Raw genomic sequence first — 70398 nt, forward strand, 5'->3', positions numbered from 1 at the left:
CATCGGGAAGCGCTCTGCAACTACCTAACAAACGTGCCCAAATAAAACTATACTTCAGAAAAGCACACAAGGTGACACAGCCAATTAAGTGCAGCTCTCTTCCTTGGGATCGTGTCCTTTACGTTAGGCTTACAACCTTGTAAGAGAATAGCCACGCCTGGTTCTCGTCTAGCGATGTTTTGAATTGTATGCACTATGATCCCATCACAAGTAGAGAAACTTGTCTCGTGATGTCACCTAATTATTTTCATGCTAATAAGCAACGTGCGCGCAAGGGCTAATGTTGAAAGTATAACGAATTTGTGAGGGTGACTATATGTTGCACATCAATGAATCTAGTCTTTAGCAGTTTGTGTTCAGGTGTCTGACAACCTCTACTCCTGGAAATTATCCCAGCGACAATTTCCGTTACAATATAAAAATGTACTTGAGATACACTAGAACTGTAAAAGAAATGCAACTGAGAGAATGTACAACATACTCTTATTGAAACTTATCCACAAAGTATCTGTAGAAATGTCTTAAATTCAATAAAGTAACTTATATACATGTTTGAGTTCAACACAGGTTGGGCAAGTAACAGGCACTGCTCTCTGAGACAGAACAATTTTATATTGGTTCTTGGCGATAAACTGTCTCTAGCGAGGTGTATATTCGAAACCTTTGCAAGTAGTTTACTGAATGTTTCTTTCACGGCTAAGCTTCCCACACAACCAAAAATGTATGTTACCCAGGGGTTCCGGAAGTATATCTGAAGTGTGGGGGCGGCTTCTGGGGGCTCATGTCGAATCGTGTAGTTCACCTCTTTTTTTTTCTCTCTCTCTCTCTATATATATATACAGTGTGGTTTGTTTTTCGCGTAGGATTAGCCTGTGGCGCCTAGTCACCTATGGAGTGCACCTTGAACATGTAACAGCTTCACGGGTGGTGGGAGGGGAGAAGAGAGGGGGGCGGGGGCGGGGCAGCGGGCGTTTGGAACAGCTTTGAGTGGGGGAGGGGGGGGGGGCATGCCCCCACTGGTTTCGAACCTGTGGGTGCGATTCTCCCCCACCGGTTCCGGTGCCACTGATGTTACCATAAGTCGTTTCAGTCGCGGCAACTCTAATACATCATACAAGACAGTCCCCATGCAGACGCTGTACGAGTGCTTCTCCCACGTATGGCGCTCCTTTGACATTGGCCATACAAAAACTGTCTTCAGACATGTGTGAAGCACACGTATGTATGAGGCAAACATGTTTCGCAGATGCTTGGGGCGTATCTGGAAATAATTCTGTTATCGCGTCTGTAGAGAACACCAAGTGTTTTGTACGATCTATAAGCCGAATAACTGCGGTTATGGAGACCCGACACTGACTCACTGTGCAGGTTACAGCGAGTGACGCCACATCTGTGCTGCTGAAAGAGCTCAGCTTGGCCAGTGAAGGAACGTACCGATGCGAGGTCTCCTCCGGCGCTCCTTTCTTCGCGACCGTTGCCGGCGAACGAGTCCTTAATGTCACAGGTAAATTTACCATATCGATTTCGCTCACACTGTTTGAAGCTGCAGCTGCAGGCTAGACGCAGTCTGGCATGAATGACAAAACAATCCACAAACAAAGACAGCGATTCCTTTAAAATTATTGATTGATTTGAGTAAAAAATATGTAAATATATACATTCCTTCTGATCTGTGCGAGCTGTACCTCCTATGCACATACCATAAACAAGGCACAGCCAAGCAGTGCACAAACGTGCGTATGAACCCGATTTTATTACTTGCGAAGGGCACGCGCTGCAGTTAGCACCACTGCCTTTGTAGTCGGAAAGATATATATTAGTTTATTTGTAAGCATAATCCCTATTAAAACTTAAATGCATGGTATATACAGGTCTTCTGCGATGTCATATGCGACACCTGGGGCGCTAAACTCGGCAAACACAAAGTTGGAGCCGAAAGTTCGTGGAGCGCGCTGATTGGACGCTGGCGACAAAAGCACGAAGTCATCGTCGGTATAGCCAAATCGGTGCGCTCTGTGAACTTCGGCCCCAACTTTGTGTTTGACGAGTTTGGGGTTCCTGACACTACGATACCGTGACGGTGGCGCAACGCGACGCAAATCGCATCGCATCCACCATGATGCCACGTTACTTAGACGGCCTTATATTCACAAAATCCACTTAATGTGCTCTTCAGTAGCTTCCTTACTGCACCCAGAAAACGAAGAGCGCATTTGAACGTCTTTGGGAAATGCCAAGAAGGCACCCAACTTTTTAATTATTTATTTGCCCACAGGGGCTAGGTTCTACACTTTCGGTTTTCATGCAGATCTTCCAAAGGGGGGTCCAAAGATCGGAGGCTCCCACACGCACTACAGGGTCGGCGACACCGTGGACGTCTACTGCAACTCCCCGAAGTCGAGGCCAGCGGTCAGCTTCAGCTGGTTCCTCAACGGAATACCTGCGGTACCGCCACACTTCGAGATCATTACTCCGATTCCTTTTGCCGGTTTCGAGGCTTTCGCCAGCAAACTCCGCTTCAGTATGCCCGAGGACGGCTTCATCAATGGAACAGCGTCGATCAAATGCGTGACAACCATTCCTTCCGTGTACGAAATGGCCGACGAGAAGATTGTCCGCCAAAGCTACGGTCCGGAGGGTGCTACTGCAGCAGTTACGACTGCTGATGATGAGTGCCTCTCGAAGCTAATTTCGATCATACGGAAGATGTGGGGTGCCAACCTGTGAGGCCAACGCTCGCAAATTCCGATCAACGTTTGGCTGCTACTCTTTCCTTTAACTATGAATACTTGTGGCCCTACCGTAATAAACAACGGTCATATTAATAGAAACGGATACATATATATATATATATGTATATACATATATATATATATATATATATATATATATATATGGGTGGTTTCATCTCAAATCGTGCAGGCAAAAAGGGTCGAATTTTTAATTTCGATGAAAAAAATATATGTTATGGCGCCGTTTCTAAAACCGCAGTCACCACAAACCGCAAGTTCGTCGGATTTTTTGTTCTCGACTTATGAATTTTTAAAGAGGCCGCGGCGAAAAGCAGTGTTTTTCACACCCGTCCCCTATACCATGAAAATCAAACTGGCCAAGCTGGTAACTAAGGTGGCCAATCTGGTCAATGTGGTAGTCAAACTGGTTTAACTGGCAATCAAGCTGGTTTAAGCTGGGCAAGGTAGAATTTAAGGTGGTCAGTCTGGTTTAAGTAAAAACCAGCATAATCTAACTAGAATCTGGTTTTAGATTCAATCTGGTGTAGCTGGGAGCCAGTCTGGTCCTAAATGGTCAAACTGGTTTTCCATGGAGCCAATGTGGTCAAGCTGGGAGACAAGCTGGTCATGCTGGGAGACAAGCTGGTGAATCTGGTCGAACAAATAATCGTGGTGGTCAAGCTGGTCATGCTGGGAGCGCGCACGCCAAGGTCGGCTAGAGATAGCCGAAATGGCATTGCTGGGAGCGCGCGCGCCAAGGTCGGCTTAGGATAAAACGAGGCCACGTCCTGTTCTTTGTCCTCTCGTTTTTGGAAGACGACAGGGCGCGTCAGGCGCGCTGCAAGCTACATTTGTGCGTGAGAAGAGAGAGAGAGAGAGAGAGTGGTAGAAACGGAGAATTTTAGACGCGTTTGTTTATCTTCGGCAGATTTTCGAAAGGACGGCTGTGTGCGCGTTGTTTGGAGACTAGTTGAACGACGATGCAAGCGAAGCGGGTTTTGAGGAGACAGCGAGCGGCAGTCCGTTCAGTGCGGGAAGATGTTGGACGTCCCGACTGAAGCGTCGCTTCCTGTCTTTGAACGTGTGTGTGCTCGTGAATGACGGTGGTGCCGAGGAGTATCGCCAATGCCAGCCAAGCCACACGGATTTCCTCGCCTCTGCCGACCACGCAAGTTGCCGCTTCGGCCCCATCACTGGCGGGACCCCAGGTTCGCTTCTCTCATCCGAGTAGTTTTTTCTTTAGCTATGGCCTGTTTTTGGCGTGTTTCTAGTATTTTTTGTGGTGAAAGATAAGCAATCTGGTTTTATTAACATTGTTGGCTTTGCACCGAGAACCAGTGCCTGTGCGTCGGTTAGTACTGTGTGAGAGCCGAGGATATGTAGCATCACAGTTCATGTGAGGTGGCCGCAAGTACGAAAATAATAAATTGGATGCCGAGTTGGCTTTTCTGAAGAGCTTGGCTTTTTATCCTGTGCATTTATTTAAACAGTTTAAACTGGTTGGGAATTCCACCAGCATGACCAGTATAACCAGCATGACCAGCATGCCAAATTGGGCATGCTGGGGCAAATGACCCAGCTTGAAGCTGGGACCAGATCAACCACCATGACCAGCATGCCAAGCTGGGCATGCTGGGGCAATAACCCAGCTTGAAGCTGGGACCAGATCAACCATCATGACCAGCATGCCAAGCTGGGCATGCTGGGGCAATAACCCAGCTTGAAGCTGGGACCAGATCAACCAGCATGACCAGCATGCCAAGCTGGGCATGCTGGGGCAATAACCCAGCTTGAAGCTGGGACCAGCCTAAGCTGGTTTTTTCAATAGGGAAACGCCTCTAGAATTCTCCGTTTCTACCACTCTCTCTCTCTCTTTTCTCACACACAAAGGTAGCTTGCAGTGCGCCTGACACGCCCTGTCGTCTACCAAAAACGAGAGGACAAAGCACAGGACGTGGCCTCGCTCCATCCTAAGCCGACCTTGGCGCGCGCGCTCCCAGCAATGCCAGTTCGGCTATCTCTAGCCGACCTTGGCGTCCGCGCTCCCAGCATGACCAGCTTGACCACCTCGATTATTAGTTCGACCAGATTCACCAGCTTGTCTCCCAGCATGACCACCTTGTCTCCCAGCTTGACCACATTGGCTCCATGGAAAACCAGTTTGACCAGTTAGGACCAGACTGGCTCCCAGCTACACCAGATTGAATCTTAAACCAGATTCTAGTTAAACCATGCTGTTTTTTACTTAAACCAGACTGACCAGCTTAAATTCTACCTTGCCCAGCTTAAACCAGCTTGATTTCCAGTTAAACCAGTTTGATCACCACATTGACCAGATTGACCAGCTTAGTTACCAGCTTGGCCAGTTTGATTTTCATGCTGGTTTTTCCAATAGGGCGAAGACGACCGACGCCAAGATCCTCCACGAACGTCGGAGGGCCCCCACTCGAACGCTACCAGAGACCGAAACGACGCCCCTGCAGCGGTGTCCAATAACCTAAACGTCGTCATTGACGACCACGACGCATCAGCACTCGTGGAAACCGAAGCAGACTACTCGGTCTCGAGTGGGAGGCTCTCCCGCCACCTTCAAAAAGTCACCACGCCGTGGGATGGACCACAAATACGAACCGCCGGAGGGCACCTCATCACACCAGTCGGGAGATGCACTGCTCGCGTCGAGATCCATGGTGAGACGTGCCCTGTGAAGTTCGTCGTTTGCAAGACTGTTCGTGGGACGTTATCTTCGGAATGGACTTTCTCTGCGCGTATGGCGCCGTCATCGACTTCGGGGCAAACCAGATGACGCTGCGAAAGCCTGTTTTACCGCCGGTGGAGACCAACACGACGTCAACCGCGATCCAAGTTATCGCCGACCATGTGAACTTACCGCCGCGGTCGAGCGTTTTCGTCACCGCCATAACCGACGCAGCCATGCACGGTGAAGCTCTTCCTGAAGGCAGAGTCCAACTGCTCCTTGAGAAAGGAATTGGCGTCGCACGAGGTGTAACGGATCTCCAAGAAGGACGTGCAACTGTTCTTGTGACAAACCTCCGAGAGGAGCCGCAGCACCTAACGAGGGGTACCACCGAGGGCCACATTGAGGAGCTTCAGGCGCCAGCCGTGGTCACCTCAATATCCGAAGAAACCCCGTCGCCACAGCAGAACAGCACGCCGCCGCCGCCGGTCGACATCGACCCCGAGCTCCCAGCTCCTAAGCGCCGGCAACTGGTTAATCTCCTCGCCGAATACAGTGACAGTTTTGCCATGTCGTCGAAAGTTCGCCAAACACCAATGGCGAAACATCGCGTTATTCCCGACGACGACGCGCTCCCTGTCCACCAGTCGCCGTATCGAGTTTCCTTAAAGGAAAGGAAGGTGATTCAGGATCATGTACAAGAAATGCTCGACGACGACATCATTCAACCCTCAAGAAGTCCATTCTTTCTCTGCCGCGGTTCGATTGGGTTCAAAGTTAAACTCAGACCACGCTAGGGGTCCGGTTCTGCCCAACTGTCCTTCTGAAGCGGGAAACGAAGGCGAACTTACAAGAGAGGCAACCACCGTTTGTGACTCAACCTCAAAAGCAACTCCTAAGCTGTCGCCTCGCTTTAGGTGAAGGTCGTCGCTGGCCGAGTCAGCAACAAGAATGCCTAAGACGCCTTGGCGAGAGGAGGTGAGACAGCGGGGCGTGACGAATTCCGCCCCAGGGCGCGAGTGCAGGACATTTTCGATTATAAAGTCTCCCGATCGCTTATCTCCTTGAACTGTTGCTGGGACCCAGACCGCCGAAGACTTTGGAACCATAATGTCTTTCGTGGCAACAACTGAGCCCATGAACGGTCCGCAAACAAATTTGAGGGGTAGCAAAGAGCGTAAAACAATCTTGAACGTTTTAGCAAGTAGGCGCATGGTGTTCAAACTTGTTTGTACGAAGCGGATTAGAAAAACAGTGCGCAGCAGAACAATCCTTTGTACACAGATGTTTCCTTGAAGTTCGGCCTAAGGTCTTCACAATGTCCCAACGTAAATGCGTCGGCAGCCGTACAACGGGACTTGCATTCTAGTTGTGTTGATAACTGTGCATGACCGTGTTCAAAGGAGACGAGCAGATTGACTGCCGCACAGCCTAATACTTTAGTTTCGTTCGAGATTTTGCGAAGATCTCTGCATCGATCGCTGACCTATAAAATACACCGTAATGTTCCAATGGGCAGAAGAGCAACACCGCGCATTCAATGAGCTGAAACAGAGACACCAGACGCCGTTGATCCTCGGCTATTCCAACCAGCATGCCGAGATCGAAGTCCACACGGACGCCAATAATACGGGAATTGGCGCGGTGCTGGTGTAAATACAGGCAAGTACTGAAATATTGATTGCCTATGCATATCGGACACTCTCTAAGGCAGAGAGCAATTAGTCAACGACGGAGAAGAAATACCTTGCGGTCTTCTGGGCGATAACCAAGTTTCGTCCCTACTTGAACGGAACTCCGTTCTGAGTGGTCAAAGACCACCACTCGTTCTGCTGGCTTGCAAACCTAACGGTTCCTTCAGGACGCCTTGCCCAATGGTGCCTACGACTGCAAGAATTCTACATGCCCGTGGTGTACAAATCCGACTTCAAGCACACGGACGCGAACTGTCCTTGAAGGGACCTCGTCGAGTCAGCTCCCGCCGGAAGCGAAGACAAACACCAGAAGAATTTTCTAGGTGTAGTCGACGTTGACGATACTGAGGCACCTCATCGAGACGGCCCTGAGCATCGTGCATTGATCGAACATATCTAAAGAGGGGGAAGCTGAGTTACCCGTGCGTTCTCACGAGCCCTGTCAAGCTTTTTATCCGACGAGTCGTGCTTTGCAAAGAGAGCTTCTGGGACAACAATTCGGTGCGGCTTCTGCTAATTTTCACCAGACTTCGACAGAAGACCTTCGGAGCCTGCTACGACGAGCGATGGCAGGACATCTTCGCAGCAGCCGGACACTGGAACCAATGCGCAAAACGTACGTGTGGCCCAAGCTTCCTGAGGACTTCCAGCAATACAGAAGTTTTTGCCATGTGTGCCAACGACGTAAGAAACCACCAACGAAGCCCGATGGACTGTTTCACCTGATAGCACCACCGAGTGCACCGTTTCAGCAGATTTAAATGAAGAAACTTGGGCCATCACCAAAATCGACGCAAGAAAATTGGTAGATATTCGTCGCGGCGGATTACCTCATCCGATACGCCTAGACAACCCCCCCCCCCCCTCCCCCGCCTATTCGGGACAGCCCCGGAATTCGCCAAGTTCTTCATTCCCTGCGTCGTTCTCCGTTACGGCGCCCCTGAAGTCCTTAGTCCGGACCCAGGAGCAGCATTTATGACTCAGCTGACTCGGGAGTTTTCTCGGCTCAGCCGAACCAGGCATCGGCGAACCATGCCGTACCACCCGCGAACCAACGGCATCACGGAACTGCAAAACAACGCCATCCTTCACATGATCTCCATTTATGACGACTTAAAACTCAAGGCATAGGACGCAGTGCTGCTGTACGTCACGTTTGCTTATAACATGGCACTCCAAAAACCACCGGAATGACACCATTTCACCATTTCAACTCGTGCATGGCAGAAAGCTGACGACGGAGCTCGACTCAACGCTGTCCCATGGGCCAATTGACCACAGGAGCGTAGACACCCATATAATCAGTCAGCGAGCAGAGGAGACGCGCCAGGAATACCGCCAGCGGATTCAAGTCCAACAACGTGTCGACGCTAAAAGGTACAGCATCCGCCGACGTGACGTTCATTTTGAAACGGGAGAATGAGTGTGGGTGTGGAAACCAATACGACACGATTGCCGTATTGAGAGGGTTTTGAAGCACCACTTCGGGCCCTACAATGTACTCCGCCGTTCCAAGGAGCTCAACTACGAGGTGCTTCCAGAAGAAATACGGTCGTTAGGATACCACCTGCCGCGACCCAAAGTGGTGCACGTCGTTCGTCTCAAGCCGTCATATGCTCGATAGGAATGAAAGCTATGTATGATGTAGAGGATCTCACAGTTTGCTGTTTGCTGTTCTTTGGTTTAGCTTTGCAGCAAAATGTAGTAAGGACGCATCAGGCCGATGCACTTTCAAATGGGGGAGTAATGCCGTGTGCATGACCGAGAAGGAACGCTTCTGCAAACATCCAGAAGATTTTTGTTTACTCGTACCCCGAGCATAAACATAAGGAGGCCAGAATGACCTTGCCTAGTCAATCTCACACTAACTCACTCCCAAACATTCTAGGGGTCGTGCCATTCTTTCTCTCGACGACGACGCACACTTTCGCAAAGGCGTGACTCTGTTTCCGCCCACTCCAAAACCCGCGACGCTCTGTAGTTGTTCTCATTTACCCCTTTTGGTTCTCCCTTTGTTTTTGGCGAGGCTTTCCCCCTTAAACATTTATTTTCGTTCATTATTTATCGTATTTTCTCCTTCATCCGTGGCGAAATCATCTAATCCCCTAACTAGCTCTTTTCACTGATACTAATGTTCTAGTCACCCAAAATAGCATTTCTTGGTTCGATAAATATTTAGCTTAAGGGGACGTCTGCTTTTTAGAAAAATGTTGTTTGTCTATAGGCTTTCCTGATCCAGGTAACGATACGTTTTCAAAATTACGCACTTTGTAACAACCGCTACCGTTACGTACCCACGGCGTTTCCCGCGTTTCCTTTTCCCAATGAAGACAATTTCAGGCGGAGACAATTTCCACGGTGCGTGGAAATTGTCTCCGCCTGGTTTCTTCGCCGCATCCTAAAAGTGTTCACTCTGTGTTCGCCTTATGAAGTTATGGAAGTATCTCGTTGTCGCGAACCGCGACACTGTATGTGTCAAAGTGTAGTGCTGGAAGTGTCATATGCCCATTTTACTGAAGTTCGCATGACACGGCGGCTTCTGTGAAGTAATTTGTCGCCATATAGGGACAACTTTTGATATATCAGTGGTATAGGACGCAAAGCAGTCTAGTCTAAGGCGTGTCTGTCGCACTGTTTTATGAGTAGGCATGTTTAAAACAAAACAAAAAAAAAAACATTCACACCATCAAGCAAATGTGGGCTACGACTGACAGCGCTAGCGGCTGCATTGTGAAAAAGCATGTTGAATAAGATTTCGCTTTAGCCAGCGTGCCGTATCATGTTTGCATTGAAATTTTTGCTTTCAGTGGAATTTATTTAGGAGACGCGTGTGAGATGTTTGCTTTGGTGGAACGATTGTGCGAGTTGTTGCTTGTGTTGTAGAAGGACACAGAGACACGCTTTGCTGGGGCTGAAGCGCTCTTTCAGAGCGTTTCATCCTCAGTTCATACATAATTTCCTTCGGTCTTCGGCGGAAGGAAAGAAAGTATGACCGCGAAATCTTTGGCAGGGGCTCAAAGAGGCACGAGAGGCGAACCTGAGCGCCGCCAGTGGGGAGGCGAGGCAGCGCGTACACACTGTGTGACAACGTGGGTATTTCGCAAGGGCGGTTGTAGGGGGGGGGGGGGGGGGGGTGGTTGTAAGGGGAAGGTGTGCGGATGTAGCAGGAGCAATGGGAAGGCGAAGATTGCTCTCCCTGTGATTACGTGTGTTTTTCGCAACACCTGAGACTGCAGGGGGGAGGGGGAGGAAGGGGGTGGTGTTAGGGAGCTAGTGAGCGAAAGAGACTTGCCTTGTGTGCGAAACGCCGGGCAGAAAAAGAGCTGTGCCTCTGCCGTAGAGTAAGGCTTTGCGTTCGTACTTGGGCATATTTTTAGCCGGGAAGGGGCACTAACAGCTACCGCTGCAAAACATCTGAATCTAGTCGTGTTGCATGGCAGATTTAAGAAAATGATGCTATAATTTCATTTTTTTAATTCTTGTTTTTACTACTATTTTACTTTCCCCTGGATCTTCAACCAATGAAGAGTCAACGTACATGTCAGGTAAGGAAGCGGGTGGCAATTTCTTTGAGATTCCCACTTAAGATATAACATAAATTCTGACATCTCGACTATGTCTACATATATAACATATATCTAGACGCAGTCCAGATTCATAAGTAAACAAATTTGAGTTATTGCACCCGGCGCTTTGTGTAAAAAATCAAAAATATTTTGCGTACGTTGGAAATTTTCACGGCGAAATTTCGAGCTTCTCCCCACATTATTGCCAATTCACTTTTTTCAAACCTGAGAACATCGTGTCCCTTGATGTGAGACAAACCAAGTAAGTTCGTTTAACGTTGCTATGTCAAATTAAAGCAGCGTCAGGTACACTGCCTAGCATAGCGCGGTGTTAGAAAACGAGATTAAGGTACGCCTGACAACTGGTCATCCCTTCAAGTCTTAACATAAAATAAGACACCATTCCATACTGTTATTCGTTTGCCAAGATATTTTCATTCGATTGTAAATATAACGAAGGTATATGTTGCTTTACAAGGTCTGTGAAAAATTTGCTTCCATTGGTTTGAGTTCTCCCGAAACTTTAAAAAAACATAATGTATAGGCACGTAAATATTTCCTTTCCTTTGAGCAATCACGGCAATAGTTACTTACTAAGTGACGTTCATGAGTTTGGAGAAGCTTTGCTATTTTGGGCACGTTAATTCAAAACGGAATTGTGAAAAAAAAGCCAACCTACGGTCACAGTACAATCAATACAGTGTAATTGCACGAAGCCCGAGTAAGGGAGCATTGTCCCGATGTCCGGTGATGCCTTGATTTTGACCACATTGACTTCTTTCTAAGCATTTTAGGGACAATAATCATCAAGCTCCTTGGTATTGTCTTTCAGAAATCCGTGACGTTACAATGCACCGCAGGGCTCCCATTTTGAAAGTATTCCTTTTTACCTTAAAAAAGATACGCAAATTTATATTGAAAGTTAACCCGCGGAGAGATAATTCCAAACCGTCTTTTTTTAACATTAACTGGATGGGCCTCTATTATAAACTTTGAAAAACTGTTGTTTTGTTTTCTTTTCTACGTGCAAAGGTGAGGCGATTGGTCCCGAAGTCAACGCACCGATCAAAGCTCCTATACCTTGGGGAATAAAAATTCATGCAGTTATTGTTAAAACAATATTCTAAAAAAAATTGCTCATGCATGCTTCTTAAGTCTGGTTCGCACACCGTCATATAGTTACGTTAAAATATTACGTTTGATAACGTCCAGTTACGACCGACGGTCACCGGCATATCCGCGCTTGGGCCTTAATGAGGTTGTTTCAGCAATTTACCCCCATTTTATGGCCGCTCCCAACCCTCTTGCACTTCCTGCTAAAAAATAAAATTGTATTTAAGGTTCATCAAGTTGCCTAGGCAACTTGATGAACCTAAAATACCTTGGAATTCCCAGCCAACAGTTTTAGTGCTTCATACATCTCGCTGGTCGCTAAGCGGTCCGCTCGACCAGTCCCAGCTGCTTTGCCATTTATCGGCTAAGTGTGTTAGGCACATCGTAGTCTACCAAAAATAAGCAGAATGTACTCCCTTCGCAGTCTTGAAACTGCAGTTCCAGCATGAGAGTTTGTTCATCGTATCTCGCGTGGCCAAACAAAACGCGTTCAGAGCGACGTTGCATTCTGTGTTGGCCTATCAGTTAGTTGCTTGAGCCTCCGCTTTGACACGACGCAGCGATCCGCCCGGGTATCTAGGCGTGCACGCGAGTATTTTGCCTTAAACGTTGGCTTACGTAGATCAAGCATTCTTTCTTGTGATAGTCCCGATTACGAAGGACTGCATAAAATAAAATTGTTCGTCGATGTGTGCATGAAGCTCTCGTGCGTTTTCTCGGCCTGAATGCCTCCTCTGTGGGCACCCTGCGTCCGCTGGGAGCCGCTACTGATCGCCCAGTGAACAGCGCACCGCGCGCGGCCACTTTTGAGTCAACGTATAAAGAGTGGTAAAGATCCGCCGCCGCTCCCGCTACTCCTGTGCTCGCCAATGTGGTAACCCAACCAGGCATGTCGACCTTGCAACACCCACTGGTGTACCACTGCAGTCGAGCTGCGACTGCCTATAGGTCGCTTCCCGATGAGTACGCGCGACGCCGCCGCAAGAGGCGCACGTATCAGCACTGAGTTAGATCTGCAGGGTGCCCACTGCCGGTTTCCTGCAGACTGCCGGGAAACCGTTGGAACGGCGGCAGTTTGTTCACCGTTCCCAAAAGCAGTGCATTTATCGCCTTTGTGAGCAGGAAACCAGCACGTCTAACGAAACTCAAAGTTCACGCATTTGACGGTGGGTTCTTTTTTTGGATTCCCAAAATCCTTGCGTCTTTTCGAACTGTCCGAGCGCTTGTTCTAAGGCAGGGCATATTTCGACGACTTATGTGTATGACGGGTTCTCGGAGATTAACTGCTGCTACAGTTTATTTGTTTTTCGTGCCCAGAATTTTATGGCTTCGAAAGATTATTTCTTTTAAGGAACCTAACTCGCAGCCACTCGCCAGACCCTGAGCTACGCTAGCCACTCGTGGAAGAAACAACGTTTCTTCAGATAAGGGGCTTAAGCTTTTATGCCGTGGCCGCGATGGCTGACGTGACGTCGCTGCACGCGCCTAGAGGAGCAGATAACGGGGTTATCTACGCCGGGATCGTGACACCCTCCACGCCGTTGAGAAAACTGGAGCCTGAATATTAGATGTATGGGTCAACCACAAATTGTCTGCTATGTATTACTGCATGATAAGAAGGCTCGAAGTCATTTGGCTTGAATCAAAGGTCGAGAGGGGCCACCAGTTCACTCCAATATACAATCGAGCGCAGCTGGGACAGCCAGTAAATGACTGCAGGCGATTTTGCTCAAGTATACGAGTGAACGAAAGTAGACTAGCCTTAGTTAAAAAAAAAAGAAGCGCTCAAAACAGCAAGGTAAGAAAATGTTCGCAATAATCTTAGATTGTATGATGTAACGTGACCTTCATGGTTCTATTTTTTCTTCTCAGAGGTCGACAAATATGGAGTGTCTTCCACCCAACCCGACATTAGGGGAACCGGTAAACTTTCATATTTATACTAATTCTGAAACAAAAAAAAATGGCAACAGTGTTTTCGATTTTATAATAATTTAAATTCTGTATTTTTTTTCAGAACAAGAGTAAGTTACGATTTTCTTGGCATATTCCCGAGTCACGTTAACGCTGAGATATATTTATGTATGTTCATTATTTACACCTTTACTCATAATACTGCCTGTTCACTTTGTACGATGTCCCTTTAATATATAAAAAAAAAACATTAGTCCTCTCCCCACATAACATCAAGAAACACGTTCATTGTATAAGTTGTTCAATTTAACGAGACAAAAAAAGTGTGTATTTCCCCAGCTTGCCCCCTGAGATGAGGTTGCACGATAAGATCTAGCGGTGTAAAACGAGTCGAAAAAACCGGCGCCTGGGCATAGAAAGCTCAAACGTTCAGCGAATGTGGGCTGAGCAGGTCGGGTTTACTGCGTGAAAAATTTCAAAAAAGAAAACAAAATGTGCCGTCTGTTGCTTGAGCCTATCGGGGGATGATTCCACAATAGAGTCGCTACTTGGTCGCCTGCGAACCCGCTTCACGTCAACTTTACATGTTTCTTGCCTTCAAGGACAGCAACACGCGCTTTGACATTTTGCACCTTAAAACTGATCTGCAAAATGCACACAGATAGAATTCTTTACTTTATATGTAAAGTAAACAATTGTTCCGCTTTTTTTAGTACGTCAGGTATGGTTGTGCCATTTCATATATAGTGGGTGGTTTTATTTTTATTTTTTTTAAGATATTGCTAAAAATAGCCTTGAAAGCTGCAATAATACCGTCTGTGCAGGTGTGTTATACGTCGAAGGGGACCCGATACAGCAGGCTAATCGTCATGATAGGACAGCTTATTATCTAGAAGTTGTTATCTACTTCCTATTTATTAAGACTAAACATGGTTCACTATACAAACTTGCTGAGCGTCATCGGAAAGCACTATAACAATAAATTTAAAAAAAAAAAAATGAGCGCGTGTGGAGTGCCTGTGCGCTAAAGTTACCACTCGAGCAGAATGGCAGAAAACAGGTTTTGATACAACACAGACGATTAAATACGCAATCCGCATGGGCGCGCTATCAAAACAGTAGCCATGCTCCTATACTGCACTTGTCGTATCTTTAGCGCTGCACCATCCTTGATTTAATTTGTGGTTTCTGATGACGCTCAGCTTTGTAACTGAAGCATATGTTTAGTTTCGCTTATATTAAATAATTTACACATTTTAGTTTATTAAACAGCATACATGATGGCTAGATCGCTATATCGTGTCCCCCTAGCCGAATAACTTAGCTGCGAAAGTTTCAATAATGTTGCTTTCACGTTTGCTTTTGTATTGCAATCGACTCCTTCTGAATATCCCTGCACGCAACACTCTCGCCTTGCATTATGGTACCTAACTACCCAAGGAAATGAGGGAACAGTTTCGGTTTTGATTGTCCCGTTGATAAAGTAATACATCTCAGCACTGCAAAAACAAAATAAGAAAAGCAACCCTCTCCGGTAGCGCCCATTTGTCTCCGTGAGATCCCCTTTGAAAGGGGATCTCCAGCCGCTGTAAACACCTACCTGGACTTAGCGAGAAGTAGAGGTACGGCCGGCCGCTTCCCATAACTTTCTGGTGGCCTGGCTATCACTCTAGACTGCAGCATAGCCCTCTCGAATCAAAGATAGTATAAAAAGCTTTGGACGTAGAGAAGACGACGGGACAGGGTGATCGGCCCTTTATATAGGGTGTCCGAAGTCACCAGGCTCGAGCTAAAATGGACCATAGAAATCAGCGCCTGCACGTTGAAATCTAATCTTTTCGTCAAAGGTGTATTTCACACATCAATGTTTTCTTGTAAAATAAAAAAATAGCTCTCTTTTTGTGAAAAATTAGGCCAAAAAACTCGCCAGAGTCAACGGCGGGCGGCGACGCAGACGACCAAGTCGAGTTGCGGGGCGCGTGTGGCATCCGTATTGATAGATGGCGCTGCCTACATATCAAGACGGCTCGCGACCACTGTAGTTTATTAAAATGAACACAGCCTTTTTGTAACGTACCTTTGGCTAAAAAATAAATTTGGACAAAAAAAAAATCTTAGACACAAATAAAAGAAAAACCGTCTGCATAACCACTGCGCTTTTGCTGCCAACGGATTTCGTCTGCGTGTCGTCTGCTTTCTTTCGCTGGTCGGTTGCACCTTCCGGCCCTGCTCGCGACGCCATCTATTAATACGCCGTTGACACTGGCAAGTTTCTTGGCCCTAATATTTACAGAATGGGAGCTACGCTTTCTAATTTTAAAAGAAAAACAAAAGCCGTTTACAACTCCCTGTAACGCCGAATTGGAGCGCAGCTCTTGAGGAGGAGGAGTGAAGGGTACTGAGGGGAGGGTAGACCACTCCTGCTTCTCCTCCTCCTTCCCTCATTCTTTAATATGCTCCGGGGGTCACGTGACCTTGGGAAGGGGGAGTCACGTGACTTCGGGGAGGGGGGTCACGCGACCTCGGGGAGGCGTGATTTAGGGGTCACGTGACCTTGGGGGTCACGTTACCTTGGGGGGGTCACGTGACTTGGGGGGTCACCCCAGGGTCCCGTGACCTGGGGTGGCCTTGGGGGTCACGTGGGGGTCACCTTGGGGTCACGTGACCTTGAGGTGACCTTGGGGTGACCTTGGGAGGGGTCACCTGACCTTGGGAAGGGGGCCACGTGACATCGGGGTCACGTGACCTGAGGGTCACGTGACCTTGGGGTCACGTGACGTTCAGGGGGTCACGTGACCTGGAGGGGTCACGTGACCTTGGGGTGATCTTGGGGGTCCCGTGACCTTGAGATGACCTTGGTTACGCCGACGGCGACGCCGACGCCGCTCAACCCGGAAACGGGCCCCTAAGAGCTGCGCTCTAAAACGATGCGTGAAATACATCTTTGCCGAAAAGTTCCGATTGCTTTGTGCAGGCGTCGATTTTTATGGTTCATTTTAGATCGAGCCTGATGACTCGGGGAACCCTGTACTTCCTCTTCCGTGTGCTATAGTAGTCCGGTTTTTGCCTTCGCACAAATTCCGGCACGTCGGGAGCCCCGTGCATTCTAGCCGTATTAGTAGGAAACACCTATACTCTTGTAAATTTAGCGCAATTTACATATTCGAAAATGCAGGCACTGTATTCGCTCATGACGAGATGTCTTAAAGTGAGGTTGGGAGATAAAAGCCGAAATTCTGTTGGAAAGGGTTCCCAAAATGTTTTGTGGGGCAGTACACCACTAGGGTTGCTTTGACTCTGCAAGGGGTCTATTCAGCGTGCGAGGGCCTTATTCAATACGGGTGATGCCTCATTCAGCCCACATCAAACGCCATTATGTCTAAAACTCCAAAGGTGTAGTTGTGGTTCAAGTGTTGAGTGGGTTATTTTTCGACGGCACCGCCTAATTCCAGTTCTATATATTACCACTCATATAGGGATGAACGAAGGTAAGTATTTTGATACGATATACATACCGTGGTCAAATTATATATATAATGTTTTGTAGTGTTGCAATGCAGAAAATGATTTATGTAGCAGGCTCACAACAATTGGAGGCACTGTCTACTAGGTCACGTAACTATAATTGTACGATCGCTTCGCACGCCGTTAAAGTCTTCTTACAGTTCGCCAAGTGATGGTGCATCCCTTATTTGTTAAAATCAGCAAGAAGGTGCCTAAATTGTGTGTTTGATAGAAGAGAAGCTCAAATAGCGTCTATTAAAAAACTGTAGGAATACTAAACTTGTCAAACTGGGCATTAAAGTGGTAGAACTGCCCTCACTAGCAATCGAGGTGGTTTAACTAGAAAATAAACTGGTGACGTTGGTCTAACTGGTTCTCACACTGTTCTAGACGGTAATATAGTGGCTCAAAGCAACGCGGCTTTATTCTCCCGAAAGCGGCCTGGGGATTGAGAAAAAGAATATGACCACAGTTGAGATTAGGTACGCAATCCCTTAGCGAAAACTATTCCGTTTAGCTTGTGTTCAAATGCTTTTAAAGTGTATTTTAGAGGAGCCCTGAGGATGTTTCTAAGATCGCCTAATTATGGTGATAACTCACTCTGCGGGCTCTAAGCATCCCAGAAATTGTTAAATCACAATGATGCGCGGCCGATTTCCCCAATTAAAGAAGCAATTAAATATGAAATACGCCGAGGTCATCGCAGGCTACGGGACAAGCGTGATTCTGACAGACCAGAACTACATGTGACCAATGAAAACGCGAAATATTGTAGAGAGTGCGAACGCAGTTCTTTAAAATGTGTATACTTTTGTAGGTGTTAAGAGTAAATTAAAATATGAAAAAAATGTCACTTTTTCGCAGAGAGGCACTGTAATAACGCCATAATCATCTCCACAACAGCGCAGAATTTTTTTTATTTGTCTTCCGCGCAAGTGATTGTCCAGTCGTCTGCTCTCCAGTGCACGCTCGCTGGACTGACTCATCGGTCTTTCTCGCGCACATTCCTTCTGTGACACGGATGACTTCCAAGCGTGCTTTGCAATCCGTGATCCGCGAGTTTAGGCTTTTTCTCTCACCCGTAGAATGAAGGCGCCTTTTTGTTTGATATACCTTAATCTGCTGAGAAAGCGAGTTTCATTATATGCCCAATGTTTCTCTCATCGCTAAGTGCCGTAATCATAAGGTCTGTGCGAAAAGGCCTGAGTTTTCCTCAGATTGCCGGTGGAGGAGTCACGCAGAAGCGCATTGTTACGTTTTGTCGGTTGAGAGGACACCAAACACCTGACGGGATCGGCCCCGAATCCTACTAAACGTACACGGACTTACTTTGCCCCGTCTTGGCGAGGGCGTTTCGGGACATTTATCGTGGCAGGGTCCTCCTGCCGTCAATAAGGAAAAGTCTGAGAGTGTTTATTCGAAAATACACAATGAACAGCTCCAGCCCGGCGGTGACGGATTATAGGACCATAAGTCTCCTCTCTGGAGATGACAAGATCCTGGCCATAATCCTGGCATGAAGGCCGGACATTGGGATCCTTTGCATGGTCGGGGACCACGAGACATACGGGACAGTGTTGCGGAATGGGCACCCCCATTCCATTTCAATTCCATTCCGGGGAATTAGAGTTTTCGATAATTCAATTCCTTTCAACTCCCAGGAATGGAGATACTGAGCCCATTCCCACTCCTGGAATGGCGGAATCGTTCCATTCCATTCCTTTAATTCCTAAACGAAAAAATTGGCACTTGACAGCTACATTTTGTTGCCGGCATAAGCAGCATAAAGCTGACATTATCAAATGCATGGACAATTGCAAAAAAAAAAAGCTAAATTCCTCAAAAAAGCACCGATTTTTATTAAGCGGACCGCTGGTGGCAGAAAGTGTTTATTTAAAATGTATTGCAAACATAGAGAAAGCCCCTTGATATGTCGATGCTTGTTTAAGATATCAGTCTCGCGACCACGTCGCTCGTAACAAACAGCAAAACTTAAATACACTAATGTTTTAGGGCAAACTTTTTGGCATTTGTCTTCTAGGACATACACGTACGGCCAGCGTGTTTGTTTGATAAGAGCATAAAAATATCCAGTTCGCGCGTGGCCCAGAAATAAGCTATATTACTGTATTCTTTAAATACCTGCACAGCAACACGGCTAGTACACTGCTGGAACCGACTCCATGCACAGCGGCAAGAACACATCCTCTGACAAAATGCAACTTCTGCGGCGCAGCACGAGGGACCGTATAGACCATGTAACGAAACCTGTTTTAAAACGCATAAGTTCACGCTTGCTTTGCGAATCTCGATATTTCTTATCATATTTAATTCAATTTTTTGGCTGGTTCGCCTGCCCTTTTCCACCCTTCGCATACTCATTCTCGTGTTTCCTCTTGAGATGGCGAATAAAGTTCGATGATATACGCCGACTGCAGCGTGTGTAGTTTTGTTGCACAACTTTCAGCGTGCAGCTTGTTTATTTTCTTCGTCACTAATGTAGAAAAATGTCTTCTACAATGCCATGACTCGATTTGTATTTATCTTGTCTTCTCGTCCGAATTGTGATGTTCCTCTTCGCGCTGATCGAGTGGCGGGTTCAGGCAGCAGACGGTACCAACCGATTCATTCTTCTACCTCGGTGTCGGTTGTTCGCGTTGTGGCGACAGGTCGGGAAGTCAGCGTTGACAAAGCTCTTCACATCAAGATACAATTGACGGGGTAATACCGCACCGTTCGAATCGACATTCCCTGTTTCCTCAACAACACCGTCCAACTGACTTCTCACCGCATCATATAGGGTCCAGGACAAGGAGCACGAATGCAGACCGGACAGCCTGAGACGCAGGGAAGCCAAAACCTCAGTGGCAGCTATCACCCAGCTCTCCTTCTCAGTTGCCCTGACAGCAACGGTCGCGCCTCGTCTGGCGCGGGACGATCTTTCTGCAGGTCTAGTCAGTTCGGTCACACCAAGAGCGGTGACGATAGTCTACTTCACCTTACGATGGACCTCAACAGACAGCACGAGAGCCATTGAAAGTGCTTTCTGAGTGTCGCGTGACCCTGCAGTCCCGCTCACGGTGCTGGATTGCCTAGGGTGACTCGTAGCGTCCGCAGCGGTCCATCGCAAGGTGAAACGAAGTATGCAGAGACTAAAGTCAAAGGAAATGAGCGGGAATCCGCTAGCTTGCTTGTAACCCCAACCAACTAAAATATATACCACAGGAAACAAGCATCGGAACAAGGACCAAGTAATAGGCGGACTTACACTACAAATGCAGTATTAAAAAAAACAAGCCTCGGAGCAAAGCGCAAGAGAAGAGGGAAGTGAATCTCGCTTTGATTTTCATGCCGAAGCAAACCCACATTTTGCACTTCAAAGGAGTGCGCACGAATGAGCGTAGAAGGCAGCAGGGTTGGCTGCCTCCTAAACAACGCGCCTCGAACTATAAGAAAACAATACCTGATCATCTTTCGACGGCCCCCGAGTCAACGAGTTATCACAGCTCTGCGAGCTATAGGAGTCGCATCCGCCCCCAGATCTCAGTCTGTGCGCGCGCGTGCATTCTACAAACCGTCGCAACAACAACAAAAAAAGCATGACAAGAAGGACAATGAGAAGCTGTGCATAGGGGTTTCTTTCTTTGCCGCTCCCTTTTCGTTTGCTTGGTGCTTGGTTTCTTGTTTCGCTGTCGTGTAACGCCATCGAAGCCCGAAGCCTGCGCGTCCGTGAAAGGCGACACGTTACCCCCCTTTTCCCCCTTTGCTTTTTGCTTTGACGCTTGTTTATTCTATTGCATTTTTTTGGGGGGCGTATTAGTCTGTTAGGGCTCTACGCGGGCTAGCAGTTTCCCGCTCATTTTATTTCTGAGCAACTGACTCACTGACTGGCTCGGTTTAGCTGACCGTAAACACTAAAAAAAAAAAAGACGAACCGTGCCCATTCCATTCCCATTCTATTCCGGGCAAAAGGCACCTAATTCCATTCCCATTCCATTCCCCTCAACGTTGCCGCCATTCCATTCCCATTCAAATCCGGGGTCGTGAAAATGCGGAATGATTCCGGAATCATTCCAGCTCCGGAGTAACAACTCCGCAACACTGATACGGGAAGCGGGTTCGCTCCGTCATTCGAAATCTCCACGCGATGCCTATCGTAAGGGAAGCGACTGAAGAAAGACTTCAGCCCCTGGCGGTCCTTCAGCTTGATATGCGCCAAGCCTTCGACCGGGTTTCTCATAATTTTTGGGAGGCGGTGCTGAAGAGGTGTGGCATCGGGAACCTCATGTTGAACTGAGTGGCACTTCGCTACCGAGACATAACAACAAGGCCGTTGTCAATGGTGAGGAAGGGAAGTCGATACAGAAAGAACGCTCTATTCGACAGGGCTGCCCACCTCTCCCCCATTCTCTTCGCTCTACAGTTCGAGCCTCTATGCCAGGCCATCATTCAGGACGCATCAATGTGGGGACTGCAACTCGGCAATGAGCAACTCAAGCAACTCGCTTACGCCGACGATGTGTCCATGATATGTGCCTCTAAGGTGCAGGTTAAGGGGCGCTGAACCATGTCACGGTTTTCTTCCGAGATTCCGGAGCGCAATTCAACCGTAGATGTCCTTAGGAGCATGGCTCGGGGAGTGGGCCACGAAGCCGGACAATTTTGCAGCACTCACGTGGACGACGGCGGTGGCTGGCTCCCTGGCTATCGGCGAACGTGGGCTGTCAGCGGAGAAGTGGCGTCTGAAAAAGAAGCCGTTGAGGCTAAATTCTCTCCATGACATGTCTGTCGGTTTTTAATAGGGCATATGTGTTAAACACCGCATGCTACCCATCAGTTCTCTACTGAACTCAAGCCACTTGCTGTATGGAATCAGTCGCCAACAAAACCCAACGTAGCTGGGCGACGATCATCTGGATGTCGTCAATAGAGAGAAACAGGCGCAGTAAGCCCTTCCTGAGTCTAGAAGCGGGAGGACTGGGCCTTCTCAACGTGATGCTTAAGCTACATGTCTAACGGTTTCTGTTATTCAGGGACACAAAGGGCCCCAACCTCTTCAGCGCCCTCCACACCCTTGGGTACCCGTACCTTACCAGATGTATGGTGAGCACTACAGGCCACATCACCAGGGGTGCGAACCTGCGATTTCGCGCCAAAATCGCCAGCTCCATTGAGTTTTTATTGGACCTTTTCTCATAAAAGTACCGCCTCACACTAATCCGAATGAATATGTACTGGGGCACCATCAGCAAAATTCTTCCAGCGCCTGTGACGATTCGCTCGGTCAGTTCATTTGTTCGAGGTTGATACGCGGTCGTGGTGTGATGTGTGATGTTGCAGGAATTTAGTAACGCCTCCGTGGTGGTAGACAAAAAGGGCCGTCCGCGATCACTGAGAGTACGTGGAGCTCCGTGGCGGAAACACCTGGTTTTGCAGGAACGAAGCGATTTTGGGTGCTGCGGCTTCGGGGAGGGCAACTGTTTTAACGTAACGTGTTAGATGGTCGATAGCCACAATTATCTAGTTGTTTTGGGACGTGCATATCGGGAGGGGTTCGAAGATATCAACTCTCACAGCGTGGAACGGTAAATAAGGGTGAACTATGGGTTAAAGAAGTCCTGGGGAAGACAACGTGGGACGCTTTCGACGCTGGAAAGGGTGGCAAGTTCTGACGTACTTTAATATAGTCGTATACATTATGGGTCAAAATAACCGATGTAGATTTCTCGTGTAGGCTTTTAGGAATGCAAGAGGGCCGGCAGTGTGGTCATCGGGTAGATGTAGTTTGTCTTGTCGATATAAATAAAGGTTGAGCTTAAACTAGGCGATAGTGCGTTGAGGAACAGTTTACTGTGGAAGGTGTGCAGCACTGCTAAATTATGTAGCAAAATTCTCTAGTTAACGACTGCGATCCCTATGTTGGTCGGCTGGAAATACAACGACAGCATATTTTCTTTTAGGAATAAAAGGAAGAGAACAGCCATCTGTGTGGCTCTCCTCATTGGCATGGTAGCTGCAGGATTAACCTTTAAATTATTTTCAGGTAAGTGGGCTGAGCATATGCCGTTATCAAAGGCTAGCTACGTGGCGCTTGTGGGAAAGGAAACTGCCATCGGCGATTCGAGCCGTTCCGCCAGTCCAGTGCCTACCTCCCGACGCAATTACGGTTGCTGGATCTGGGGTCTTCCAGGGTCACTAAATAAGCTAAGCGTGACAGTGACGACCGATCTCACTAAGCGTTTGGCTCATGCGTGACGCCGCCGTATATTTTATTTACTGGAGGAAGGCGCCAGTGCCCGAGACGGCTCGTGCCGTTTAGCCCTTTTCACACGCACGGCTCCAGACAGGTTTTCGCACTTGAAAAAAAAAATAACGCTAAAATTATCTTGATGCGTTTCGGCAGCGGAGGCGTAATAAAACTGGCTGGTGAGATCGCTCTATTGAAATGTTACACTTCGTCCCCTTGAAATTCAGATCCAGTTAAAGCAAATAAGGTCCAGCTGGTTTTAAGGAAGGGCCAGGGGTCTTCGTGTTCGTCACTTTATGACAAAACTAAATCTATGCTTAAGCAAATGTTGGGATTAAAAATATCAGCATCTGATTTCTTAAAAAAACAATGTTTATACAAAAATAAGTATAATTTAGTGTTTGAAAAATATAAACGTATTACGAAAAAAAAGACGTGTCATATTTTTTTCTTCCAATTAAGGGGCAATATGTAGATCATGGACGTAGCTTTAAATTTTTAACAAATGTAAGATATGTTTACTTAGGTAATCCACATAGAAGGAATACCTCACGAAACTTTGACACCTCTCTAATTTCTACAGGGTAAGGAAGTTCATACCCTTAAAAGGACGGAGGAACATTTTTGTACTTCGAGTTAGTACAACAAACAATTACTCGTTGTCTACCATAACCAATGAAACACCGGTTAGCTTTTTTTTTTTTTTTTCATGCAAATGTGGTTATAAAAAATACTCCAGAAAAGCGAGCAGCGTTCACCCCCTCAACACGCAGCAAGAACCAGCGGCCGCGTGATATGGAGTTGATTAAATACCGCCAATGTTTACCATAGTCATGAGCTTGGCTTTGTTAAGCACCTGGCGCACTTTGAGTTCCACGCATTGTTAAGGTTCAACGACTCCGGTCATCGCAGCGATTGTGCCCGAGCCATTACTCAGATGCATGACAACGTGCTGATCGTAACGAGGGCATGTATGATACTTACGCTGCACCCTGTCAACTGCATGGGCCGCATTCAAATGTCGTCACCGTGGGAATCGCAAAGCTCGATGACGATATCCTGGGAATTGCATTGTTGACAGCAGTTAAATGTAATCGCTAGAACTTCATCATCGAGGTTTGCCAAGGAAAGACTAAAATAAAAGTTTCTCTTCTATTCTTAAATTTATGCGGAATCAAATAGAAAAACTGTTTGGTTTATCGTGTTGTGAACAAGCATAATTTTGCCCTACTGGTGTCAGTAATATTCCAATCCCTTGTCCATCATAAATGTACGTTTATCATATGCCCATTTGCAAAAGGAGAATCATGCCAAAGATATTTTGGTTGCGAGCATGTGCGACACGCGAAAGATACCCAACCATTTCCACGCCGACCATAAAGCCACCTTAGCTCTATGCTTGTGTAAAGTGACAAACATAGCTACCAACTACCGGTGCATGGCTCATTTAATACGACTTTAAAATTAAAGTGATTAAAAGGTCTTCATATGACGCGTTTTTTTAGAGTTTCTACGGAAATATTTTCATGTGTAAATGTACGCAGTTACACAATATCTAGCTGATGGTCAAGGCCCGCTCAAGGCCCTTCCCACAGATAAGTGACCCCTCCCAATACTACTGGACTGGCTTGGCCGCTCGACCAAACAAGCTTGCGAGTCGAGTGCAACGTCGGGTGCGTCCAGACGGGCTATGGTGCCTGGAGCGCGTCTCCGGATGGCGAGTTTAGCGTCCTATCCCGCCCGTACATCAAAAGTGGTCCCGAAGTGACAACAAATGACGTCACGAGAGCCAGAGTATTCTGGTGTCGGATGTCCGGATCCTGAAGGTTGGCCGTAAAACTGCTGGCGAAAAGCACGAGCCAACGTGAGTATCGCTCTCGTCGCGGCGTTCGAACTTCTGGCTGGCGAAGCTTCCATGGACTGCAACACTGGAGAGCGACCTCCTTCAGAACAAGCGTCTGTCACATCCACCACCGGTGCTGGGGCACCACCAAGATCACGACCGGTGACAGCATAGCATCTGTGACGTAATCAGGCGAAAATTGAGTGACCGCCTTTTTGGGCCAGGGTAAATACACCAATCGGAGACGCGTTCCAGACACCAAAGTGAGGCGTGACGCCGTCTGCTAGTCGTGCGAGCAGACGTGCGGCAGCCTAGAGCATCATCTGCTATTCCACCGCCGTTTATTGTGGTCTGGAACACCCCTAAGACGCGGCCAAGAAAGCGGCACATGTGCGTCCGCCATCCTCCACGTCCGTCTGCTAATCCGGCCCCCGTCTAAAGCTGTAATAAACTCTTGAAAGAGAGCCGGAATCATGAAAGCGCCGTTATTGTGTGGCAGAACGCGCTAGCCACGGTTAAACACATGCACTGTCAGCGTCAGGCGATGTGCGCAAAATAAATCTGCAGTCCTTTCAGTTTTTATGTTCTTGTCCTTACTTTTGCATAAGATCTGCGAGGAAGGTGGGTGAACGTCATGATGAAAAATTAAAACCCGACCTAATAAGCTTCCTTTTTGAGGGCCTCTGCGATGGAAAACTTTTTAGCTACTTCCCTTTCAAAGAGAAACGGCGGGAACATGCCTGGTCAAATTTGATGCAAGACGAGCACCGGTTTGCCTTCTACCAAATGGCTCGAAAATCCTTAGCTGCGTAGATGTCTTTCCACTGTTAGAACCATGGTCACAGTCATGAAGGTTGCATCATCCACAGAACAGCAGGGTTGCTTTTACGTGTACTTTCAGCATCAACATGCGCAAACAAACAAATCAAGCCAGAGCAAACAAAATAATTGACGTTCGACGCTACGCTTAGGGCAGGCCCGGCTCAAAAAAAGCAACCGCACAGTGCTTGCGAAGGCACGTACTTACAATAGCTTGTTGCTGCAAAATACTTTGCATAGATTTGTTTGTGAACTCATTGAAAGACGTAAAACCAACGCAGTCATAGAAGGAGACTAGCTCTACTAGTTACGCTTATTGAGCACACCGTAAACGCTGGCAGCAATGCTGGTTATTGCTTGAAACTAAACCGGAAAAAGCTGATCTCAGGATATTGTTAAAACAATAATGCCTTTCTCTAGAGTATTTGTTTATAATATATATATATATATATATGTATATAAAGGCTATTTTCTTTTAAAGTAATATTACGGCATGGAAAAAGAAATGCACCACCAACATTTCGCACGTCAATGATTTTACCAGTCCATGGTATATGTAAGCACGGTGTAAGTATGGGGTGGCACCCAGCGGTTTCCGACCTCCACGTTTTCTACCTAAATTGCGTCCAGCGGTGTTGTTATTGCCCTGAAAATCATTCTCATATAAAAGTTTTTGGGACTTACGGCCTTCTTTTAGACCTATTCTAAACAATTTTCATTTCATTTGGATGTTAAATAAGGGCATAAAAAGAGTATCCTCATGCTTTTCGCTCATGGCTATACCTATTCAGTACCTTTCCCTTCAGAACTTCACAATTTGAAATCGTAAAATGCGGTGATATATAGGGTGGTTCAGGTGACCAGGCTCGATCTAAAATGGACCGAAAAAATCGACGCCTGCACGCAGCAATTTAAACTTCTCGTCAAAGGTGTAATTAACAGGTAGGTTTTTTCTTGTAAAATTACAAAGCATAACTCTGTTTCTGTAAAAAATAAGGCCAAGAAACTTGCCAGGGTCTACGGCGGGCAGCAACGCAGACGACAGGGGTCCAGTAGCGGGGTGTGTTTGGCGTTCGTATTGATAGATGGCGCCACCTTCTTATCGCGACGGCTCACGACCACCGTGCTTTATTAAAATGAATATAATCTTTTTGAAATGTACCTTCGGTTAAAAAATAAATGCGAACAATAAAAGCGAAACTTAAAGTAGAAAGACGCGTCTGCATAACGGCGGCGTTTTTGCTGCCAACGGATTTCGTCTGCGTGTCGTCTGCTATCTTTCGCTGGTCGGCTGCACCTTCAGACGCTGCTCCCGACGCCATCTATCAATACGAACGCCAAACACACGCCGCTACTGGACTTGGTCGTCTGGGTCGCCGCCCGCCGTAGACCCTGGCAAGTTTCTTGGCCCTATTTTTAAATAAAGGAGAACTACGCTTTGTAATTTTACAAGAAAAAACCGACCTGTGAAATACACTTTTGACGAAAAGTTTAGATAGCTACGTGCAGGCCTCGATTTTTACGGTCCATTTTAGATCGAGCCTGGTGACTTGAACCACCCTATAGAATAAAGCATCCTTCAATTTTTCAGGCTAAAAGGGTGTTGGAAATTGTGCCTTTTGATGGATGTATTATACTTTAAGAAAAATATTGACGTTGACAAAGCCACATAATTATAACCTTCGTCATCGCGGATAGGGTCACCCGCGAATGCGTTTTTGAATTGTCGGGTGTATAAAGCGGTGGAGCAGTCGACAATGTCATGACTTCCTTCTCGTGTGTAAATCTGTGCGTGTTTTTAGTAATGCCTGTACATGTCCATTAAAACTTGTTGCTCGTCTCGTCTGGCCTAAAAAAAGTCTTCAGCTTTTACGACCAAGTTTTATCGTTTTACCAAGGACAATATATGCTGAGACATCGTGCATTTTAATGCAGATTTTCTTTTTACGCTATCTTAAAAAAAAAGCTAACGCTCGATCGTCACACTCGGACATTACAGTAAGTTAAAGATATTTTAAAATAAAGATGCCGTGCAAACGCGCCAGATTACAGCCGCCATGGCTTACCTTCTCTCGTCTTACTGAGATACTGAGCCACTGAAACGAGCGTCGACGCGCCTCAAGAAAGGCGAATCGTGGGGAGAAGGACACAGTAGAGTTTAATATCGCAATGACCTGGCCTGCTTTGGTAATGATAAGGCGAAGTAAGCGGACCTAGAGAAAACAAAAGCTGAAGCTCGGTAATGGCGGCGCCAATGCACAGCTGCTGCAAAGGGTGTACATATCCCTAGGGGCCATTTATAAAACACAAATACAGGAATACTCTAGAGAGGGGTTTGACTTAGGACTAAGCAACACTGAGCCTTATACTACACCAACCGTGCTAAGCAGTACTACTGTGTTTGAATAGCCGACCGTTTACATATAAACTCAAACATTTTCACTTGTATAATTATGCTAACTAAGACCGTGGCACGCAGAATGTGCTCAGCTACCATGCGCATGAAGTGTGTGGTTGCATTAACCTCGCACACATCAGCTCTACCTGCATCACACGCAGAGAGCATGCATAACCCCCAAACTCCATGAGGTATGATATTTCTACATATTCTGCTTCCTCCCTTCCTATTGTCCTGAGTGTAAGTCTAGTGTAATTTTGTTTTATAAGCGACATGTAAAATAACATTGGCTAAAACTGTTGCCTTACAGAATTTGAAAATGACAGGACAACAGAATCCATGCCCGACCCAGTTTTGGATATTTCTGGTTCATTGTTAACTCAATCCAGCAGAAATAGAACATCTGCAATGTCAACAAGCAGTACCTTGAAAATCATGACAGTCACAAGAAAAGCGAACTCAACTGCAACTCCTAAAATATCAACAACAGGCGTAATGAGACAGAGCACATCCAGTGTCATTGCACAAGGAACGTCTCCGATTACTAGAAGGAGAATATCTACTATCATGAAAACCACGAGACCAAGGAGTACTCAAGCAGTGACAACTGTCACATCACCAGTGTCCCTAAGAACAAGGACTACAACATCAACAGGTGCAATGACAAATATCACCATCGGAGTAATCACAAGAAGAACTGCAATTACAACACACAGAACATCAATAATTACGAAAACCACGGTGCCAATCACCACAACCTCTGTGCCAACAACAATAACACGTGAGTAGAATGAAATGGCGAAGCGACTTCCCGTGTGAATTGATATACCGGTAGAAAGTAAAGGCCCGTTCACACTCTTGCGACTACGTAAGACCGAGAAAGACCAGGCCGGTTTTTAAACCTGTTGCGACTTCTTAGTACCAGCTCCGCTGCAGCGCATCCGGTCCTAAGACGTTGCAAGAGGCTTGAAAACCGGTTCTCTTTCTCTCGATCTTACTCGGTCGCACATATGTGAACGGCGCTTTAAGTTCTCGGAACACCGAGTTAATGCTAGTGAGCAAGGTGGCGCTCACCATCATTTTCAGGCACAAAATATATCTGCCAAAGCCGAACCAACACGCAAATAATGTTGGGTTCCTGACAAGGATTTTGAGATGAACTACCTATTGAGTACTGTAGTTTGTTCTTGAGATCGCAACGGCCTAAGCTCGACGGTTCTAACCTGTCTGACGGAACACTAAGAAGGCTGGGAACGTGCAAGTCCTGTCGTCTACGTTTATTTTTTTTTCTTTAAATGCGTTTATCTTATTGGAGGTGTGTCCTTGACATTGGAGGATTGTGTTGTCTTGGTGACGTGGTGCCATGAATTTTCCATGTGTAGTGTTTCGTGAGCTGCGGCTTTCCAGCAAAGTCTTCATAAGAAAAACAAAACACGTTATACATTTGCTTTTTCTTTCAAGCCCTCTATGTTGACCACGTCGTGTTCCACGTACAAGGCATCGGGCTGAAGTGACATTAGTTTGATATAATTTTTCTCTATCTTTCATAATATTTATTCAGCGACACAAATCTTTCACTATTTTTTCTTAACACTCGCAAACGGACATTCTCTCATTTGGGACACACGTACTTTCAAAGTTAATGAGTAACTTTCTCAAAATCACTACACGAATGTAAATAATTAGATTAGAAGCTTACCAGCCTAGAAAATAAAATATTTTAGAGTATTCAGTGCCTCGAACACCAATTTCATTACGGTCATTTTGTTAGAGTACTAGAACGTTTTAGGGAACCTTTTTCGCACGTCCAATACGGTACGCTGGGCCCCTCAGGCACGAACTGCACATGTGGTACCGCAGAAGAATCGCACACGCGCAATTCGTACCGGAGGGCCCGTCGCACCGTATCGGATGAGCAAGAACGGTTCCCTAATATTCTCTATTGTCATTACGGCCCCTTTGTCTACCGGAGTCCAGCAAAGGACACAGATATAGGGTACGAGGTCTGTGTCGGCATCCGGTTCCGACTCGTAACGAATTAGTAAGCACACGAGTAGCAAATTTATGTGTGTCAGTTGTGACGACAATGTCCTTTTTTAATATGTTCGAATTGTCGATGGCCGAGGGTAACATTGAATAAGTGTATGAAGTACCACTTTCGACGCAATTCTCCGGCGTTCGTTTGGAAAAAGCCACGTGATCACGAGGAGAGGGTCACTGCACCGAGAGGTTATCCCTCTGTCCCCATTGCAGTCGTCCCTCGGAGAACCACGTCATCTACGACAAAATGCATTATAGCTCCCCCTCTCTTTTACATTTCTCAAAGTGCATGTCCTACAACATGTTTACTGAAAACAATACTTCTAAATCATATATAACCTAAAGCAAGCCGACTAAACCAAATCCCCTAAAACAGAAGTGGTTAGGAAACTGAAATAAAGCGGCCAGATTATTCTTGAAATGAAATGCTAATTGGCTACTTATACACACCATAGTTTTTTAATTGCTATATATATATATTGTAAACGAAATAATAAACTTACAAATGTTGATAATTTTTATCTGGCGATCAGTCAACACTGCCCAAGTTAGTCACATGACGATGCCCTTAAACAACGTGATAATGACATGTAGTTCAGCGCTCTCTTATTCTAGCAGTCCCCATGATCATTAAAGCTCACCTCGCCACGGTGCGATCGCATCTCGCACTACTCGGCAACTACAACACCACTCTCGCTTTCTCCCTTTTACGTGCCGTATCGTCGCGGATGACGGCGAGTTCGTCCGTGACGATCTTGTCGTCGTCGTTTGAACTGGTAGCCGGAGGGTCGAAGTCAAAACGTCCAGATTCACCATCTCTCGATAACAGGGAGGGCACTAAAAACGAATACAATTAAAATCGTGACTTAAATCACGATTTATATTGCAATGACGTGGCTATAAAGAAGTCAAGCAAACACGCTTTTCCAAAGCAATACAAAAATAATTTTCTATTTGAAGAGTGCGCGTGTAAACATTGATGGGCGCTCAAGATGCGGAAGAGCACGGGCGCCCATAGATTTGGCTGCATAACCAGGGAAGGTTGTCAGCGAGCATAGCACCTCGTCAAGCAAACACAGCAGCTCCTCTTCAAGAAGGTCAATGTGTATCCACTTCGGGACAGCTTTTGATGCATGGGTGGGTAAGGAAGGTTAACTCACAAGTCGAAGATGCTTTCCATGCGCCGCACTTTAGCGCCTTATAAACTTCCAGGATCATTGGTTGGACAGTAGATTTTTTGTGACTTTTTTTGTGTGTTTCCTTTTGCAGCGATTCCTCTTAACAAGAGGCCGGTCTTATGTACTCTCAGCAACGAGATCATGCCAGGGCTTCGTGATGGTGTCTGTGAATTCGTATTTTACGACCTTTTTTACGCCCATGGAAGGGGCACGTTTCTTGACACCAGCCAAGCAAAGTTCCAATGGTTTCTGAACTACATCAGGACCAAGAGAGCTGGTTCAACGGAATACGGAATAGCGGTAGAACACAGGTAGGCTTCAAGGGGCTGCGCAACGGCTTTCGACTTTCAGCAAATTCTTCTGGGGTTTAATTCATGACTTTCATATAATACAAAACACGTATCAGTTTTTTTAATTGCTCTAGCAAGAAAATAAACACAAAAAACACGAATAGTTTACTTCTTTAAGCTGCAGCCAGAACAAGCAGGAATATAATTTGGTGGCGAGTATTGGCGACTCGAACAAATGGGGCAGCACCTAGAGGGAAAGCAACTGGGCCAAACAGGCCCTTTCGTGATTTCGACTCGCCTTATATCGATTTTGTAATTGCACTTTGTCAACGGCTGCCGCGTTTGTTTGTTTGTTGTTGTTGTTTTGTTTTTTTTTTCTTTTGGGCCGGGGGGGGGGGGGGCGGGGGGGCTCTTGATGTGCAAGTGTTTGTGCGCAGGTAAATACAAGACTAGGATAGCACATAGAATGACTATATACTGAAAGGATCATCCTGTTTCATCGTCTCATCGATGTCGTAGGCTTTTTGAACGAAGCACGAGCAGGGTTAGCCATGCTGCACCCTGGAGTGGTAGCTGCAGGCCGCAAGAAATATTTGGGACGCGGCCGGCTGTGCACCTACTCCTCGCTAAGGCTGCGCAGTTTATAGCGGCCGATGGAGATTCGTATTTTAACCGGGCATTCACGATGACGAATGATTGCTATACAAGCGAAGGTTGACTTTTTTTTTTTCATGCAGTGCTTACTTGGACTACTTCGACAACGAGGCAATCGAAAGCAGAACCTGCCACTCCACTTTATGGCTAAATAGGTCATGTTATGCAATGGGTGCAGTGTTTTGTGCAGGGATGTTGGCAGGTTGTGTAATGAGTGCTCACTCAGTGCTCGTGCCTAGTCTTTAAGTAGCACCTAACTGTCGGCAACACGGGTGCCCACCTCGACAGTGTAACTCCTTGACAGCATAATCAAGTCTTGCGAAGAGACTGAAAGAGGAAGTCCGGTTTTATCCTTGGAAATACACATCGAAAAATAAGCTTTTGTCGGTGCTCTGGCGTATATGAGTCTGCCAATTGTGTCTCACTAGCGCCGGTTAAATGTCCTATTAATACCAGTCGGGGTGTGTAACGTAAGACACGCCGCAACCAATATTGCTTCATGAGCTCCTTTACAACAAACTATAACTCTCGGAACACACTTAAATACAGGCGACCCACTGAAAAATCTACGAGGTGGAAATATTAGACGCCATGCAACGCTCTCTGAACACACCTTATAGGGGTTCTGCAACAAAATTTTAGAACCTGTTTTATTGTCTAAATATCAAAACCGTTTTGTCTTTACCACGAAGACACCTATTATTTCATTAGAGCTTGGGCTTCCATAATAATGAAACAGGTTTAAAACGGGCGAACAAAACGAGGACCAAGACACCAGGTAAACTGGAGTCCCTTTTCCTTCGTGTCTTCTTTTTCCACATTGGGTTTGGCCTTTTTAAACCTTAAAACAAAGTCTTTGATAAAAGAAAATGACCTAAACACTATATAAAATAAATAAAGCGAATGCATTTACGTCAAACTCTTCATAAAAGCACCGCCGCCCCGCAAAAATACGGCGGCAAACTTCGAGCGCGCGGGCCCTGTCGAACTTGGCGGAACCTACATCTGATAGATAAGAAAGCCAAAGTGCTAAATTTGTCTATGTCGCTCAAGGAGGAGATCGGCCTTCCTCTTGACGTGCTCGGTGTAGGTGACGGCATCGCAAATGACGTTCTCCAGGAATGAATTGAGGACGCCGCGGGTCTCTTCGTAGATGGGGCTCGTAATGCACTTGACAACACCGCGGCAAGCTAGGCGGCGGATAACAGGCTTGGTGATTCCCTGGATATTATCGCGTAGAACCTTAAAAGGGCGTGGGCGCAGATTAGAGGAAACTGCGGCGTTAACGCTCGGCTAAGACTTGGGTTCTTATTGATTGAACCGGAGTTACGACCAAATGCTCACGCATCACTTATGTCCAATCTGTGCTCCAAGTTCGCCCCTTTATGTGAAGCAGGCAAATGGCGCACCTAGGCGTTCTTATCTATACTCTCTTCCCCCCTAAGCTGACAGCGCGACGGGAGCCACGTGCTCGCCGGACAAATCAACTACCTGCTGTTATGACCTGATGCCGCCCTCTCCGCGTGGGTATCTCCGGGAGCATGATCGGTGCAGAAAGAGACACTGGTCCCCGGAGCACTCAGCCTCCACCGCGCTTTCAGCTTAGGGGTGAGCGGAGTAAAGCAGAGGTTGGGCGGAACCCACTTTCTCTTATTTCCCGCGCCTATTCAAATCCTTCGGGGAAAGGGCAGCGGGCATTTTGAACGGCCAGGTTGTAACACGTTTATGCTACCAGGTGGCGAAGCTCACAAACACGCAGTAGAGCGCTGGATATCCTGACTAAGCCAGGTACCGCCATCGTTTGATCACGTGCGGCCGCTCCTATTGGATGTTTTCGACGCATCGTCATTTTTGGCTCAGGGCGCATCCTACATTCAGAAGCGCACGCTCCTATTGGTCTGATGTGGCTGTCAGTGACGCGGCGCCGTTTGCGAGCGCGCTCCTATTGATCTACTGTAGATGCCGGCACCGCGCCGCTGCGACAAACTATATTGGCGGCGGCGCTACGCCATGTTAGCCTCAACTGCGTCCCATCATGCACGAGCTTGCCGGTACTTGTTTATAAAATCCATCCAGCGCTTTACCACCCAATCCTCCCTGTAGCCTTGCCAATGAAGAAAAACATGACGTCACAAACGCCTTGGAGGTGCCGGATCTCCCCAGACGCCTCCCGATGCTCTTCAAGCGATCGCTGGAATGATACCTTTGGAATAAAATATGTATACGTCCGTTAAAAACACAGATATGCGATTGTTAGTAGCAGATTTCGTTTATCCTTCCTAACTAATTTCTGATCGTGAAAGGCATATTTATGTAATAATTTCACTACCCCTTAAGTCTGCTTTACCCGCTTGTGCTCGACTATTCTCCAGTTCCTAGTATTTCTTCTAAACATTTACGGCGAGAAAACACTAGAGAGCAGACATTGAATGGAACGTCTATTTAAAACCATTGGGAGCGTTCGCAGTTTAATGATGGATGCTTCCTGTGTGTATTGGTCGTAAGTGCGCATGCGCTGCGTTTTTCTCTCGCGAGGAGAAAAGCAGTCGGAAAGGTGGACACAATAGCAGACGACTAACGCTTTCGACACCTCCTTGCAGCTTGTAGTGTAAACACGGCCCAATAACCACGTGACCCCTATCGATCAGTTGGAAAGTCTCTGTAATACAAGCTCTTTATTATAATCCAGCTAACGCCGCGCCATCTTTCAGATGCCACCTGTTACCGACATGGCAACGCTAGCTTGGGCTCCAAACCAACCTCCCGAACAGATAGCGCTGCGCGCGATGAAAGGGCTTGTTTCGCTTGGGAAAACTTTATTATTATCTCTGCGTCGATTTCCACAACCGTGCGTCTGACTTTGGCTAGCGTTGCACCGTTCAACTTAGCGGACGGCATACGAAAGATGGCGTCGGCCGCTGATTTTGTCAGACGTTGTCTGTGCGCGTACCTTTAAAAATGAGATAGCTTTGCTGCCATGGTGAGGCTGAGAAGAGCAGAATGACTTTATCGTGCTGATGGAGACGGTGGCGTGGCAAAATCAGGTTCGTAGTTGTGCTATTTCGCCTTGAGCTTTTTATTGCGCGGAGCAAGAACAAATAGTTGGAAATAAGAACGCGAAACAGATTGCTGATCTTGACGAGCCTTACACAAAAGGTATCGTTTTATATCACACTTTCGACAACGTTTTTTAACTGTAACTAGAGCTAATCTACCAATGTGCCAAAAATCAATCTGAGTATGACAGGGCCGTTATTAAGCCACATGTTCGAAAAAGTTATAATGCCACGTGATGTTAAGTATAACATTGATTCGGCACCAAAAATTAAGTAAGAATGCCAGATCCACGAACTATGACACATTTCATTTCTCGCAGCAAAATACTCGATGCGTACAACGACCTCAACACAACCTCCGGTACAGACGCAGTTCGGATATTCTGGAGAACCAAAATCCGCCATTATGGACTTTTAAAGTTTCCCGTGCACGATTCCAAGGTACCCAGCAAAGAGACGACCAACAACTATGAACTTCTACTTAAGGTACTACTTAGTCGCCGCCTACGGCTTCATGGCGACATAATCACCTGTGTCGGAATCTTCATACGGATGATAATCCTCCTATCTAGATATAACCAAAGATCGGTTATTTCAGGAATTATTTTCCGCTAATAATCAGGGTCGTTTTTCGGCTGTTTCTTTTATGTTTCTTTTTTTCTTCTCGCTAGATTCGGTTATTTTTACTTTTTTTTTATGGCGTTAAACAAGAAATGGGCGTTTATCGGGGTCTACATTTGAAAATATAGGGCACGGATATGCGATTTCTTAACCACTCTAGAACATGCCCGTGACTCGGAATCCCGGAAAAACTCCTGGTTTTTGTACACGAAAGGAACGAGATAAGAAATGCGGTCCCCAAGAAATTTGTAGCCCAGTGGACAGTTCAGCAGGGGCTGTTTTTTGAACGAATACCAAATAATTCCGTAAATACAAATTTATATCTGTGTATGTACGGATTATGTTATTCAAGAGCAGCTTCGATTTGGAGTTTTATCTTCTCAGATTTAGCTAAAACTGTATCCTGGATTATTTTCATGCGATTTCTGCATGGTTTTTCGCACATATGTCCCACGCTTTAGGGTTACAGGGAAGAGGAGGAAACAGCATTAAATACGGCATTGAAACGCGCCTTTGAGCAATGAGCACGTAAAATGAATTGGAATAAAAGCAATTGTAAACATGCGCCGGCCTTTGCTGCCCTGTCGAGTTAAAGGACGGTCCAACACTAGCCCGCAAAACGTCGTCCAAAACAATCCAAGAGATGGTACCCTTTATATATATATATATACAACGGGCATGGTGGCGGGAGGCCGAAGGCGTGGGTATATAACTGAGAACAAAAAAACCCTTAGTGAAAACAGCAACAACGAACGATTTAATCTTCGACGTTTCGGCCGTAGTCCGGTCGGAGTCAGGAAGACTGACTCCGGCCGGACTCCGGCCGAAACGTCGAAGATTAAATCGTTCGTTGTTTCTGTTTTCACTAAGGGTTTGTTGGAACCAGGAATATACCTCCCAACATACTTTTTATGTACAATATTTACAAAAGAAATTAAACTGTCCTGGGCATCGCTCGATGTAGCCGCCGGGCCGCTCGGTCGCCGAATCTCCCAGCTCGTGGTGTCTCGTTCTCTGTGTTCGCGCCGAGATGCTTCTTTTTCATCGCCGCGGAAGCACCACTAGCTCGGCTGCTACAGATTTTTCGTTCTCATATATATATATATATATATATATATATATATATATTGTTGGGACTGGAGTGTACGCTGGCGACGTGCTTGCGGCACGCAACTTTTCCAGGTCGGGACGGGTGAAAGTGTGCGGATGGCGATACCCGAAAAAAGAACCAGCGCACCGGCGACAGGCGGAAGATAGGTGGCAGCGGGTGGCGGGATAAGGAGAAAAGTCCCTTTTGCGAGGTTTTTTACTAACCTCTAGGGGGAGAGTACAGCTAAAATAAATGGTTTTAAGCATCCCTTTGTCCTTTTGTAGGGTTCCCAAGAAGCAATAAGCCTTCTGAACCCCTTTCCATCTCACCCCAACCCCCGCGCAAAGTTCGCGAGGAGGCTGAGGAAGGTGGACCACGTTCCCTTGATAGAGTAAGGCGAAAATCTGGCCTCCCGTGCTTTTTTGTCTCCGGCAGAGATAAATACTTTTAACTTTCAGCCCGGCTTAAACGAGCAGGAAACCGTCACGGTTGACGTCACAAGTGCCGGCACTTCTGTGTATCAGACTATTCCGGGCGGCGTTTTCTGGGCTGTTTGGGCCGCCCTTAAACATGAACGATAGAGACTGAGTACAATGGACCTTTTTTTCAGTAAACTTCTGCACCAGCGTACACTCCCGTTGTCGCCATTTTCCCAGGGTACCGGGACGGTGCTTAATCAACAAAGGGCCATTGTATCTCTCTCCAGACCTGTACACGAATGCAATAAATCGTTTGTGTGGGCGCTTCGACACAGTATTTATTTATTTCTCCTCAAATTGGCGGGATGAGGACGATTCGTCACATGCGCACTCGTCACAGGACGATTGGTCACAGGACGATTCGTCACATAGGAATATTCGTCACAGGATGACTCGTCATGCGGGCAACTGGTCGCATCGATCGGGCAGGGGACGATAGTAAATTGTAAATTTCAACAACTGCCCACATTCCCTGATGAGGAGTTTCACGACTTCCCACTGTGACATAAACCAATGGTTAGAAAAACTAATCTTACAATACTCATCCACTTTTCCTTTCATCATATTACGACTCTTCAGCAGGTTGACCTAAGTTGCTGGCTTGAACGAGCAATAATCCGACTGGCAGCCAAATTAGTTTTTACTTTGCCTTGCACACAACTCTTCGAGAAAACCAATACGTATCGGAATTCTTTCTGCTGCGTGTGTACGAGTACCCCTCGTGCAGCTGCATGGCTCCACCTCTCTCTGTTGCGATCACCTCCACCCTTTTGAATGTAGTCTGAGTTCCAAAATAGTCGATTTTATATGGCCTCCCCATTCACCGTTTAGGACGGACCCAGAAGCTAAAATGTCTGTCCTTTCGCTTCTCAATTTCTTCGACCTTGAGAAGCGAAAGGTGACCCACTATGTCAGGCCGAACCAACATTCAACGAAAAAACAGTTATGGCGCAGGCGAGCTGGTGTAAGTTTACCATTTTTTAGACCACGTGAGACTGAGTGGAAGAAGCACGACGACGTCTCAAACACAGCTAACCACTTTATTCAGTTCTCCCTCCTTTTATACATCCTCAACCCAAAATCGTCACCATAAAAAACACACTCCAAACAAAGACACCAAGGGGACACGCCTTGACTTCGCAGCCACAATGATGTAAAAAAAAAAACAAAAAAAACGAATCACTTGGAACTAACAAACGCTACACACACATTAACACGTCGGTCGAAGGGAACATTCTTTGACCTCGCAGCCACTCTTATCATTCAACGTTCGGGACCAAACCAGAAGCTAAAACGTTTGTTACAAATTCTTCACCTTTCAGAAGCCAAAGACATACTAAAATATGAGGTGAGCCACTTTGTCCGCCCGAACCAAATTGAACAATACTTTTTTGAGGGACGAACTATTGTAGGACCGGTTGGCCGCGTGACGAGTCGTCCTATGACGAATTTTCCTCTGTGACGAATCGTCCTGTGACCAATCGTCCTGTGACGAGTGCGCATGTGACGAATGGACCGTATCCCCAAATTGGCATCCCTAGCCAATTACTTGTTTCTCGATGTGCGATCTTTCTCTGTTATGCGGCATGGCTGCAAAAGTGCAACTGCAAAGGAAACAGTCGCTTACGCTGTGAGCTCGCGTCTCCAACAAATGTGTTCAGAACAAAACGTGAAAATCGCCTTCAGCTAGGAGAAGCGTTACTAGACTACCTCAGTTCTCGAACTTTCGCGGAGACTTGTTTCTTTCGATTCTTTCAGGTTGCCTCCCGCCGTTTGAAGTACCATCTAGATTTTCGTTTCAAAACTGTGGTCCATAGAGTATGGTGAAAAGATATGTAGGCGCTGTGCTTTAACACAGGCGTATTCCAAAAATTACATTGCAGGTAACTTAGCGGCTGTTTTCCCCAAAAACTGGGGCGCAACAAACGACGGCAGTCAAGCCACAGGGGGAGCGGCGGTACTGCTCGTGCAAGCATCTACCCACAGTTCCGTAACTGAACTGAGACCCTAATCTGGACACTTGGCGAAAACGTCGGCGAGAAATCCGGCGGCTCTGATTGGCCGGCACCAAGGTCAAGTGCGGCGTTGGCCATTCACGGCCGCCAGATTTCTCGCCGACTTTTGCGCCAAGTGTCCACATTAGGACCCCTGATGTAGTAATGTGTGCTAGTAGCGAGACACACGCACAACAATAGAACCCACACGTCGAAATATTAAGACTGGGTGTGCGCACTTAGCATACCGGGGATATCGGAGGCCAAATGTACCTATTTCAACGTGGTCAGATCCGTATGACGAGTCATCCGTTTTGTCGGTCACGTGCTTGGGTGACCCTGTATGGAGATCTAGAAAAAAAGTTGATAATGTAATAAACGTGGCTCCCCGGAATTGAAGATTGATAAATTAAATACCTCGAGAAGTAAAAACAACAAAATTATTTTCTTTCGTTGAGGCATCCCTTTCTTGTTCGCTGAGGTGTGTATTTTGTCCGTGAGACTTGAAAACACAAAAAACAAGCCTCAGCTTTTCTAGAAATACAGTTTGGTAAACATAAGGTTGAACTTCTACTGAAGTCTTATTCTTACTGCAGGGTGTCTTCCTAAGAAATGGCTGTATTTTCTTTTACCGCAACAAAAAATGATGCATCATCGGTCGTTCATTATCCGTCCGAATGTAGAGATACCTGTTGCCACGCGCCACTATGAGATCTCTAGAAAAAGAAGAGAAAGTTGAAGCGCGAGGGGATTAGAATAAAAAGCCCAGTTGGATTTCGGACATCAGCCTGGTCGGTCGTCTTTATAGATTTGGTGACCCGGACGTGATCAACCAAACTACTCTATCATGACCGATGAAGAACAACCGGGCACTAGCGGCACGACCGGCCGCCAACCTGGCAACACCGGTTCACCCACCCTTCAACCACACGGCGACATTGACGAAGCAAGCGGGACTCAAGTGACCGGAACTCTGCCTCTGCGGTTACCACCATTCTGGCCAAAGAACCCTTAGGTTTGGTTTGCCCAGGTGGAGGCGCGCTTCCATCTGCGAAAAATCACGACGCAGATATCCCGTTTTTACCATGTCGTCGCCAGCCTACCACCCCAGGTTGCAGACGAAGTAGACGACGTACTGTCGCAAACACCATCGGACAACGCGTACGACCATGTAAAGTAGGTCCTCCTGACTCGCACAATGGCAACAGAGCGGCGCTCACGGATCCAACAGCTGCTGACCGCACAAGAGCTTGGTGATCGCTGGCCGTCGCATATCCTCCATCAGATGCGTCAACTGCTCGGCTCACATAACCACGACGGTCATGACGCAATCCTGCGTGAGCTCTTCTTACAAAAGCTACCAGAAGGCATGAGAATGATCCTAGCCGCTGCAGACGACATGTCGCTGGATCGTCTCGCAATACTAGCAGACCGAACCGCTGACTACTCCGCTCCGGCTGTTCGTGCAGTCACAACAACTGCTTCACAATCGTGGGAAACGGCCGCCGCCAAATTGAATGAAAAATCGAGCAATTGGCTGCTGCCATTGCCGCCTTCGGACCTGCCCATGACCGACCAGATCGATCAAGGCCGCGCAGTTCTTCTCGTGGCCGATCGCCCTCTCGCCGCACTACCAACTCCGGTGGCCGGTCCATCTGCTGGTACCATCGCACCTTTGGTGACCAAGCAAGACGCTGTACCCACCCCTGCTCATGGACGGGAAATGCCGAGGCCCGACACTAACGGCGGTGAGTGATCCCGGCCAACCCAGCAGCCGCCTGTTCTATGTTCGCGACACTCTCTCAGGCATCCTGTTCCTCGTGGATACTGGCGCGGAGGTCAGCGTGTTACCTGCTTCCCCTGCTGACCGCAAGCTACAACCGACTAGACCGTCTCTTCGGGCAGTCAACAGCTCCGCAATAGCCACACACGGTCAACGTTCCCTGACGATGAACATTGGGCTCAGGCGGACGTTCAGATGGGTATTTGTAGTCGCGGACTTATACAACAGGCCATAATAGGCGCTGATTTCCTGGATCAATTCGGAATTACAGTCAACATTAGCAGCCGCACACTGACTGATACCACCACAACGTTGTCTGTTCAGGGTATCATATCAAACCTGACAGTTTCCCCAATACGACGTTCTTCGGCTCCATCAGCGTATGAAGCCATCCTTGCCCAGTTCCCATCTATCACAAGACCATGTAACATGGAGTCTCCTGTAAAACATGGAGTCATGCCCCATATCACCACAACAGGTGCGCCGGTGTCTGCGCGACCTCGTCGACTCGCTGGTGAGCGTGTGCAGATCGCGAGGAGAGAGTTTGAACACATGTTACAGTTAGGTATCATCCGGCAATCTTCTAACAACTGGGCATCACCACTTCACATGGTCCCAAAAAAGGATCCAAATGACTGGCGCCCGTGTGGAGACTATCGGGCACTCAATGCTTCCACAGTGCCCGACCGATATCCTCTCCCACATATACAGGATTTTTCTGCTAACCTCTCTGGAACCATCATTTATTCCAAGATAGCCTTAGTCAAGGCGTACCATCAAATTCCTGTGGCGCCCACTGATATCCCTAAAACAGCTATCACCACCCCATTCGGCCTTTTCGAATATATCAGAATGCCCTTCGGACTGAGGAATTCGGCCCAGACATTTCAAAGGTTCATTGACGAAGTCACCAGAGGGCTCCATTTCATATTCGCCTATGTCGACGACATCCTCGTAGCCAGTTCAACCCCGGATGAGCACGAACGACACCTCCACCTGCTTTTCGATCAACTTCAAAAAGCAGGCATTGTCGCCAACCCAAGCAAATGCCAATTCGGGGTCAACGACTTGGAATTTTTAGGTCACCGCGTCACGCCCCAAAGAATCTTGCCTCTCCCAGAAAAAGTTTAGGCAATCCGTGAATTTCCTCGCCCCACTTCTCTCCGAAAACTTCAGGAATTTCTGGGCCTGGTCAACTTTCACCGCAGGTTTATACCTAACTGCGCCGGCCTCCTGCAACCACTAACGGATCTTCTAAAGACCACAAAGGGCCCCCAAGCGCCACTACCATGGAGCGAACACGCTGAATCAGCATTTTCATCGGTAAGGAACGCTTTGGCAAGTGCAACGCTTCTTGTTCATCCGCGGCCAGACGCTAACACTCCCGTTATAACTGGTGCGTCAGACACTGCTGTAATACCCTTTTGAAAAATCCCGTACCTGTAACTTTTCGCTATCAGGATTATGAACATCCTCAACTTTGTTCGATATCGACATGTCGGCGAATTCATTAAAATTAGAAATGCAAGCGAAGAAAAACAAAAATCTCAATGTTCTTTGGGATTATTTTAGATGACAGTCGTAAAATATCAATAATCAGTAATTAAACGTTTGGATGCATGAAGCTTTTATTCCACGGCTCTATATTATTTTTTTGCATTAAAATTTGTGGTTTACATTCACACAATTATCAATTCCTGCTTATCATGACAAAATATCGTCATGTTCCCGTGGACAATAATCAATCGCCTTGATATTAACAAACGCAATTCAATTAAAATTTTTATGTTCCCGTGAAAACATTTTGTTCCACGGAATGTCCCAGAAGGTTAGCCAAGACTGTAAATATATCTGGATTATACCTGGATTTTATTTTTTCAGAAACAATTATGTTGTCTCCAATGTGAATTTTAAGTTTCCCTTAACAATTCCAGTTAGATTTCTAGTTCCATAATCCGGATAGTGAAAATTTATCCTGGGTTGTTCGGTAGGGTACCGGTCCGAAGCAGATACCAAAGTGTCTGCAGTAACATTTTTATTGTTTAAAAGTTATACGTGGTCTTGATATTTTCAATAGAGAAAATCGCAGCCTAAAGAGCTCTCAAACACATGAAGTTTTATAAAGCCAGTTATAGAAAACTGGCAAAACAATTTCCATTTAAATATTTTAGATTATCACATAACTTTCGATTGGAATAACGGTTAGTCTTGAAACTAGGGTGTCTAGTTTGAACCGTTAGCGCTAAAGTAGGGCAAAAAATGAGCGTTCGAGAATGAGAAGGGTTTTTGTTTTTGTCCAGAAAGTGTTTTTTTTTAACATGTACATAAAAATGTAATGTGAATATTAAAAAATACTGACACCATTAAATGAGCAGCTATTGTGAGCATCAAGTGAAGAGACAATTAAAATGACTTGCAAAACAATTGCTATTGTTTTATGAACAGCTTTCCAGACTTTAGGCAACGTAGGAGTAAATGTTTGGTGACTTGTGGGTGCAAACTAGCGGTGTGAAAAAATATTTAAAAAAAATGTTGAGGTACATTTAAGCACTTCTCATGAGTTTTGAATGCGAAAGCATGTACATCATTCCTGCAGCACGCGTGTTGGCGCGCTGACTGGCGCTGGCCTGGCGCTCACGTACACGCAGCGCAAGGTGGCCGGTCGTTGAAACTGACACGGAGCGTCAGTTTCAACGACCGGCCACCCCATGGCGCTGCGTGTCCGGCGAATGGGAGCCTGGTCGAAGCGCACTAGCCAATGGGATCGAAGCGGTGTAAAAGGTGCCATGGCTAACCGGCGAATTGGCTTGACTTGGAGAAGGATTTAAGAGCCGTTTGGCGTGGTTTCAAAGCTGATGACGTCGGCCCGCTAGATGAGACAGTTAATGCTTTCGTATTAATAGGCTAGGCCTGGAGTGTAACGTTATCTCATATGTGGTTTACGTTCGCGTACCACACGCTTTGATGAAGACTGAAAAAGTGATTCATTTAATGTCTTAAGCGCATCGAAAGTCTTGTAATCATACTGCTCAGGTTGTAATGCTTAAAATTTATGCTACCTTTTTTATCTTCATTCGGGGTGTAAGCTGTGCTTTCTGGTTTCTTGCAATAAAACAAGTGGAGGCATTCTAACTTTGAGCTGTGAGAAAATATCCACGTGCTTAGGGCTGCAATCTTATCGGTCAGTGGCTTGCCACAAAACGCGCGCTGACAGCGAGGTTTTGTCATGTGAGTTTACACCGTCTCAATAGGAAGTATTCGCTGGACGCCATATTTGAGGGCCCTGCTAAAAGCGAATGGTCCGAAGCTTATAATAATAGGCTGTTAAAACCGGTAATCTTGATAGTGTGGAATGCACGTTACAAAATAACTCTGGAAGATCGACATCAGCACGCGCTCAGCAGTCGCGCACTCAGCTATTGCAGCCTGTGAATACTTTAGACATAGCAATATCACCAGCCAGTTTGCTACACCATCGCTGCCGCAATGCATCGGAGGAACTTTAGTATTTTAGTCCGTGCGGCAACCTCGCTGGAGCTTTAAGCGTGTACTGCGCACGACGTCCCGAGATCTGTCGTGCACCGCCACCTGCCGCCCGTGAATTAAAGTTAAGGCGCAGTCACGCATTCGCTGAGCTCTTAGTGAGATCGATCTATTGTTCTTGACCGACAGCAACGTTTACCCACGAGAGCACTTCTTGTAAAGATTCTGTTTTGATTGTTGCAGACGTTTTCCAGCAACATAGGTTTTTCTCTGACCCAAGCTGAATCACAGTATAATCTACAAACCAAATCATTCTTGATAAATACGCGTGTAGTCATGTAGAAATCAGGCAACTGCGCATGTGTACAAGGCAAGGTATGTTTTATCATAAGTAAAAGCGAACTGGAAACTACATGCGCGAGCATTCTTTCCTGAAATATCAATTAACTGTACAAGCCCTTGTGTTCGACAGGGGTCCATATCGTTTCCACACAACACATTTTGTGGTCGAATTTTCGTGGACATAGGTTTCATGAACATAAGTTTCGTCGACACTTAGATGTATCGTAGAAACTTGTTTCGTCAACAGATGCAAGTGCTAATTTTCGTCGACAGCGTATTAAATCCGCTAGCGGTTACTGCCCTGGTGCATGCAGTATTGGTGCAAAACTCACGAGATTAATATCGACACTATCGCCAGTGGAACTCAAATTCAATTATCGATACAGCTACTCATAGTCGATTACTGTAAGACAATCGATAGTACTATCAATAGTAAATATTCGCTGCTTGGAAATCGTAAAATTATCGATTGTATATTATGGACACTCGACTATCGTCAAACTAGATAGCGTACTATAGATTGTGGACTATTGTGAATTTGCTTAAAGTGGAATATCAAGAAACCATCTATAGTTAACTATCATAAACCTATCGAACGTTTTTTTGTTAAGTAAGTAACGAAGAACGTCATCTATCCATCCAAGAAATGTCGTATGGCTCGGAGAAATAAAGCCAACTGCAACTAGGAACTTCCGCAGAATTATCGAAGGGCAATCTAAAACCGTTCGGAAAGAATAAAAAATGTTAGAAATTTCCTTTGAAACAATTTACAATAAACCGATACAAAAATATCGATCGTACACTATTGAAAAACTATGAATAAAAGATATCGACTTAATAAGTTGTCAAAGTTTTTTTGCTCGTTTAGATTGACTTCCGGGGTGTGCCCTTTGCTTTAAATAGGTAGAGCTCAATAAAAAAATGGAAATTCTTTTCGTCTCCGATAAGAAAACGACGTGCTGCATAAATCCGGAACCCTGCTTGAATATAATGAAACTGATTCTGATCAAATGCGCACTAAGGGCACATGACTTTAGCAGATGAAAAGATAACTATGGCGCTATTTTAAGGATACAGGTTAGGAGAAAGGAAGAAAACAACATTGCCTTTCGGGTTTTTAAGCGTCTTTCCCTGAAATAATGCCTCATTGCCAAAAATGCATGCCTCGCACTGACTGATGTCACATGAACCATTTCGCACCACCACGGAACAGAAAGAGAGGGGGAAAGATGCTCTTTTACGATTTCGGAGTGACGGATTAATCTTCTGTATTCTTGTAGAGGGCGAATAACGACGTTGCGCATGCCTGGGACACACAAACGAGAGTCCCGGTGAGAAGGGAGTTCCTCCTTTCCCTCTTCTCTGGTGGTGGCCGGGGGCCCTTCAAGTGCAAGGGGCATATATGTTTATTTAGATCGCGGAAAATATTAGATTTTTTATTTTTATTTTTTATACAGTTAATGTTATCTTTTCAATATTATTGTATTTCAAGGCTAGAAACACAATTAAAAGCATCAGCAACTCAATATGTTGGATTTGTATAAGCTTCCTTATCTGGCAATGTACTATTTAAGTCTCCACAAAATAATGTTACACTTATTCATTCAAAATATATATATATTTAAAGATTATGTGACGGTTTCTGTGTTTGAAACTTGTGTTTTACACCAACAGGTAAATCTGCTCTCAGCAAACTGTCATCAGAATCTGACAAAATAGAACCGAACAAAACGTGGCAATATATCAAGCAATACAAAACTAACTGCTTTTGTTAATAGCTAATTCGGATCTCGGTAAATTCGCTATGAATGGTTATTAGTAGAAACGAAAATATGATACCCAGCAGGGTCTTCATTTTCACCTGTCAGTATAATTTAATAAAGGAAACACAAACGTGAAACAAACTAATGAAAACGCTAATGTCAAATGTATTCGGCGTTTTACCTCGTTTCGAGACAAAAACAAAACTAAATACTGTCGAGAACGCTTATAACGAAGTCAACGGGAATCGGAAATCGCTTCGCTATATCCGCCTCTTCTTTATATATGAACTCATACAAAGGACATTAAAAATATATATATATTTAACATGGGTTGTCATGGGCAGATGTTTCTCGAGCCTGCAGAAAGAGGTCGAGGCTTCCCTGCACGCGTCCTCTGCTAGATCGGAGCCGGTTCTCGCCAACTGCGAGAAGCTCCGATCGAAAAAAAAAAGATCCGGCGACGTACGCACCATGTCGACACCTGCGAGTGCCCCGCGGAGGACGTCATCGGTGGACGGGATTCTTTACGCTTATGCGCACTCCGTCGAGGATGGCACGCTTTTGATTCAAGGAGATTGCCTTCGTTTTCCCCGTCGAGGCGCCGGCGGTACCAGGACTCTCCATCGTTGAGTGGCGATGATTCGCCGAATCGGTGCTTGCGCGAAGTAGACTTTCGCGCAAGAGCAACCTCACCGACCAGACTCCAACACGGATCACGAAGTCAACAAAGAAGGGCGCACGCACGGCACCGAGTTGGCGCTCAAGCTTGTCTGTCGTTTGTATAGAGAGCCTAGATTTAAGAGATGGGGCAACAGCTCGATTGGGATCACGTGGTTTGTGGGCCGCGTTTGCAAAACAAGCTGCAGCATGCAAGGAGTCAAAACTCAAAGCGTTCACCTTCCGCAAACGTGTCCGCCTCTCCGCCCCGTTTCCTCACCACACTGGCCACGCGGCAATGAAAAGCCGGCGTAATTACTGCTCCCTCTCTTATATCTCGGCTCTCTCCCTCACCTGCGCCGGTATGTTGTCGCTAGCGCTCCGAACGCCCCTATCCGTATGTCACGACGGCCTCTCCGCGGGCGATGCGGTAAAGCCGTTGGTACACCTTAGAACTTAAGCACAATATTTAACATGTGTATATGGTCCATTGAACAAAAGCCGCGAGGTATAAATGTTTATCTCTATGTCATGGCACTGTCACAGAGGCTGAGGAAACTTCAGGAAGTCAACAGAGCCGGAGCCAAGAACCAGCCTGGATATCTCGTCCTCGGAATCGGCCTGTATGCCCCACGTACGGGCAAAGTGCACGACTACTTGAAAGATCTTCTCAGGTGAGTCCTCAACCGGAGACTCGTAATATGCTTTCCATAACTTGATTCATTTATTGGAGTTTGGAGATTTGTGTCCGTCCTTTGTCCCTCTTGTATCCCTTCTCCAGGGATTATTTTCGTTATTCTTGTCCAGCTCGCTTGTACCTTTGCGTTTAATTGCTTTTTAACCATAACTTTAAAATGCAAGGTTTTCACCTTGTTGGTGTTAGACTAGTAGCAGCTGATAAAACCTGTTTGCACGACTGACGTCTGACCCCTGGTTAAAGCGCTCGAGTGGAAATGGGCAGGTTCGATACCCGGACCAGGCAGATTTTTTTGGTTGCGCAGCAGTCACCTAGCTTTGTTTGGAGATTTTTTTTTTGTGTTTGCCCTTTGTTTCTCTTGTTCCCCTTCTCCAGGGATTATTTTCATTTTATATTTCAGTGTTCGTTTGACAATGCGCCCCATTTCAGTTTCTATATCCGCGAATCTGGTGCAGCAATTCTGAATCGCATTTCGGCAATCCGATGTACGAATCGTCGAGGACTACCAATAGATAGAAGGAGCAGCTCATGATTGCTTAGTATTTTGCGATTTCTGAACGCAAAGAAGTCAGGGCGATAACAAAACAATGTACGTGTCGAATTTCCGTTGTGTTCGGTTTGTTCTCTTGGTGTTCTAAACTCGCAGTGGAAAGAGAGAAGAAATGGCACCGGCTTCAAGGTGTACGGAACCTACAAGCAGGTCCCAGCGCACATCAAATAGGCCCAATAATTTCCCGCGCCACGCGGTGCAAGATTAAATGGACGAGAGGCATTGTGGGATTTTCCTGAAAGGTCTATGGACGTCAGATATCACATCAAAAAATACTTCTCCGCAATATTTTGTGAACCTCGTATTTGGATATTTCGGTTTTGTTAGTTTGCCTCTTTTCACGAGAAGAACCTAAGCTACAAGGGCAAAATATAAGTAAATTGAAAAGCATACACAAATTGTTTTTAATTGGATAACTTTGCAGCTTCAGGTAATACTTTTCATTCGATATAGCATCCTTAAAACAGATGTAGTGGGTAGAATATTTCAATAATATTGAAAAAAGTTCATAACAATGTTTGCCCCCATCACTTTCAGAGTTGGAGTCAGCTACATTGTTCACTTCACTGTAAAAAACAAAAATGTCCGTACTATTTTTTTCTGCTTTTAGATGTTCACAATACACAAACTTGCCATAGCAACAAACCCAGTTCCTTTTTTTAAGTTAAAAGTACAATTACCACCCTTTAAATTACGGCTGTTCGTCGAGTCAAAGTTTTAACTCCATTAGTAGCCACCCTCTCGTCGACTAATTAATAGATTAATCGGTCTCGTTCATTTCCATGCATATTATTGTTAAAATAGCTAGAGGCCTTCCACCCCGTGAAAAGGGAAGTCCAGCGAATCTGGCGCTCTGGTAGAGACAATGAGGTTTTAATTATAGCGCGGTTACGAAAATCACGGCGCGGGCTCTATTGCGCCGCACAGGTGGCCGCCGAAGAGCGCGCGGCATTGCGCAATGTCAGGGTGAAGAAAGACGCCGCGCGTCGCGAGGAGTATACATGACTCGGGAAATTGGCGGTGGCGGTGGGAAGGAGCATAAAGTGCGGCATACGGCGTTGCGTTTGAAAATTGTTGGTCTACCCTCGGTCTTTAGCGGGAGACAATCCGCCAGTAGCTAGCCATTCACAGCTTCTCTGTAAAAACACTTTTTTTTTGCCTTTGTTGAATGTGTGATAAACACCCCAATATACATATTTGTTTAATAATCAACCCAGATGTATAGTTAAGGACAGTAAAAATATATTCCTACTCCCATGATATTACTTGCGCTGCATCGGGGCAAGCAGGTTCGTTTATATTCTCCGGCAAGAACGACCTCCCTTGATTGTTCGCAATAGTCTCTACTCGTTTTACTGACACTCGAACGGCGTTGAAGTGGCCAGGACACGTGTGATTTTCTGCACTTGGCAGGAGTTTTAAAACCTGCCATAGTGTCTATTTATCCTAAGGTTTGACGTACATGTTGGCTTTTATATAGGTATTCTCGTCAACGTCTGCATGATGAAAGCGTAGAATTGTTTTTTATTCCGGTTCTTCAAAAATGTATCTATTATCCGGTTAAAATATTAATTGCAATTAAAGCATTACTCGATTTGTCGGTAGGTTAATCCATCAATTGCCCAGCGCAACATTTATTGTTAACGTAAAATCGAATCACGCACCCCTGCCCTAATCACAGAACCACGTCTTCTTCATCCGTCATGGTATGAGGTGTCTTCGTTAGCTACGACCAGAAAACTAAATTTGTGGCAGTCAAACTATAGCCTCGGGCATGTGGATACATCACCCTCACAAGCATCACCATTATACTGTCGTCTGTTCATTTGTGAAGAAACAAATAAGCACTTTTATAATCACCATGAGCCCTCGAAGGCTTCCCTGGGGAACGACATGTGGCCTTCAAGCGTTCACGTGCCTGTAAACCTTTTTTTGTGTGTGTGTGTGCGTGTGCCTGAGCAACGCGAGCTAAAACAATCAAAAGCTGTGCACAGGAACTATGCATTATTCAAGTTAAATCGACCAAAGACAGACTGGCGACGAGCCAATGCGTCGAAGTATGCTTGTCATAGAGCTCGGGCCCCACTGCCGAGTTGCTGCCATTTGACTGTGATGACGATGACGTTTAATGGAGGACAATGAGTATGCTCGCTGGCTTTGAGCATCCTAGGTGGTGGCCTGAGCGGCGCACTTTGTTATTAACATAAAAGGTATCGGTCCAGACAGCGAAGTTATGTATCCCGAACACTGAAATTATTAAAACAAAATGTACTTTTTTTATCCAGAATACAAATATACTAACCTAAATGTATGTTCTCATTCATTTTATCCAAAATGGTGTCTAGCACACCAATTAAATTTTACTAAGGAACTAAGTAAGGGAATTGAATTTGTTTAGTTCCCCAAAAGCTGAACGCGAAAGGTTGCGCGGAAGCATAATGCATTTGGTACGCCCGTGTAGCTCGTGTTTAAGCGGTTAGTTGACTCCGCGAAATAAGAGACAAATAGGGCCATACGTGCTAAAGCTTTATTGCAAACAACCTGTGGGAGCGTCAAATATTTTGACTATACCTTTATTTCCAATTATATTTATTGCGACAGGGCAATGAATTGCTATTTCGGGAACATGTTGAGATGAAAAGGATCGCATTCTTGGCCATAGAAAGTTGTTACGCGTTCTAAATTCGTTTGTGCGAACGTATTCGCTCGATACCCGCTATACTTCGTTTCAACTTAAACGATCACTGACACCCCAAAGGCAGTATTTTTTGTTGTTGTTATCTAAACGATGAACGTTTGAGATATATTTACGATAAAAAATACCAAACCAAAAAATAAATATTTCCAACGCGCGCTCTCGCCTTTTTTTATATATTTTCCGCCCATTTCGCCATCTTCTCGACTCTTCGCTTTTTTTTTATTTGTGACGTAATCTATTATAAAGTTTAAAAGCTTTCAAAACAATATTTTTTATAATACTTAATATAGGTATTCTTAAAATATGTTTGTTAACGAAATCGCAAACGCACTACGCACCTTTTTTAGAAGTATTGAACATCGGAAGACTGGAGGTGATTTTCAAGCAGTGACAGTGGCCAGGCGAGCTGGTAAGGAATCGACATCTTGTAAACCCCGAGATGAAAAACAATTTAAAAAAAAGAAAAAAAAACAAAATTCGTTGTCTTCGTCTGTTTTTTTTTTTTTTTTTTTTTCCTAATGGTTTACAAGACGTCAAAAATGATGTTGTCTCCTGGCTTTTATCCTCCCTCGGATAACATGGCGGGGCTCGGCACATGTAGCACTGAGTCGGGGGACCGGACGTGGTTCTCTCTTAGGTACCCGACGACCTCTCAGACCTTGAAAAGGAAATCGTCGAACGATCAAAACAACCAGGTTTGGTGCCTGTGTACCGAAGTTTTGGTTGTGACTACGCTGGGGCAGCTTTTCACGCAGTACCGGCGGGACATGGCCGCTTACGTCGATAAAAAAAAAAAGTGCACTGCACGTCTTCTTCGACCTCACAACGTTTTAAAGAAATTTAAAATCGCTGAAAAGGCCCAGAAAGAACTTCAAAACTCGAAAGTGAAATGTCGTCTGCTTACAGCGATTGGCGGCTTACACGGAGGAGAGCGGTTGATCGCGGGCCTGGGGTGAACACGGCGCTATCGGTTTGAGCGGTTCGGAGGATTGAGAGAAACTCGGGGACAGGACGAATCAACCCTTGACGTCATTGTACTGGTGATGATGGCGCGGGAACTTCAAATTCGGCTTTTGTAGATTGATTTTTTCTTACTTCCCAAAATATTGAGTTCCAACACATCGAATTGTTAGGGGAATGTCCAGGCAGCGTTTTAAATTGTTATGGATAATAAAAAAAATATGGTTTGGACCTGCCAGTTCTCCTTTAACTCAAGAAACATTCACACTACCATCGGATTGGAGAAATCTGTCAGCGTCAAAAGCGCGCCATCACGGGGACAGTCATGTTCCTGCGCATGTTCTATCATCAGTTAACCAATCATAAAGAGTGCCTTGAGCGTTTGAAGATGGTTGATTGGTCCTATTAAATTGTAGCATCAGCTGCGTCTGGACATAAGCTGAAACGATGTATAAGTAACTTGTTTTTCTAGAGTGATAAAAACTTGGATGAATGAGATATGTATATTTTTTAAACGAAAAACAGCACAAAAAAAACTCTAAGAACCAAAGAAGGCGCACAAAAGAAGGTCCGTGTCGTGTGTACGCCTTCTCTCAACCTTTCTCTTAAGGTTTGTTTGTTTTTTCACAAACTTTAAATAGCGTTTTTATAGTTTTTTTTTTTTTGCATTCGAAATTTCTACAACATTGAGACGTATAATATAACGCAACTTATACCCTTATGGGCAAATGGCGCTGATCATCGCCTAAACCACGAGAATTTGTTAACGGGAATAAACATTAATCGTTTTTGTGAGTTGCTCCTGGTTGCCTGGGTCTATGCATACACAAGCAGGAGATTTCTTTGTAGAGGAGCACAAGAGCACTACTCTTTCTATTATAATTTAGCATAAAGTGATTACAATTTGAACGGCGAAAATTGGTTTTGTAAATATTTTGCGAAATTCACATTGTCTACGCGTATGGATGCAGTCTCTCCGGGCATCGGCCGGAGGGACTGCACCCATAATCTGCTGGTGCAGCCTGGAAGAACACGCCGCGCTCTTCTTACTAGTGTTGCACTCATATTGTGGACCGAATCGCCAATGCTTGCTTCCGCAACAACTTAAAAAAAAGCATTCCATTTTTTTACAGTTTTTTTTTTTTTAGTTATTTGAATATCTTATGAAATAAATTCCGATGAGCCTTGTCCGATTTCAATGCGCCGAATATAAAAATCATCTTCTGCTCTGGATCGCACTGTTACACCGCCCTTATATCCAGCATAATAACAATACAGTTGTAATCAAACGCTAAACAGGGCTGAAAAAAGAACGCAAAATGAACCTTACTTAGAAAGAAACAAACAAAACGAACTTCGAGGACACCTGAGCACTTCTGAGTTGTGAGTGCGAAAGCACGAATGCCGTTCTTCCGCTTCCTTAGTTCGTCTACGGCGTACTGGCATGGACGGCCACGTTTTGCTACTCCCGAGATAGCGGCCGACGGCCGAGAGCGCTCTCGCGAAGTGGCCGCGCCGAGCTGAGCTTGGCCGTGCAGCCTCTCCGGAGTTTGCCCGTGCGGGTTCTGCGGGCAGGACCGCAACACCTACCGGCGGCCGGGCCACTTCGTGCGCTGCGCCGCCGTGGAGAGGGCCTTTCTGGTGGCGTTCCTTGGAACTACACCGCCAGATAACTAATGGGACCGTCGTTCCTTGAAAATATTGCCACGCGCATCACTAGCGAGCGCGTTACGTGGCCGAAGATTCCACTTCCGGGCGCGATAGCGAACGGACGCGTTATCATGAGCTCCACGGAGTGGTATCAGCGGCCCAAGGCCGAGGTAACAGGAACACGGCTACTGTCGAACAGGACTACTAAGTGATTCTGCCGCAGATCCCAAGAAGTACAGTCGGGGACGAAACTCCCCAGGACGCGCGAGCTGCGAGTGAAACGCATTGCTCTGCTCACATGCCGGCGGATCGCCTGGTTTCGATATCACACAAAAGGGCATGCGCGTCCTACTGTGCCTGCAAACATGTGCGTTTTCTCGCTCTTCCGCGGCGCGGCCCCTAACTCGGAATTAAGCGCGTGGTACCGCCTTGGAGATAGCGCTTACTGACATCGTACCTGTAAAGCGAGGAGTCACTGCAGCTCAACTGAGCGATAAACGCAACTGGTTATAAAGCAAGTTGCGCTGACACGGCGAAATGCGGTGCAATGCCGCAGGCGGTATCTCCAGTTTCGAAATGTGTAGCAGACGCTCGTCAGTCGCAAACGCTATCTCCGAGGCGGTACCACGCGCCCGATTCCGAGTTATGGGCCGCGCCGCAGAAGAGCGGGAAAACGCACATGTTTGCAGGCACAGTAGGACGCGCATGCGCTTGTGTGCGGTCTCGAAACCAGGCGACCCGCCGGCAGATGGCAGAGCAATGCGTTTCAGTCGCAGCTCGCGCGTCTTGGGGACTTTTTTCTCCGACTGTACAACTGTTTTAAATACAGCTTTTTTTACGTGCCGATGTGCGAGGGAGACGTTACCACCTCGCGCATTTTCGTGACGCCTTGGTTGGGTTGGCCATGCTCGCCGAGGTGTCCGCCTTGGGGGCGTACCAGTAAAACCACGTGTGGATCGTCACCTTTAAGAGCGCCTATGAGAAGAAGTTACTCGCCGCCAGCGACCTCAAAGTCAAGGATGGGCGGTGCGCCGTGGTTGACCCCAGCAACCAGAACACTCGCCTGAAGCTCCACTGGCTGCTGCACTATGTCCACCACGATTAAATGCGGGTCGCCCAGGCACCCTACGGAAAGGTGACGGAAGTCTCCAGAGACACGTGGCGTGCCCAGGGATGCACGGGCTTGGGGTCGACAACTCGCTCGGTTTCTCTGAGGCCCAAGGTGGGGGTGACAGCGGACTCACTTCCACACCAGCTGCGCGTCGCTGGTCACCTGGCGCTCTTGGTGGTACCTGGCAGGGCGCCTCTTTGTCTTCGGTGCCGAGGGAAGGGCCACATACGGCGGGAGTGTCGTGTGCCGCGCTGTGTGCTCTGCCGGCGCTTCGGCCACGAGGAAAGCCTATGTGTAAGGACCTACGCGAACGTGACCAGGCCCGTTGGGAACGAGGAAGCAACCGAGCACCTCATGGACGTTGTCGAGTCAGAGGAAGCCGCCAGAGGTGAAGTGGGAGAGCTACAACCAAAGGTGACGCCCCCTCAATGCCTTGTTAGGGGCCACGACGACAGCCATGACGTTGGCGAGGAACGTTCACCACCTCAAGCTCTGTCTGCCGCTGCTTCGGTGAAGGGTGACGCCAAGAGTGCCAGTTCGGTTCCTGCGACGTTGCGCAGTGGAGAGCTGGATGCAACGAGCGTTGAGGAGGCCGGCCCCAGCGGCGCGGTCGTCAAGCGGGCCCGAGAGGAAGGCGTAGACAGAAAGCCCTTCCGACGAGCCGCCCCTGAAAACGGCTCCAGTGCGTTGGGCACGCATCAAAGTAAAGCCGACCATCCCGCCGGAAAAACGACCGTCGGCGACACCAGCATCGTAACCCCCCAGCCACCTCGAGTCGACCTGAAGATTGGCGAGACTCGGACAAGATGGTGCCGCAAGGCAAACATCGACACGCTCTGGAAACCCGTTGTGGGACTGACCGGGCAGTGCACCGGGACTGTGAGTTCGTGCTCGTCCTTCAGCGACCCGAGGTGAGCCACCATGCGGTCCGTTCGATCTCATTCTTAGATGGCCGTTAAACTCGAAACAGCATTTCGCGTAGCAGGTTGAACGTACGAGGGTTGGCAGCAAGGAGGCGGCAGTACCAGCTGAGCCGCCTCTTTCTAGAAAGTGACCTTGACGTGATTGCTGTCCAAGAAACGAAAGTGGAAAGCAGGAAGCAAACGGACCGTATGGTGCAGCGTTTCAGAGAGCGCTATAACATCTGCATGTGCCACTCCGATGGCACATCAGGGGGCTGTGCTCTTTTCCTTCGAAATTCACTGGGTATAGTAGAGGAATCAGTTATTGTGAGCGAATCAGGCCGTTGATTTGTTTGTGATTTTTTTTCTTCCGGGTTACAATGGCGGGCAATATGTGTGTACGTTCCATATCGGGAAAATGAACGGAGAGTGTTTTTTTTTCAGCGCGTTGAATCTTATGTAAAATGCGAAAGACTGGTTCTCGTGTTGGGAGATTTTAACTGTGTTTGTGCAGCTGAAGACAGGGTACGACAACTGCCAGTTCGGGATAAGAGTGCAATTTTTTTTAAACGACTTAGTCCAAGAACATAATTTAGAGCAGATTGGCTGTTGTTTGGCTAATTCAAATTATGCACAGTTTACGTATTTTCAACGCGGAAGCCACGCGCGATTAGAAAGAGCGTATTTAACCACCGGCCTTGTTCCATTGTGTAATTTATATGAAGCGAAGAACGTATCTTTTAGCAACCACAGTCTAGTCATGTTCGCGATAGGAAGAAAATAAATAAAGTCATGCCTGGGACCTATGGAAATTCAACTACAAGCTTTTAAAAGACGTAACCTCTGTAAGTGGAGTTAAAGAAAGGTTAGAAAAACTGCTTGAGACTGAGTCTACAAGCTTTATTGAAAGTAGGGAACACTTTAAAAACGAGGTTAAAATTCACGCAATGGAACGTTCATGCGCGTTACACCACCAAGAGAAAAAAAAAAAAGCTGCAGTGTCAGCTAGATTTTTTGTTATGCGTAGAGGGTGCAGAACCCGGAAAGTTTACCCAAGAAATCAAAGAAGTCAAGAGAAAGCTGGAGCTTATCGATGTTGAAAAATATAAAGCAGCTATGATAAGAGCCCGCCCCGCGACTGTGGTTAGGTGAATCGCATACAAGAGATACGCGTGGCGAAATGATTCAAAAGGAAAACAACAGGGAACCACGATTTTCCGCGTGAAGAAATAATTGAACGCACATTTCTGGAATATTATCGGGATCTTTTAGGACATAAAAGAGATCTTGAAGAAGGGGTTGACAGGTAGTTTCTTTTATTAATGCCGAAGCTCGATGACGAGGTTAAAAGTGGTCTAGATGAACCCATTGGTGTGCAGGAAATGGAAAGGGCGATAGATGAACTTAGTCTAGGAAAGTCACCTGGAACAGACATTTTAGGCGCAGCCTTTTACAAGGCTTTCCAATCCGACCTAGCTGTGGTGTTACAGCGCGTGATTACGGAGATGTATGACAAAAAAGTAACGCTCCGTCTTTCCGGAACAGCCATATTATATAAAATCCAAAGTGCAACGATCCCGTAAAGCTCTTGTCAGTAAAGTCATATCGCCCAATAAGATTGACTAACGTAGGCTATAAGGTGTTCATGAAGGTTTTAGCACGAAGATTACAAAGCGTAGTAACAGAAATCGTCGGTCCCTACCAAACGTGTGGCATCAAGGGGCGAACAATTTTCACAAATATTCACGTGCCACGAAGTATTTTAGGATGCTGCGATGCATTTGAGGGGCACGTAGTGACGATGCAGCTCAATTTGGGAAAGGCGTTTGATCGCCTTGTGCATGACATTTTGTTTCGTATTTTGGACCACGTGAACGTCGAATCAGTACTTTTAGATGGGGTGCTCCTTCGAAAAGTTTCAGGTCAAGTCGTCGGTAAAGCAGGGGGGCCCCTTATCACCTTTGCTGTTTGCTACTTATTTGAAAGCTTTTTTGTTTAAATCTTTTGTATAATGATCAAATACGGAGGTTTAAGTTGTCGTCATGGGAACTTAAGGTGCTGTCTTATGCAGATGGCATAGCTGTTTTCTGCAGGACACAGAATGTGTGGGAGAAGAGGGGAGAGTGGCTGTTTCTTTTTGTAAGTTGTCGGGAAGTGTCATCAATTGGGGCAAATGCGTAGGTTTTTGGCATGGCAGCTGGAAAAGCAAGCCCGATGTTTTCGAGAGCATCCAGTGGACTTGTTCATTGGCAAAGTATCTCGGTGTGCCTCTCGATCACCACCGTAAACACCACTGAGTATAAAAAAGAGGAAACAGAACAAGTCCGAGAGAAAACAGTAAAGTCCATGTTTGCTCTTTCGACTGTTTGTAATCTGTTTATAGTGGCTAAAGTCTGGTACGTTCTGCAGGCACAACGGATGTCAAGGGAAAATGTTCAAAAGCTCCACATAGTATTTGCAGTTTTTATATGGGGTTCGGGATGGGAACGAACCAGCCGTACTAATTTGTTTCGTTCTGTGCAAAGTGGTGGGTTGGGTTTAGCCCATCTGTTTCTGCGACAGGTTGTGTGGAGATTTATTTTCCTCCGCGATCAGAGGTATTTCTTTTTGAGGTTTCTCGTTAGAGTACTTAAGTGACGTCTCCCGTAAGATGTCGCACAAAGACTTAATCGATGTGGTGTTACCGGAATCAATGTATAGATGTTTATATTGTGCTTGCCCCGAAAAAGATGTTCTTAAAAGACTTTAAAAAATGCCAGTTCGACCTTCTGTTAAGACGTTCTTTTTTCAACTGCATAGCGGCACATGCCCCGTCCAATCCTGGCTTGAGGAAAAGGGGCCTTTTGTTCCCTGGTCAGTAAACTGTCTTTTATGCCGCCAGTCCGAAACTGTAAACCACATATTCTTGGACTGCTGGGACGCAGTATTGCACTTGGACATTTTACAGTGGAACCTAAAAAAAGGACCTTCTGATAACAGCCTATGGCATTCGTTTCATTCCTGTAGATAACGTAAGGGGCGTGTCCTATGACATGTTTATTGCGCTTAGTCTGCATTGTATGTGGTGGACAAGCATGGCTGTGCGGCACGCCGATGTAGACGCACGTTCCGTCAGAGATTACTTTATTAAGAGTATTGTATACATTAAAGGAGCGTACAAGACGCGATGTGAGCCACCTGAATGGCTGCCTGTTCTGGACAAACTGCTCACCCTAACGGCATTTTAAACCAATTTGGCCCGCCAAGGTATGGCAGGCCTTTTTAACTTTGAAGTGTTCCGTATGTGATATTTTGTGTGTTGGGCCATGCCGGCAATAAAGAAAAGAAAACAAAAGCATACGTGGCCGAATGGTTACCGTGCTTGGCTCTCACGCGGAAGATCTGGGCTTGATTTCGGGCAGCAGAATGTTCTTTTACTTATTCCTTCTACTTGGCGTTCTTGCGAATTCAACAACTTTCTTGTCTGATCTAGTTACGAATGCTCTACTCTCCGAACGTCCTAGGCTGAAGGTTCCAGAGACCCACGCGGCTACAAAAAGTGCTTCGCGTGGCAAGCCGCAGTCAGTCTCGCCCCAGCGTTCGATTCTGCTGCTGCGCCGCCATTGACGCCTGTAACGCTTTAATGTTATCGTCCGTCTACTTTTTTGGGGGGTTTGGGCACAAGTTTGCCCGTTAAACGTTTAGTTTGTTTCAGATTTCGTCGTCTTGTTATAGACGGCCACGACACATCTGCTCTCGTGGACATCAGAGCAAACTACTCAGTCTTGAGTGAGAGGCTCACTCGCCGCCTTCGAAAGGTTATGACACCGTGGGGAGGACCACAAATTCCAACCGCCGGATGACATTTTCGTACGCCCGTCAGAAAGTGCACCTCCGACTTGGGTTGCCAAAGGCATGGTAGCGCGTTTTTGGACGAGGACAAAAGAAAGAAAGACAAGACAGGCAGCGCTCGTGTCTGTCTTGTCTTTCTTTCTTTTGTCCTCGTCCAAAAAAGCGCTACCATGCCTTTGGCAACCCAAGACCAATACCAACTAGCCCAGCATTCAGCTCTGATGCACCTACCAGTCGAGATTCACGTCGAGGAACTTTGGAACTTCGCCAAAATCGCCGCAATTGCTGAAGAATCATCGCCACCTCAGCAAGACATTACGCAGCCAGCGCAGCTCAACATTGACCCAAAGCTTCCAGGCCCTAAACGCCGGCAGCTTCGAGACATCGTCGAGGTAAATGGCGTAAATGGCGCTCGAAGGTGCGCCAAATCGCCGTTGCGGAGCATCACATCGTTACCGAGACGACACGCTCCCTGTGCACCGATCGCCGTACACCGTCTCCGTAAAAGAAAGGGAGGTCATCTATGAGCAAGTGCAACTCCCAAGGGAAGAGAAAAACGAAATTGCGAGAAGAAAACGCGGCCGGCAGGGATACCCTACTTCCACAACATATCCCACAACTTCAAACGGATAGCCTTAAAGTATGAAGTAACAGTGGTACTATCAGCTCCAAACAAACTTTAAAAAAAAAATTATGTCCTAAGATTAATTCGAAAAAGGAAAATAACAACAACTGCACCGTCAAGCATACGCATAAGTACGTCAACTGCAACATCAACGTAGTGTACGAAATTCCATTCACATGTGGGAAAGTTTACGTCGGACAATCTGGGCGCTGTGTGAACGTAAGACTTCGAGAGCATCACCTTTCTCTGAAATCATCCCCATCGGGACATCTCGCCATACATGTACGGGACTGCCACTGCACACCCATATTCCAACAGACTAAGATCCTCAAGCATTACCATAAAGAAAGATCCAGTGAACTCTATGAAGCGAAAACCATATTGTCTCTCGGGGGAGCTTGCATAAGAGCACCATCAATAGCGCTGTCCGAGAAAGAGATGAGATACCTCGACCTTTTTTCTTAACGCGGGTCGCTTTAATGTTTTCTAACCTTATCTTTGACCTGCTGATTTTGTGTATACTTCTGAATTTTTATTACATTATTTTTTCGCTAGTGTCAAGGGGTGAAGTCAGATTTATTTTAAATTTTTTAATGCATCTATAAACTATAACAATAATTTTTCTTCTTTTTTACCTTCACATGCCTACTTCTTTTATGTCTTCCTCGGGGAATGCATTAAACATCCAGTTGGAGTAAGCGCTCTGTCCTGTCCCCTCTTCTTTTCCTTGGTGTTTGCGCTTTTGAATTTTTATACAATGTGTAGCCAACTAGCCCAACAATTAATTATGATTGAATAAAATGCTGAACGATGACATAGTCCAGCCTTCCAGCAGTCCGTGGGCCTCACCAGTCGTGAATCTTAAGAAGAAGTACGGAACGCTTAGGCTCTGCGTGAACTACCGGCCGCTGAACGCGGTAACAAAGAAAGACGTCTCTCCACTCCCCCGCATCGATGGCACACTAGACCGGCTGCGCCAGTCTCGGTACTTTTCATTGATGGACGTGAAGAGCGGCTACAGGCTGATCGAAGTCGGCGTACGCGACCGAGAGAAGACAGCTTTCGTCACGCCCGATGGACTGTACGAGTTCAAGGTGTTGCCCCTCGGACTATGCACGGTACTATACTCCATTTCACCTTATGTTGTACCGCAGCGAAGGCTAGAAGCGCGAGCTCATAGCACTGGCAGCTGCCCTTGGTTACGAGAGCTTTTGCCATCGAGATGTGCCCTAGAGCAAGGAGCTCGCGCTTGTGGCCTTTCCTGCGGTACAACACAAGGTGAAACAGAGTATAGCAACTTTCGAGCGTGTCATGGACACCGTACTGGCAGGACTGAAATGACAGAGCTGTATCGTCTACATTGAGGACGTCTTAATGTTTTCAAATGACTTCGACTACCACTTTTGACGACTCCGAGCTGTTCTCCAAGTTATATAGACCGCCGAACTCACCCTCAAGTCGTCGAAGTGACGGTTCGCCTATGACGAACTGAAGTTCCTAGGCCACGTGATTAGTAGCGAAGGCGTCCGCCCAGACCCCAAGAAGACTCGCGCCGTCACGGCATTTCCAGTACCCATATATCACAAGGCCGTGCGAAGATTCATTGGACTTTGTGCCTACTATCGACGCTCCGTTCGGGATTTCGCAAGAGTTGCCGCACCGCTCACGAAACTCGGGAAGGACGCTGAGAAGTTCGAATTGGACGAGGAGCAGCAGCACGCAATCGACGAACTGAAGCAACGACTCCAGACTCCTCCTGTTATTGGACACTTCGATCAAGATGCGGAAACCGAGATTCATACAGACGCAAGTAACGAAGGGCTTGGCGTGGTACTGGTTCAAGCGAAAGAAGGCACCGAGGGAGTCACCGAATACGCAAGTCAGACACTCTTCAAAGCGAAGATAAATTACTTCTCGACTGAAAAGTAATGCGTTGCGGCCGCCTGGACAATCACGAAGTTTTGCCCGTACTTATACTGGAGCCCTTACCGCGTTGTCAAAGACCACCACTCGTTCTGCTGGCTTGCGAACCAAAAGGACCCTTCAGGACGTCTCACTCGATGTAGTCTCTGACTGCAGGACTTCAACATGACAGTGGTCTGCAAGTTAGGCCGCAAGCACAGCGACGCCAACTGCCTGTCCAGAGCCCTTGTCGAGACATCTCCCGGTAGCACCGACGAGGATGATGACGAGTGCTTCCTAGGCGCAGTGAACACCAAAAACATGGCGCGACGTCAAAGAGACGATCCTGAGTGGCGCGCGCTAATCGAGCACCTCGCAGGACGGGGGGGTACTACTACTATCCCCCGTGTCTTCTCGGAAGTTCTCCAGACCTTCGTCATTCGACAAGCTGTACTTTACAAGAAAAACTTCGGAGACTACAGCTCGCCATGGCTGCTGATAATCCTAGCCGGACTTATTAATTATATATTCAAAGCCTGCCACGATGACCCAACGGCTGGACACTTTGGCTACAGCAGACGCTCGCCAGGATTCGGGAAAATACTACTGGCCAAGGCTACCGAAGACCGTTCACCTCCACACTCGATCATGCCACGAGTGTCAGCGACGCAAGAAACCACTGACGAAGCCGTCAGGACTTCTGCATCCGATTGCTCCCCTGTCCAAGCTGTTCCAGCAGTTCGGAATGGATTTACTGGCCCTTTTCCGCCGTCAAAATCGGAAAACCGTTGGATGATCGTCGGCACCGATTATCTCAAGTGATAAGCCGAAACAAAAGCCCTTCCTTCGGGGACTTCTGTTGAAGTCGACAAGTTTTTAATTGAGTCTAATGTCCTCCGGCACGGCGCCCCCGGAGTCCTTATCACAGACCGCGGATTATCGTTCAAGCTCAGCTGATGCAAGAAATTCTTCGTCTCAGTAGCACCAGCCACCGTCCAACCAAATAATAATAATATTCTTTATTCAGACAAGTGTCAAGGAGGATGGGGCAAAAGGCGATTTAAATCGCCTGACAGGGCTCCATCCCCCTGTACAGTCAGCAGCACAACGTACAGAAACATAGGAACAAAAACAATCAAATACTAATAGTGGGATTACACTAAGATACAGTGATATAACAAAAGAATTTACAGTCTAAAGAATAACACAATCTACAGACAAATGAACTATCGGAACGACTATACAAAACTATCATCGTAAACCGGAGACACGGAAAAATAAAGAAACGGACAAAACAACAACAAGTCTCAAACACAGCTTCTAGTTTATTTGAACACCTCCGCTCTTATATATACACAACAACCCTCCTATCCAAAGGTCGACACACCTCCTCTCCACTCCATCAACGACATCTCAAACTGAACCAATGACACATGCTACCTCCCTTCCTTTCATACCAACCAAAAACTGACCCCTTTCCAATCCAAGAAACAGGCACTCAAACCCTGCTAACAATGAAAACACCCCCCCCCCCCCCCCCCCCACACACAAAAAAAAGATAGGTTTTTCGGAACCGACCAGCCACAACTGATAACAGGCCTATCGAACAGACACGGTGTTAGCATTCAACCACCCCCCCCCCCCAAAAAAAAAAAAAAAATTTAATTAAAGACATAGAAAGCGTTTCAGTTCACTTCCGAAACCCAAGGACGGTGTGCTGACACAATTGCCACGCTCCAAGATACATAAAGTCTCCCTCACAACTCTCCTACCATTTTCTTTCTCTTTATGCAGTACCTGGGTATCCCCCCACTCAGGCTGACAGTGATTGCAGTCTACAACATGTTTAGCTATTTCTGAATACTGCGCACTGTCTTTTACCGCCCTTTTATGTTCCAGCAACCCTGGGGGGATACCCAGGTATTGCATAAAGAGAAAGAAAATGGTAGGAGAGTTGTGAGGGAGACTTTATGTATTTTGGAGCGTGGCAATTGTGTCAGCACACCGTCCTTGGGTTTCGGAAGTGAACTGAAACGCTTTCTATGTCTTTAATTTTTTTTTTTTTTTTTTTTTTTGGGGGGGGGGGGGGGGTGGTTGAATGCTAACACAGTGTCTGTTCGATAGGCCTGTTGTCAGTTGTGGCTGGTCGGTTCCGAAAAACCTATCTTTTTGTGTGTGTGTGGGGGGGGGGGGGGTGTTTTCATTGTTAGCAGGGTTTGAGTGCCTGTTTCTTGGATTGTAAAGGGGTCAGTTTTTGGTTGGTATGAAAGGAAGGGAGGTAGCATGTGTCATTGGTTCAGTTTGAGATGTCGTTGATGGAGTGGAGAGGAGGTGTGTCGACCTTTGGAGAGGAGGGTTGTTGTGTATATATAAGAGCGGAGGTATTCAAATAAACTAGAAGCTGTGTTTGAGACTTGTTGTTGTTTTGTCCGTTTTTTTTATTTTTCCGTGTCTCCGGTTTACGATGGAAGTTCTTCACCAGCTCGCCTGTGCTTTTACCCTTTCTTCGACAAAACTATCGCCGACATGATCTTCATGTATGTCGACGTAGGGCACAGGACGTAACACGATGTGTTACCCTACGTCACGTTTGCTACAACACGGCAGGTGCAAGAGACCACAAGGGCAAAACCGTTTCAGCTGGTGTATGGCAGAAAAGTAACGATCATGTTCGTCGCGATGTTGCCCACAAATCAGCTGGCGATGGGAGCCACGACGCCCAGGTGGTAGCTCAACAAGCTGAAGAAGTTCGCCAGCTCGCCCGACTCCGAACTCAAGATCAACAGCGTGTCGACGCCACCCGGTACAACCTTCGTCGGATCGACGTTCGCTTCAAGCCCGGAGACCTTCTGTGGGTCTGGAACCCTATACGACCACGCGGTCTAAGCGAAAAACTCTTGAAACGCTACTTCGGATCCTAAAAAGTGTTTTGTCGACTCGGGGATCTCAACTACGAGGTGAAACCAGACGGAACATGGACTTCATCACGCCGCACTCCACGACCAGAAGTCGGCCACGTCGTCCGCCTCAAGCCGTACTCAGATCGAGAGGACTTTGCAGCAGTGGCGTCGGAAGTATTTCTGAGGTGGGGGGGCAACGGAATTGGGGGGGGGGGGGGGGGGGGGGGGGGGTGAAGCATCTAGAACAATATGGATATATAAAATCGAAACGCTCACAAACGTTTATTTAGAACGAATATATGTCCTTCCTCTTCTGGTATGTGGTGATCTTGTTTTTCTCCCATGTTGACGTTTCAAACAGCGTGAAATAAGAAAGAGCTCACTGGTGCACGAAAACGGTTCGTCGTTCAGCCGTCCTCGACACGAACTCTCTGATGATAGAGTTCAGATCAAGTTTTGCTGCTCGCTCACTATTTACGTGCAGCAGCATCACCTGAGTCAGTCGCTTTTGTGACATGGTAGCTCTGAGGTAATTCTTGACACGCCGAAGTGCGCTGAAACTTCGTTCAACTGATGCCGCTGACGCTGGCACTGTCATTATAAGTGCCGCAAGGCGCATCACCTCAGTCATCATCCTCTTGACCTCTGGGACTTGTCTGCCCAGAGCACGGCACAACTCGGGTACGGAGCCGATCTGACCGCTTGAGAGCGAGTGAACCATGTTCAGCTGCCTTGAAAGGCTTTCCAGGTGAAAATCAGTAGCGTGGGATCCTAACTTCCTTTCAAGTTCTTCTGCAGTTTGTGTGGTCTCTTGAATAGCGCACAAAATTATTTGCTCTAGTTGTGCGAGACTTTGCATGCCTGGTTGCTTGAACCGACTTGCACGCTCGGCGCGAACACAATCTAACGCTTCGTAGAACTGCTTCCGAAGGCCTGTCTCCGCGTCTAGAAACGCTGGTTGACAGTGCCCGCTGCTGTGTTCGAACCTTCTTGGAGGACCGCATCGCGTGGTCTTGCTTGAAGGGGCCTTTAGCTTATGCTTCTTTGCTGCCCCCTCCGTACGTTCGTACACGTCCAAGTCCTCGGCGGTACCCTCACGGCACGACGCCCCGGGGATTACTGCAGCCTCGAACTGCGAAATCATATGCGCTTCGAGCAGCGTAGGCGCGTATCGACTGCTTTATTCGGCTTCAGAAATGGAGAAGCTCCTGCTTATTTCTGGTTTTAAAATAACCGCAAATAATTGAGCCCTCGAATAACTAATCCCATGATGATGAATATCATCATGCCACTCGTAATACGAGAAATTCATGCCCGCGAAATTTCTTAAAAATCGCACTCTGAGAAATTTGCAAAATATCGAGCTCGCGAGCCGCCATTACTAAAAAATTTCTGGGGGGGCGGTCGCCCCCCCTGCCCCCCCTGTTCCGACGCCACTGCTTTGCAGCATGTTTTGTAGTTAGCTCGATAAGACTTTATTATACAGCGTTCCGTAGTTTGGCATTTTGCTGTTTTGTTTCCCGGCATGTCACCTAAAGCAATGCGCTTATAAAATGGGAGAGTAATGCCTCGCGCGTCGCGGAGCGAGCGCGTGCGTGGCCGAATGGTTACCGTGCTTTGCTGTCGCGCGAAAGATCTGGGTTTGATTCCGGGCAGTGGAATGTTCTTTTATTTATTCTTTCTACTTGGCATTCTCGCAAACTCGAGTACTTTCTTGTCTCATTTAGTTACGAATCTTCTACGCGCCGAACGTTCTAGACAGAATGCTCCAGAGACCCACGCGACTAGAAAACGTGCTCCGCGTGGCAAGCCTCAGTCAGTTTCGCACCAGCATTCGATCCTGCCGCTACGCCACCATCGACGCCCGCGACGCTCTATTGTTCTCCTGTTTCCTTTTTTTGACGGGTCACAAGTTTGCCCCACTAAACGTTTAGTTTGTTTCAGTTTTTGCCGCTCATCAGTTGAAATTCGTGACAATACGAGGCGCGCCTGTAAATGCGATGCTATCAATCAGATTTCTGCTAGAGACGACAGGTTTCACTCCATTGGGACAGGGGAGGGTGCCGTTTGGCGGGACTTCAAAAACTGATGACGTCGGTTCGTCGGTGTCAGGCAATTGTGACAACCTCGGGAAGTGCCACTTTATTCTCTGCAGCATAAATTATTTTATGATTAGGCAGCGCAGATATGAGTAGAAGCCAGCGGTCGCAAGATGTATTTAGGGTTCCGTGTTATCAGAGTTTATTTCCCCACAGATTGTGTATTTTTCGGTGTTAACTTCCGGTGCAGGGGCAAATAACCGGTGTTTATTGTGTCTTATGTTGAAGATTATCGGTTACGACCGCTCGATGCCCCAAATTACAGGGAACGTGCGCGTCATTCAAAAAATTAGAAAGCGCTTCCGTAATGATTAGTGAAAGTAACGGGAGAAGGGAAGTGATTCCGAAGGAAGAAGTATCCTCACGGACACTTTAATGGAGCCTCTGTTCCCGCTCAAAACAAACTAAACCTGCAGATAAAGGCTGCTCTCCCTGAAGTTTTGGTTTCTCGTATTGAGGGCAGCTCCAAGTATTTCGTCTTTTTTTCCCGGTTATGATAAAAAACGGTTTGGGGATTTGTTTCTCTGTGTTGCACACTTTGACACACTTTGACACGGCTCCGGAGTGTAGCGTCGAATTAAGTACTTGTCCAGCCTTAATACAATCGTTCCTTTCTTTCAACAGAAAAGCACCGATTGACGCGGTGGTCCTTCGAACTCACATGGAGGGTTCAATTACTCAAGGATCGTGCTTCATCACCGGGCCGAACGTCTTCGCCAACCCTTCGAACGTCGACGAAGTGTCCATGGTAGGCAAACTTGGTCACTTATACACCAACAGGCTGTTGTCAAACAAAAGTCGGGTTTGTCCACACCACGTGTGGGCACTGTGAGGGCGTGAAATCGACACCCGCGTCTCATCAAGCATCTGCGCATGTGCAGTGCCGACAGCAGCGTCCGGCCACCCCGCTGGCGAGACGTGGTTACGTTGAGTCGCTGAGCCCTTCACGACAGCTGATCGTATTCTCGCGTATCGCGCGGATAATATGGTACCTCATCGGCTCTCCGGTAAGGACGGCGCGTCCACGTTCCCGACAAAAAGTTGGGGAGAGCCGATTGCTGCCATCTGCGGAGAGAGCTCGGCCAGTGGTCAGGCTGGAATTACGTTTACACCTCGAGACCAGTCTTTGATGTGACACTACGTACTATCGGGGAAAAATGAAATGCGAACAGAGGAGTGCGTGGCTCGCGGTACAGGCTGCGCCGCCTGGAAGGGAACCTAGGGGCGAGGGTGCGTGGCCTACTTCGATGTGTTCACGCCCTTCGATTAGCGCTCCCCCAGCTTCGGCGGTGCGCCTATCAGTGCGCTGAAAGCTGTCACCGCTATCTTTGCCTGCTCGGCGAGTGCGGCGAGCTTTTTGCACCGCACGCGCTGAGCCAGCAAAGATAGCGGTGATAGCTTTCAGCGCACTAAGAGGAGCACTGCTGAAGCTTGGGAAGCGCAGAGGGAGGGGCGTGAACACGTCAGAGTAGGCCACGCACCCTCGCTCCTAGGCTCACTTCCAGGCGGCGCAGCCTGTACCGCGAGCCACGCACTCCTCTGTTCGCATTTCATTTTTCCCCGATAGTACAGTGTCGCTCTCAGACCGACTGCAGTTGACAGCACGATTCGATAAAGCCCTTCAAGCAGCTCCAAAAACACTTCGTCACGACGCTTTTTGTCGTTTCGTGCCTTCGCTCTCAGTGACTCAAATATTCAGCGTCATCGAATACACCGCGATCCCGCACTTTTGGTGCGACTTGCTTGGCTCCGCCAAACTGTTGTGTCGGCTGTGTTGGGACTGAAAGCAAAGCGATCTATGAGCATGATCTAGACACCTGAATCGTCAGACTCAGCCTGAAACCGAAGACTATTAACTCGAGAGCGTTAAGGAGCTCGTGACGCAGAAAAACTAGCGTCGGTTGCGCGACGAGAAAATCCTGATTGGTTGATAGGGTCACGACGTCACAGATACATGACTTCGCGCGGGAATTTAAAACAACCCAGGACACTCGTTTGAAACATGACTATTAAAACATGATATGATTCGTGATTCTATAATGTCGAGCGTTATACCACTTAACCTATCATTAGAGTTCGTGTGTGCCCGTGTACGTGTCAGAAACAAGGATTTTATTTTTTGCGCCTGCTATCGACCCCCCGCTTCGTCTAGTACATTTTGCTCTGAGCTTCACGATGTCTTAAATAGATTGGTAGTACGGTTTCCTTCTTCGTCTTTGCTTCTTCTGGGGGATTTTAATTTTCCCACAATTAACTGGAAAAGTGACACCCCCACAGTAAGTGATCACTCATTACAGGCTCTTTCGTTTCTAAGCCTTTGTCTTGATTTTAATTTAAAGCAACTTGTACAAGAACCTACACGATGTTCATCTCATTCTTCCAATGTATTAGACCTCATTCTCACTACAACCCCTGAGCTTGTGTCTCCCTTAACATACTTACCAGGTTTAAGTGACCATTGTGTTATTCAGTTCGACCTGCAGGCATCTGCTTCCTCATATAAAGCATTTAAGAT

General features: G+C 46.7%; 2 pseudogenes; both read left to right on the forward strand.

Annotated features, from left to right (window-relative positions):
• Positions 1-2729, forward strand: part of LOC115311221 — a 12339-nt pseudogene extending 9610 nt beyond the window's left edge.
• Positions 2730-48489: 45760 nt separating this feature from the next.
• On the forward strand, positions 48490-59693 carry LOC121834107 (annotated as a pseudogene).
• Positions 59694-70398: the final 10705 nt, after the last annotated feature.

This window comes from Ixodes scapularis, unplaced genomic scaffold (assembly GCF_016920785.2).
Source record: "Ixodes scapularis isolate PalLabHiFi unplaced genomic scaffold, ASM1692078v2 ptg000529l_1___fragment_2___debris__unscaffolded, whole genome shotgun sequence".
Classification (NCBI taxonomy): Eukaryota; Metazoa; Arthropoda; class Arachnida; order Ixodida; family Ixodidae; genus Ixodes; species Ixodes scapularis.